The sequence below is a fragment of the Neoarius graeffei genome, chromosome 11, assembly GCF_027579695.1.
Source record: "Neoarius graeffei isolate fNeoGra1 chromosome 11, fNeoGra1.pri, whole genome shotgun sequence".
Taxonomy (NCBI): Eukaryota; Metazoa; Chordata; class Actinopteri; order Siluriformes; family Ariidae; genus Neoarius; species Neoarius graeffei.
The window spans coordinates 72430635-72502723 of NC_083579.1; the positions used below are offsets into that span (position 1 = coordinate 72430635).

The 72089-nt window shown below is 42.3% G+C and overlaps 1 protein-coding gene and 4 gene segments (V, D, J or C); all 5 read right to left on the minus strand.

Moving 5' to 3' along the window:
- Positions 1 to 12097: 12097 nt before the first annotated feature.
- On the minus strand, positions 12098 to 12645 carry LOC132893713 (immunoglobulin kappa variable 4-1-like). The segment is given in 2 exon segments: positions 12098 to 12405; positions 12532 to 12645. Coding segments are annotated over 2 exon segments (351 nt in total).
- An 856-nt stretch (positions 12646 to 13501) lies between these two features.
- LOC132893714 (T cell receptor alpha variable 38-2/delta variable 8-like) lies at positions 13502 to 14031 on the minus strand. The segment is given in 2 exon segments: positions 13502 to 13869; positions 13986 to 14031. Coding segments are annotated over 2 exon segments (414 nt in total).
- Positions 14032 to 21338: 7307 nt separating this feature from the next.
- Positions 21339 to 37162, minus strand: LOC132893715 (uncharacterized). Its single transcript, XM_060932832.1, has 3 exons — positions 37102 to 37162; positions 36671 to 37000; positions 21339 to 21619 (listed from the first exon to the last, which is right to left on the minus strand). Exons 1-3 carry the CDS (start codon positions 37148 to 37150, stop codon positions 21339 to 21341), a joined length of 660 nt encoding a protein of 219 aa, XP_060788815.1. The 5' UTR covers positions 37151 to 37162.
- Positions 37163 to 40502: 3340 nt separating this feature from the next.
- On the minus strand, positions 40503 to 41043 carry LOC132893716 (T cell receptor beta variable 24-1-like). The segment is given in 2 exon segments: positions 40503 to 40885; positions 40987 to 41043. Coding segments are annotated over 2 exon segments (429 nt in total).
- A 3027-nt stretch (positions 41044 to 44070) lies between these two features.
- Positions 44071 to 44618, minus strand: LOC132893717 (T cell receptor beta variable 24-1-like). The segment is given in 2 exon segments: positions 44071 to 44453; positions 44567 to 44618. Coding segments are annotated over 2 exon segments (429 nt in total).
- Positions 44619 to 72089: the final 27471 nt, after the last annotated feature.

Below are 72089 nucleotides of genomic sequence, written 5' to 3' on the forward strand. Positions count from 1 at the left end.
GCTTCGAAGCGCCGCTCTTGCTCCTTTCAGAGCGTGACGAGCGCCTGGTGCTGGCTTTGCTGAGCCGTGGCGAGGGCGTGGACCAGGTCCGCGAACGGGGAGGATTCCATGGGGCTGCGAGGTTGGTGCTCCACCTTGTCCCGGGTTTTGGCACCACTGTAGAGCTCTCTGAAGTGTGGGTGGAGCACAGAGGACGGCAGGACAACGCTTCAGACACAAATAGGCTTTTTATTGCCAGACTTTTCAGTATAACCGCCAGTTTTAATCTGATAGCGAAACACACACTGTGTTCTTGTCCCGGGATGAGCTCTTCTCTGCTCTGCCTCCTTAAATAGGGCGCGGTTACTGGGAAAACACACAAAACACAGGTTAATTACCGTCAGGTGTAGTGATTTCTGCCACTCGCCTTCCCTGGCTCCGCCCTCCTGTCACAGACCGGCGCTTGACCACGCCCCCGCTGCCACAATGTGTTTTTAAAAAAAATAATTTTTTTCTATCAATACCTAGCCATGACCTTGAAATCAGATCCATTGATAACAAAAGTCACAAATAGTGTTCAGTGTTCGTTGTTACAGCCAAACACAACACACCGATTAGGCATTTTGTATCACAGAATATTAATACATCATTTCATAGTGTTTTGAGTGTTCAAAACTATCCACAAACTGAATAAATCCACAAAATCCGCAATGGAAACAACTCTGGTAAACGCACGCTATAGAGAAAACATGGGGACAGGCCAGCATCACCCAAGGGAGGTTACTGGTATGACGTCACACACAAGTTGACCTAGTTAACGGCTGGCTGCCTAAATTTGGCTGTGCGCGTCAACTTTAAATGCTTGTAGCGGGCGCATCGTGACACTGAGATCGCAGGAAACCGAGGGGCTTGAATAACCCACCAAACCCGACATTTTGACACATGATATAGCCTGATTGCTGAAATTACCGCACGAGGCCTTTAAAATCAATATCGATAGCTACACACAACAAGCTACACTTGTCTGTAGGGTCCTGATTCTCAGTGCTAATAAATCTACTAATAAAAAAAAAAAAAAACACATTAGATGTGAACCTAAAAATGTATCCATATTCAAATGTGCTTGATTTTGTACCGAGAGGCTGCAGATTTGTTGTGTTATACTGCCCTCTTTAGGCGTCTCTCCTTCTTGTAGAGTAGTGAATATATGATCGTGTGAGGATGGGGTAATCACTGGACAATCAGATGCTTGTATGACATTACATTTCCCAATTTATATGGAAAGCAGTGAGGTTTAGGCCTGAGATTAAGAGTTGGACTTTTTCTGATAATTTTATCCACAGAAGCTGATATGGCTCATATGGTCAGGAAGAACAGTTTATAAGAGAATGACTGACTATGTGGGATTGTGAGGTGATGGAAATTTACTTTGAACTTTCAGCACTTGTGTGCAAAAGCCATTTTCATCCAACAAACACGTTGGGAACAAAACACAAATACAGTCAGTCACTTAAACGAAGCAATAACACATGCATTCATTCATCGTTAGTCAGCTCTTTGTCAGGGTCAGAGTTCTTGTAGATCCTGAGACTATAAGTGAAAATAAAAGGAGCATGAAGCTTTGTGAAGAGTCACCTGTCTCCTGAGTCCTCCTTCCCATGCATACACGTCACGGTTTCATACAATGGTTATCTCCATGTCAGTGTCCATGCAGATTTTAAGCACACTGTTAATATTTCTACAACACTGACTGTTCTGGGTTCGAGCCCGGTGGCTGACGAGGGCTGTTCTGTGTAGAGTTTGCATGTTCTCCCCGTGTCTGTGTGGGTTTCCTCCAGGTGCTCCAGTTTCCCACACAATCCACAGAAATGCAGGTTAGGTGAATTGGTGGCTTTAAATTGACCGTAGGTGTGAATGTGAGTGTGAATTCACACCTAGTTTGTCTCTATGTATCAGCCCAGCGATGATCTGGCGACTTGTCCAGGGTGTACCCCGCATCTCTCCCATAGTCAGTTAGGATAGGCTCCAGCTAGCCCGCGACCCTGCACAGGGTAAGCAGTTATAGATGGATTATTCTCTTCTAATTTTAATTTGGCCTCATTTTCTATCAAATTTGCTTCAGGAGTGAAAGAGTTACTGTGCTGAAAACATTAAAATCGAGTTATCCAATGAGACTTTTTTTGTTTATTGTCTCCAGGCTCAGAAGAGTTTAGAGCTGCTCACTCATTGGTTCGGACTTCATTGCCAGGACAGAAGGCCATGGCAGTGTATGTTTATGTAGGAAGTGACAGATGAATTAACCAATCAGATACTGAGTTCTAGTGGGAGGGACCAGAAATTTCTCACCCTCGGCCTTCTGGAAGGCCAACCCGAGCTAAACCATGTGTCGTTCATCAGTAGTGTTAGCAAATGCTCATAAAGCGGTCAAGCCAGTGCTATCGAGAGCAAGTAGCACAGGCTAACGACTGAGAAATTAAGATTTCTGTCTCCAGACTCTTCTTCCACACGGCACACTCACTACAGTATTTTTCACTCAGACTTAAGTATTCATTTCCTGATGTAATTTACTGAGTTACTTTTAAAATCAACATCGATAGCTACACACAACGGAGAGACCCGGCAGCCTGCTGCTAATCCCTTACAAAATCCTTTGACCTGTTGCTTTTTTGGTGTCTGGCTAAGTTTTGGCTGAGCTCAAGTCCCAACTCTTATTGTAACGCTTCACCACTGTTCATAATCAGTTAGCTGAAGGTATTCTGTATTTCTGTACTTGTCTGTAGCGTCCTGATTCTCAGTGCTAATAAATCTACTAATTAAAACAAAAAAACAAAAAACAACACTTTAAATGTGAACTGAAAAATAAATGTATCCATATTCAAATGTGCTTGATTTTGTACCGAGAGGCTGCAGATTTGTTGTGTTATACTGCCCTCTTTAGGCGTCTCTCCTTCTTGTAGAGTAGTGAATATATGATCGTGTGAGGATGGGATAATCAGTGTACGATCAAATGTTTGTATCACATTACATTTCCTAATTTATATGGAAAGCAGTGAGGTTTAGGCCTGATATTAAGAGTTGGACTTTTTCTGTTAATTTTATATGAAAGAAGTCGAATAAAATTCATCCACATACCCTCACCTGTGCAATTTTTTTAATGACATCACTGTGTGTAAACTATAAATAAAAATGTTCACCGAAATGATAAATATGGTTTACTGGTATGAAACCAAATCCAGCCCACAGCTGCAGGTGTTCTGGTTTGGGGGTAACGTGGATCAGATGAAGGTTTTTGTCATTAAGTGAGCTGATCTACAGCACTGTGTAATAAGCTGCACAGAAATACACAGCACTGTCGCTCACTGAAAGACTGTTTATGGTCAAAGAGCCGTTGTTTCTCCCATCACCACTCAGTTTGATCTTCGTTTCAAATTCTGCCTCCAGGTTTGGAGAAGTAAGAGAAAGGTACCCCATGAGTATAAATCCTGTGTCCTGGCTGTGTTTGTACCACAGAATGCGATTATAGTCCTGTACAGTGTGTGAACATTTGATCTCAGCAACCTCATTCTGTTTTTTTATGAGATCAGGAGGATTCTGGGCTACAGAACAAACACCAGAACCTGTGGAGAGAAAAAGAGAACCATCAAGGTGTACAAAATGAAGTAGTCTGTTCAATTTGGGAGCACATTTTATAAAATATTGTATTTACCTGGAAGGCACAATAGTATGGCAGAAAATATGATGAGAACAGAACACATCTCTCTCTCTCTGTGCTCATAATTAGAATAAAAGAGAGTGGAAAAGTCTCATCCACCCACTACTTCCTGTCTAAAGCATGATGGAACTCTAATCTATTGGTTACATTACCTTTTCGAATGAAATGGCTCCCTCTAAAGGATTACAGGAAAATGCTTCAGAAAATGTTGTTATTGTGTCATGCTCATGTTAAACAAGTTAATGCTCTAACAATGTGGACAAATTGCCATATTTAATATTGGCTGGAGGGAAAAAACCTCCATGAAGCCACAAATAATGTATTTGTGAGATCATTGAACTAATATCAGCTTAGAAACTTAAAATAATGATGATTAATATTAAAGACTCCAGGAGGCATGGGCGGCATGGTGGTGTAGTGGTGGGCGGCATGGTGGTGTAGTGGTGGGTGGCACGGTGGTGTAGTGGTTAGCGCTGTCGCCTCACAGCAAGAAGGTCTGGGTTCGAGCCCCGTGGCCGGCGAGGGCCTTTCTGTGCGGAGTTTGCATGTTGTCTGCGTGGGTTTCCTCCAGGTGCTCTGGTTTCCCCCACAGTCCAAAGACATGCAGGTTAGGTTAACTGGTGACTCTAAATTGACCATGAGTGTGAATGGTTGTCTGTGTCTGTGTGTCAGCCCTGTGATGACCTGGCGACTTGTCCAGGGTGTACCCCGCCTTTTGCCTGTAGTCAGCTGGGATAGGCTCCAGCTTGCCTGCGACCCTGTAGGACAGGATAAAGCAGCTCGAGATAATGAGATGAGATGAGACTCCAGGAGGCAGTATTTCTCAGTAAATGACACTAGATATAATGTCACATGATGACAACATACCGTACATTACCAGGGTACAGGCTTTGACATTTTATACAATATAATAATTTAAAGAAAATTACAAATAAATCTACTGTTGTGTTTTACTGAGTAACAATGTTGCCAGGCAAAACAAACCTCACCCGGCAGCACTGAATTTAGTGCTTTTGATACTGGCTCAATTTTACAAGTCTGGCCTAGTCAAATTACAAGGTGAATCCGTGACCTTAAGTTTGACATTTCAAAGTCATTCAAGGTCAAAGATCATGGCGGCAACTGAAAGCCCATATGGGACTTCTTATATGTTGATAATGGTAAACACCTGGCTATCATAAACCGTTTTAAATTTATAGACCTTTGAAAACCCATGACCTTGAGTTTGACCTTTCAGGGTCACTCAAGGTCAAAGATCATGGTGCGAAGTGAAAGGCCATATGGGAATTCCAATATACTTATAACAGTAAACATCTGTCTATCGGCAACCGTTTTTGAGTTATAATGGAAAATATGTAATTTTGACCAATGACCTTGACCCACCTGACCTTTATCCCCCAACTGCTACAGAGACTGTACAAGCTTAAGTCAGAATCAAACCCGGGTCCCTGGATTTATGGTATGGTGCCTTATCCACCTGAGCCACAAAGCCCCACTGGCACTGTTTTTAAATACCCTACCTAAATCCTTAAAATGAGTCATGTAACGCATGTCTTGTGTGATCTGCTCTCCAATGGTGAAATAAACTGGTTGTGATATGAGTACAGTCTGTTATTTTAGAAGATAAATTTAATATATAATTTAATATATACAGTGGTGCTTGAAAGTTTCTGAACCCTTTAGAATTTTCTATATTTCTGCATAAATATGACCTAAAAAATCATCAGATTTTCACACAAGTCCTAAAAGTAGATAAAGAGAACCCAGTTAAACAAATGAGACAAAAATATTAGACCTGGTCATTTATTTATTGAGGAAAAATGATCCAATATTACATATCTGTCAGTGGCAAAAGTATGTGAACCTCTAGGATTAGCAGTTAATTTGAAGGTGAAATTAGAGTCAGGTGTTTTTAATCAGTGTCATGACAATCAGGTGTGAGTGGGCACCCTGTTTTATTTAAAGAACAGGGATCTATCAAAGTCTGATCTTCACAACACATGTTTGTAGAAGTGTATCAAGGCACAAACAAAGGAGGTTTCTGAGGACCTCAGTAAAAGTGTTGTTGATGCTCATCAGGCTCGAAAAGTTTACAAAACCATCTCTAAAGAGTTTGGACTTCACCAATCCACAGTCAGACAGAGTGTGTACAAATGGAGGAAATTCAAGACCATTGTTACCCTCCCCAGGAGTGGTCGACCAACAAAGATCACTCCAAGAGCAAGGCATGTAATAGTCGGCGAGGTCACAAAGGACCCCAGGATAACTTCTAAGCAACTGAAGGCTTCTCTCACATTGGCTAATGTTCATGTTCATGAGTCCACCATCAGGAGAACACTGAACAACAATGGTGTGCATGGCAGGGTTGCAAGCAGAAAGCCACTGCTCTCCAAAAAGAACATTGCTGCTCGTCTGCAGTTTGCTTAAGATCACGTGGATGAGCCAGAAGGCTATTGGAAAAATGTTTTGTGGATGGATGAGACCAAAATAGAACTTTTTGGTTTAAATGAGAAGCATTATGTTTGGAGAAAGGAAAACACTGCATTCCAGCATAAGAACCTTATCCCATCTGTGAAACATGGTGGTGGTAGTATCATGGTTTGGGCCTGTTTTTCTGCATCTGGGCCAGGATGGCTTGCCATCATTGATGGAACAATGAATTCTGAATTATACCAGCGAATTCTAAAGGAAAATGTCAGGACATCTGTCCATGAACTGAATCTCAAGAGAAGGTGGGTCATGCAGCAAGACAACGACCCTAAGCACACAAGTCGTTCTCCCAAAGAATGGTTACAGAAGAATAAAGTTAATGTTTTGGAATGGCCAAGTCAAAGTCCTGACCTTAATCCAATCGAAATGTTGTGGAAGGACCTGAAGCGAGCAGTTCATGTGAGGAAACCCACCAACATCCCAGAGTTGAAGCTGTTTTGTACGGAGGAATGGGCTAAAATTCCTCCAAGCCGGTGTGCAGGACTGATCAACAGTTACCGCAAATGTTTAGTTGCAGTTATTGCTGCACAAGGGGGTCACACCAGATACTGAAAGCAAAGGTTCACATATTTTTGACACTCACAGATATGTAATATTGGATCATTTCCCTCAATAAATAAATGGCCAAGTATAATATTTTTGTCTCATTTGTTTAACTGGGTTCTCTTTATCTACTTTTAGGACTTGTGTGGAAATCTGATGATGTTTTAGGTCATATTTATGCAGAAATATAGAAAATTCTAAAGGGTTCACAAAGTTTCAAGCACCACTGTAGCCTAATAAAAAATAATATTTTATAACATAATATCACAACATATTACTGTCTGTAACTGTTCGTCACTAAAGCATTTTCTAAAATCATAATGTCTGATATTATTATTTTTTTTAACATGCACAATAGGCGTGTGTGCGTAAAGTTATAGTAAACCACCCCCCGCCTTTTTTTTTTTTTTGAGTTGCCGGACCCACCCACCTCCTGCGTTCCGGGACCTCCCACTTCACAAATTAAGCACTGCATGCAGCATATGGTTGGAAGCAGAATTGAAAGATGCGCATTTTGGTTTGAAGTCAAAATGATGAATTTGAAGAAACTTATCGCGAAAAAAATGATTTTGACCTTTCTGGTGATCTTGACCTTGACCATGACCTGATTACACCCAAAATTTAATGAGGTAATCTAGAGACCGTTGCCCACCTACGCTGGAAATTTGAAATCAATCAGTGCAACTGTCTAGATGCTAGATTGTTAACAAACAGACAGACAAACAAACAAACCGCACTGATTCCAATACCTCACCCCGCTGACTCCATCGTTGATGAGATAAAAATGATTGAATGCAAGTCCACAGAAGCTGATATGGCTCATATGGTCAGGAAGAACAGTTTATAAGAGAATGAATGACTATGTGGGATTGTGAGGTGATGGAAATTTACTTTGAACTTTCAGCACTTGTGTGCAAAAGCCATTTTCATCTAACAAACACGTTGGGAACAAAACACAAATACAGTCAGTCACTTAAACGAAGCAATAACACATGCATTCATTCATCGTTAGTCAGCTCTTTATCAGGGTCAGAGTTCTTGTAGATCCGAGACTATAAGTGAAAATAAAAGGAGCATGAAGCTTTGTGAAGAGTCACCTGTCTCCTGAGTCCTCCTTTCCACCCATACACGTCACGGTTTCATACAATGGTTATCTCCATGTCAGTGTCCATGCAGATTTTAAGCACACTGTTAATATTTCTACAACACTGACTGTTCTGGGTTCGAGCCCGGTGGCCGACGAGGGCTGTTATGTGTAGATTTTGCATGTTCTCCACATGTCTGTGTGGGTTTCCTCCGGGTGCTCCAGTTTCCCACACAGTCCACAGACATGCAGGTTAGGTGAATTGGTGGCTTTAAATTGACTGTAGGTGTGAATGTGAGTGTGAATTCACACCTAGTTTGTCTCTATGTATCAGCCCAGCGATGATCTGGCGACTTGTCCAGGGCATACCCTGCCTCTCACCCATAGTCAGTTGGGACAGGCTCCAGCTAGCCCGTGACCCTGCACAGGATAAGCGGTTATGGATGGATTATTCTCTTCTAATTTTAATTTGACCTCATTTTCTATCAAATTTGTTCCAGGAGTGAAAGAGGTACTGTCCTGAAAACATTAAAATCAAGTTATCCAATGAGATTGTTTTGTTCGTTGTCTCCAGGCTGAGAAAAGTTTAGAGCTGCTCACTCATTGGTTCGGACTTCATTGCCAGGACAAAAGGCCATGGCAGTGTATGTTTATGTAGGAAGTGACAGATGAATTAACCAATCAGATATTGAGTTCTAGTGGGAGGAACCAGAAATTTCTCACCTTCGGCCTTCTGGAAGGCCAACGCGAGCTTACTGTAACCATGAATCGTTCATTAGTAGTGTTTGCGAATGCTCATAAAGTGGTCAAGACAGTGCTATCGAGAGCAAGTAGCACAGCCTAACGACTGAGAAATTAAGATTTCTGTCTCCAGACTCTTCTTCCACACGGCACACTCACTACAGTATTTTTCACTCAGACTTAATTATTCATTTCCTGATGTAATTTACTGAGTTACTTTTAAAATCAACATCGATAGCTACACACAATGGAGAGACCCGGCAGCCTGCCGCAAATCCCTTACAAAATCCTTTGACCTGTTGCTTTTTTGGTGTCTGGCTAAGTTTTGGCTGAGCTCAAGTCCCAACTCTAATAATAACGCTTCACCACTGTTCATAATCAGTTAGCTGAAGGTATTCTGTATTTCTGTACTTGTCTGTAGGGTCCTGATTCTCACTGCTAATAAATCTACAAATTAAAACAAAAAACAACACGTTAAATGTGAACTGAAAAATAAATGTTTCTATATTCAAATGTGCTTGATTTTGTACCGAGAGGCTGCAGATTTGTTGTGTTTTTCTGCCCTCTTTAGGCGTCTCTCCTTCTTGTAGAGTAGTGAATATATGATCATGTGAGGATGGGGTAATCACTGTACGATCAGATGTTTGTATCACATTTCATTTCTCAATTTATATGGAAAGCAGTGAGGTTTAGGTCTGAGATTAGGAGTTGGACTTTTTCTGATAATTTTATATGAAAGAAGTCAAATAAAATTCATCCACATGCCCTCACCTGTGCAATTTTTTTAATGACATCACTGTGTGTAAACTATAAATAAAAATGTTCACCGAAATGATAAATATGGTTTATTGGTATGAAACCAAATCCAGCCCACAGCTGCAGGTGTTCTGGTTTGGGGGTAACATGGATCAGATGAAGGTTTTTGTCATTAAGTGAGCTGATCTACAGCACTGTGTAATAAGCTGCACAGAAATACACAGCACTGTCGCTCACTGAAAGACTGTTTATGGTCAAAGAGCCGTCTTTGGTCCCATCACCACTCAGTTTGATCTTCGTTTCAAATTCTGCCTCCAGGTTTGGAGAAGTATTGATAATGTACCCCATGAGTGTAAATCCTGTGTCCTGGCTGTGTTTGTACCACAGAATGCAATTATAGCTGTTTACAGTGTGTGCACATTTGATCTCAGCAACCTCGTCTGGTTTTTTTATGAGATCAGGAGGATTCTGGACGACAGAACAAACACCAGAACCTGTGGAGAGAAAAAGAGAGAAATCAAGACAAATAAAAAAAAAGGAAACAAAAACAAGTAACCTACCAAGAGACATAATTGTTTATGTAAAATATTATATGTCTGTTAAATTCACCTGTGAAATAAAATAGTATGGCGATAACGAGTGCAGTAACCATGTCGCCTCTCTGTACTGTGCTCTGTCCGTGTGTGTGTGTGTGTGTGTGTGTGTCTGTGTGTGTGTGTGTGTGTGCTCTGAATGAAACTAAGATAAAACTCAAGTCTGTCACAGCATTCTTCTTCCTGTGAAATGGCGGATAAATAATAAATCAGTCCATTCAATTTTGCATATGGATTTTATAAAATATTATATGTATATATATCCACTTTCTTTGGAGACACAATAGTGTGGCAGAAAAAAAAAGATGAGAACAGATCACATGTTTTATCTCTGTGTTGTGTGAATTAAAATAAGTGCGAGAGCGTAAGCATCACTCCTGTACTGGGCGGCACGGTGGTGTAGTGGTTAGCACTGTCGCCTCACAGCAAAAAGGTTCTGGGTTGGAGCCCAGCGACTGACGAAGGCCTTTCTGTGTGGAGTTTGCATGTTCTCCCCGTGTCTGTGTGGGTTTCCTCCGGGTGCTCCGGTTTCCCACACAGTCCAAAGACATGCAGGTTAGGTTAACTGGTGACTCTAAATTGACCGTAGGTGTGAATGAGAGTGTGAATGGTTGTTTGTCTCTATGTATCAGCCCTGAAATTATCTGGTGACTTGGTGAGGTGTACTCCGCCTCTCGCCCATAGTCAGTTGAGATAGGCTCCAGATTGTCCACGACTCTGCACAGGATAAGCGGTTAGAAGAAGAAGAAGAAGAAGAAGAAATCTTTATTTGTCACATGCACACTTCAAGCACAGTGAAATTCATCCTCTGTATTTAACCCATCTGAAGCAGTGAACACACGCGCACACACCCAGAGCAGTGGGCAGCCACACCAGAGCGCCCGGGGAGCAGTCAGGGGTCAGGTACCTTGCTCAAGGGCACTTCAGCCCAAGGCTGCCCCACGTTAACCTAACTGCATGTCTTTGGATGGATTATTCTCTTCTAATTTTAATTTGGCCTCATATTCTCACAAATTTGCTTCAGAAATTAAAGAGTTACTGTCCTGAAAACATTAAAATCGAGTTATCCAATGAGACTTTTTTGTTTGCTGTCTCCAGGCTGAGAAGAGTTTAGAGCTGCTCACTCATTGGTTCGGACTTCATTGCCGGGACAGAAGGCCATGGCAGTGTATGTTTATGTAGGAAGTGACAGATGAATTAACCAATCAAATTTTGATTTATTATGGGAGGGACCAAAAATGTATCACCCTCGGCCTTCTGGAAGGCCAACACTAGCTTAACCGTGAGTCATTCATCAGTAGTGTTCGTGAATGCTCATAAAGCAGTCAAGACAGTGCTATCCAGAGCAAGTAGCACAGGCTAACAACTGAGACACTAAGATTTCTGTCTCCAGACTTTTCTTCCACACGGCACACTCACTACAGTATTTTTCACTCAGACTTAATTATTCATTTCCTGATGTAATTTCCTGAGTCACTTTTAAAATCAACATCGATAGCTGCACACAACGGAGCGACCTGGCAGCCTGCCGCTAATCCCTTACAAAATCCTTTGACCTGTTGCTTTTTTGGTGTCTGGCTAAGTTTTGGCTGAGCTCAAGTCCCAACTCTAATAATAACGCTTCACCACTGTTCATATTCTGTTAGCTGAAGGTATTCTGTATTTCTGTATTTGTCTGTCGGGTCCTGATTCTCAGTGCTAATAAATCTACTAATTAAAAAAAAAACCACATTAAATGTGAACTGAAAAATAAATGTATCCATATTCAAATGTGCTTGATTTTGTACCGAGAGGCTGCAGATTTGTTGTGTTATACTGCCCTCTTTAGGCGTCTCTCCTTCTTGTAGAGTAGTGAATATATGATCGTGTGAGGATGGGGTAATCACTGTACGATCAGATGTTTGTATCACATTTCATTTCCCAATTTATATGGAAAGCAGTGAGGTTTAGGTCTGAGATTAGGAGTTGGACTTTTTCTGATAATTTTATATGAAAGAAGTCGAATAAAATTCATCCACATGCCCTCACCTGTGCAATTTTTTAAATGACATCACTGTGTGTAAACTATAAATAAAAATGTTCACCGAAATGATAAATATGGTTTATTGGTACGAAACCAAATCCAGCCCACAGCTGCAGGTGTTCTGGTTTGGGGGTAACATGGATCAGATGAAGGTTTTTGTCATTAAGTGAGCTGATCTACAGCACTGTGTAATAAGCTGCACAGAAATACACAGCACTGTCGCTCACTGAAAGACTGTTTATGGTCAAAGAGCCGTCTTTGGTCCCATCACCACTCAGTTTGATCTTCGTTTCAAATTCTGCCTCCAGGTTTGGAGAAGTATTGAAAATGAACCCCATGAGTGTAAATCCTGTGTCCTGGCTGTGTTTGTACCACAGAATGCGATTATAGAAGTTTACAGTGTGTGAACATTTGATCTCAGCAACCTCATCTGGTTTTTTTATGAGATCAGGAGGATTCTGGATGACAGAACAAACACCAGAACCTGTGGAGAGAAAAAGAGAGAGATCAAGACAAATTGGGGGAAAAAAAGGAAACAAAAACAAGTAACCTACCAAGAGACATAATTGTTTCTAAATTATGTAAAATTTTATACGTCGGACAAATTCACCTGTGAAATAAAGCAGGACGGTGATAATGAGTGCAGTAACCATGTCGACTCTCTGTACTGTGCTTTCTCTCTGTGTGTGTGTGTGTGTGTGCTCTGAATGAAACTAAGATAAAACTCAAGTCTGTCACAGCATTCTTCTTCCTGTGAAATGGCGGATAAATAATAAATCAGTCCATTCAATTTTGCATATGGACTTTATAAAATATTATATGTAAATATATAGATTTACTTTGGAGACACAATAGTGTGGCAGAAAAAAAAAAGATGAGAACGGATCACATGTTTTGTCGCTGTGTTGTGTGTATTAAAATAAGTACGAGAGTGTAAGCATCCCTCCTCTGCTGGGTGGCACGGTGGTGTAGTGGTTAGCACTGTCGCCTCACAGCAAGAAGGTTCTGGGTTCGAGCCCAGTGACTGATGAGGGCCTTTCTCTGTGGAGTTTGCATGTTCTCCCCATGTCTGTATGGGTTTTCTCCGGGTGCTCCGGTTTCCCACACAGTCCAAAGACGTGGTTAGGTTAACACGGATCAGCCTTGGTCTGAGGTTGGGCTGAAGTGCCCTTGAGCATGGCACCGAACCCTCAGCTGCTCTCCGGGTGCTGTAGCATAGCCGCTCACTGCTCTGGGTATGTGTGTGTGTGCTCATTGCTTACGTGTGTGTGCATGGGTGTGTTCACTGCTTCAGATGGGTTAAATGCAGAGAGGAATTTCACTGTGCTTAAGTGGACATGTGATAAATAAAGTTGTTCTTCTTCTATAACTCATACAAAGTGTTTCCTAATGACTGAACGGAATAGGTTCTGTTATTGTGTTTGTCTGTAATCAGAGGGTCGTGATTCTCAATGATTGTGAATCTAATTCTGAAAACACAAACATGACAAGACTGTAAGTGATTCATGAGTGGAGCCATTGTTAGTTTAATCGAGTTGAGTTCATGATTCGTTGTGTTATACTGCCCCCTGGAGGTGTCTCTATTTCTTCCTGCCTTTCACACTGTGTGTTTTTGTACAGCTATGCCCTGTGGTTATAACACTGTGTTCTCTCACAGCACAGAAATACACAGCGCTGTCATTATAATCCACATCCTTCACTGTGAAAAATCCTTCCTCAGGAACTGTTTTAATGACTGAAAATTTATTTTGGTTGAATTTTCCAAAGTCCGGATTGCTGAAGGTGTTCGTGAGCACTATAAGCTCCATGCTCTCTCCATGATACTGACGGAACCAGTACATCAGATAATAATCTGACCCCTTGGTGTGTGAGCAGTTCATTGTGGCTGATTCACCCATTTTAGCTGAGATTATGTTGGGCTGAGAGACATGATTCACTCCTGCAACTCCTGTGAATAAACAATAAATCAAGTGTTATTGTAACACACATGCGTCTGCTTATTTAATTCTTATTTTTGTATATTACAGTAATCATCCGTAAGCTGCTTTCAGAGTTTTTAGTTACCTTGAATCCAGTAGAGAGACTGAAACACTATGATAATTCTGATCATGTCGACTCTTGATGACGAGGCTACAAACTATGTAAGATTTTTCAGATTGATGTATAATTTGATATCATGCACAGCTCCACCCACAGAGAGAGTTTAGAAAATGGACCATTGATACTGCTTGCGTGTCAGTCCCGACAAAGTAACAGGACCTGAGAAGAAACAGTGAACAAACTCTTTCTGTAAGAGTTACCAGTAATTTATTTTCTGTTTAGTGGATTCACGTTGGGCGGCACCATGGTGTAGTGGTTAGCACTGTCACCTCACAGCAAAAAGGTTCTGGATTTGAGCCCAGTGGCTGACGGGGCCTTTCTGTGTGGGTTTCCTCTGGGTGCTCCGGTTTCCCCCATTGTCCAAAAACATTCAGGTTAGGTTAATTGGTGGCTCTAAATTGACCGTAGGTGTGAATGTGAGTATGAATTCACACCTAGTTTGTCTCTATGTGTCAGCCTGTGGGTGGTAGAAAAGGGGCAACTGGACTTGCTTGTAGATTCTTGAAAACGTTTCACCTCTCATCCAAAAGGCTTCCTCAGTTCTGTCTGACTAATAGGGAGTATCTGATATTTATCCTCTCATGGATCAGAATCAGAATCAGAATTCTGATGACTCGCCATTCACACCCAGCCTCCAGTGACCCACATCAACATGATGCCTCGACACCTTAGATGAGCTTGTCATCAGAATTCTGATTCTGATTCTGATCCATGAGAGGATAAATATCAGATACTCCCTATTAGTCAGACAGAACTGAGGAAGCCTTTTGGATGAGAGGTGAAACGTTTTCAAGAATCTTCAAGCAAGTCCAGTTGCCCCTTTTCTACCACCCACAGTTTACTATGACCTGGATGATTGAGAATCTTCACAGACATATGTGTCAGCCCTGTGATGATCTGGTGACTTGTCCAGGGTGTACCCCGCCTCTCACCCATAGTCAGCTGGGATAGGCTCCAGCTTGCCCACAACCCTGCACAGGATAAGCGGCTACAGATAATGGATGGGTGGATGGAAGGATTCACGTTGTGAATAGGACTCCTGGGACAAGATGAGGACAGGCTTTATGATTACATGAACAGTTCTTAGGGACAATTCAACATGATCCAGTTGAGATTGTCAAGTTTATTTATATAGCACTTTTAACAATAGACATTGTCGCAAAACAACTTTACAGAATATTAATGACTTTAAACATGATCTAATTTTATCCCTAATCTATCCTCAATGAGCAAGCCTGTGGTGATGGTGGCAAGGAAAAACTCCCTCAGATGACATGAGGAAGAAACCTCGAGAGGAACCAGACTCTAAAGGGAACCCATCCTCATTTGGCTGATTTTTAACAGTTTTAACATGGAGTCTGTTTAGTTGATGTTATAAACTGTTCACTGATGGAAACTTGAGTGCAAAACTGTTCATGACAACTGCAGTCCTAAAGTTAGCAAGTCAACTTTGATTGGGCCACTGTCAGGCCCTGCAGAACTTGATCAGGCAACTGAATGCTTAGAGTCAACGTTCCGCCATACTTTAGATAATGTAGCTCCTCTTAAATGGAAAATGGTCAAAGACAAAAAATTAGCACCCTGGTATAATGATGACACTCGCACTTTAAAACAGACCACTCAAAAGTTGGAACGTAAATGACGTCAAACAAAATTGGTAGTGTTCAAATTAGCATGGAAGGAGAGCTTCCTGAAGTATAGAAAAGCTCTTAGTGCTGCGAGATCAACATATCTCTCCTCCCTAATAGAAGATAACAAAAATAATCCTAGATTCCTATTTAATACTGTAGCAAAATTAACCAGGAATAAATCCACTATAGACACATGCACACCTGCAGTATGTAGTAGCAACGACTTCATAATTTTTTTTAATGACAAAATTGAGAATATCCGACAAAAAATTCTAACTACTAATTTAAGGTCAGACAATGTAAGTGACCTTGTAGTTAACAATATAACTGTATCAGATCAGCAATTAGAATGTTTTACTCCCCTTAGAGAAACTGAATTACTTTCATTAATCTCTGCATCAAAAGCCTCAACTTGCGTACTAGATCCCTTACCTACACGTCTATTCAAACAGATAACACTTGAAGTAATTGAACCGCTTCTAAAAATAATAAATTATTCTCTTACAATTGGCTATGTACCCAAATCCTTTAAACTAGCAGTTATCAAACCCCTGATTAAAAAACCTGACCTTGATCCCTGCCAGCTGTCCAATTATCGGCCAATATCAAACCTCCCCTTTATCTCCAAGATCCTTGAAAAAGCTGTGGCACAGCAGTTATGCTTATATTTACATAGGAATAACTTCCATGAAATGTATCAGTCAGGATTTAGACCTCATCATAGCACAGAGACAGCACTGGTTAAAGTAGTAAACGACCTATTGTTGGTGTCTGATCAGGGCTGTGTCTCGCTGCTTGTGTTGCTTGACCTTAGTGCAGCATTTGATACTATTGATCATTCCATTCTTCTGGATTGACTAGAAAATGTTGTGGGAGTTAAGGGAACAGCCCTCTCCTGACTCAGGTCTTATTTAACTGATCGCTATCAGTATGTTGATGTAAATGGAGATTTTTTCTAGACATACTGAGGTAAAGTTCGGTGTTCCACAAGGTTCTGTCTTGGGTCCACTGCTTTTTTCTTTATATATGTTACCTCTGGGTGATATTATTTGTAAACATTGTATTAGTTTCCACTGTTATGCTGATGACACACAGTTGTATGTTTCTGCAAAACCTGATGAGAGACACCAGCTTAATAGAATTGAGGAATGTGTAAAGGACATTAGACACTGGATGCTTATTAATTTCCTTCTGCTTAACTCTGACAAGACTGAAGTACTTGTACTAGGACCACATGCAGCTAGAAGTAAGTTTTCGGATTACACAGTAATTCTGGATGGCCTTTCTGTTTCTTCATGTGCAGCAGTAAAAGAACTCAGAGTAATTATTGACCCCAGTCTTTCATTCGAAACTCACATTGATAATATCACCAGGATAGCTTTCTTTCATCTCAGAAATATTGCTAAGATAAGAAATTTAACATCACTACATGACGCGGAAAAACTAGTTCATACTTTTGTTACCTCCAGGTTGGATTATTGTAATGCCTTACTGTCTGGATGTTCCAATAAGTGCATAAACAAGCTCCAGTTAGTTCAAAATGCAGCAGCAAAAAGTCCTTACTAGAACTAGAAAATATGACCACATCACCCCTGTCTTATCCACACTGCATTGGCTCCCAATCAAATTTCATATTGATTATAAAATACTACTATTGACCTTTAAAGCACTGAATGGTCTTGCACCACAGTACCTGAGTGAACTTCTGGTCCTCTATGACCCACCACGCCTACTTAGATCAAAAGGTGCAGGCTATCTGCTGGTACCTCATATAGTGAAGGCTACATCAGGGGGCAGAGCCTTTTCTTACAAAGCCCCACAGTTATGGAACAGCCTTCCAAGTAATGTTCGGGAATCAGACACAGTCTCAGTGTTTAAGTCGAGGCTGAAAACATATCTGTTTAGTCAAGCCTTTTGTTAATGGTGTTTATGAGGTAAAGGTGTAGATCTGGAGGGTCCTCAGACATAGAGTGTTTTGGTAAACTGGGATGTATGGATGCTGTCAGTCCCCCACTTGCTTGCTCACTCAAGTTTGTTGATGGTGTAGTGGCTGGCTGCTTTATGTCCCGGGGCTCCCTCATGCCTGTGTTACCTTCTGGCTCTCCCCTTTTAGTTATGCTGTTATAGTTAGTTTTGCCGGAGTCCCTGCTTGTACTCAGTGCAATATGTATATTGTTCCTACTTATTCAGGTGACATGGGGCATACCTAACAACCTGTGTTCTTTCTCTCTCTCTCTCTCTCTCTCTCTCCCCCCAATTTTTCCCTCTGAGTTACATGTTGGTCCTGGGATCGAGATGCTGACCTCTTCTGCTCCTCGGACCTGCCTGATCCATCCTAATGCCCTGTGTCTGGTTGGAGTCTCATCGCATTGCTCCTGTGGAGGACGGCCCCATGTGGACAGTTGAAAGTCACACCTGGAGGACACTCTGGACTCTTACAGTAATGCTTTTATGGCTGAGGACTACAGTTGATTTGCTAACTTTCGGACTGCAGTTGTCATGAACAGTGTTGCACTCAAGTTTCCATCAATGAAGAGTTTATAACATCAACGAAACTGACTTTATGTTAAAACTGTTAATGTTATAGTCATGTTGTCTGTTGTTGCCCAAATGAGGATGGGTTCCCTTTTGAGTCTGGTTCCTCTCAAGGTTCCTTCCTGATGTCGTCTGAGGGAGTTTTCCTTGCCACCGTCGCCACAGGCTTGCTTATTGGGGATAGATTAGGGATAGATTAGGGATAAAATTAGCTCATGTTTTAAGTTGTTCAAATTCTGTAAAGCTGCTTTGCGACTATGTTTATTGTTAAAAGCACTATACAAATAAACTTGACTTAACAACTGTAGTCCTCAGTCATAAAAGCATTTCTGTAAGTGTCCAGAGCATCTTCCAAGTGCAACTTTCAACTGTCCATATGGGGCTGTCCTTCACAGGAGCGACATGCTGAGACTCCAGCCAGACATAGGGCATCAGGATGGATCAGGCAGGTCTGAGGAGCAGAGGGACAGATGGGGGGGGAGACAGGTTGTAAGGTATGCCCAATGTCACTTGATGAGTAAGAACACTATACATTTTGCGCTGAGTGCAATCAGGGACTCCAACAAGACTAACTATGACAGCATAATTAAAAGGGGAGAGCCAGAATGTAACGCAGCCATGAGGGAGCCTGGGGACATAAAGCATCTACCCACTAGAACATCAACAAACTCGAGTGAGCAAGCGAGTGGGGGATTGACAGCATCCATACATCCCAGTTCACCAAAACACTCTATGCCTGAGGACCCACCAGATCTACTCCTTTACTTCATAAACTCTATTAACAAAAGGCTTGACTAAAGAGATACAACCCCGATTCCAAAAAAGTTGGGACAAAGTACAAATTGAAAATAAAAACGGAATGCAATAATTTACAAATTTCAAAAACTGATATTGTATTCACAATAGAACATAGACAACATATCAAATGTCGAAAGTGAGACATTTTGAAATTTCATGACAGCAACACATCTCAAAAAAGTTGGGACGGGGGCAATAAGAGGCTGGAAAAGTTAAAGGTACAAAAAAGGAACAGCTGGAGAACCAAATTGCAACTCATTAGGTCAATTGGCAATAGGTCATTAACATGACTGGGTATAAAAAGAGCATCTTGGAGTGGCAGCGGCTCTCAGAAGTAAAGATGGGAAGAGGATCACCAATCCCCCTAATTCTGCGCCGACAAATAGTGGAGCAATATCAGAAAGGAGTTCGACAGTGTAAAATTGAAAAGAGTTTGAACATATCATCATCTACAGTGCATAATATCATGAAAAGATTCATAGAATCTGGAAGAATCTCTGTGCGTAAGGGTCAAGGCCAGAAAACCATACTGGGTGCCCGTGATCTTCGGGCCCTTAGATGGCACTGCATCACATACAGGCATGCTTCTGTGTTAGAAATCACAAAATGGGCTCAGGAATATTTCCAGAGAACATTATCTGTGAACACAATTCACTGTGCCATCCGCTGTTGCCTGCTAAAACTCTATAGTTCACAGAAAAAGCCGTATCTAAACATGATCCAGAAGCGCAGACGTCTTCTCTGGGCCAAGACTCATTTCAAATGGACTGTGGCAAGGTGGAAAACTGTTCTGTGGTCAGACGAATCAAAATTTGAAGTTCTTTATGGAAATCAGGGACGCCATGTCATTCGGACTAGAGAGGAGAAGGACGACCCAAGTTGTTATCAGTGCTCAGTTCAGAAGCCTGCATCTCTGATGGTATGGGGTTGCATTAGTGCGTGTGGCATGGGCAGCTTACACATCTGGAAAGACACCATCAATGCTGAAAGGTATATCCAGGTTCTAGAGCAACATATGCTCCCATCCAGATGACGTCTCTTTCAGGGAAGACCTTGCATTTTCCAACATGGCAATGCCAAACCACATACTGCATCAATTACAGCATTATGGCTGCGTAGAAGAAGGGTCCAGGTACTGAACTGGCCAGCCTGCAGTCCAGATCTTTCACCCATAGAAAACTTTTGGCGCATCATAAAATGGAAAATACGACAAAAAAGACCTAAGACAGTTGAGCAACTAGAATCCTACATTAGACAAGAATGGGTTAACATTCCTATCCCTAAACTTGAGCAACTTGTCTCCTCAGTCCCCAGACGTTTACAGACTGTTGTAAAGAGAAAAGGGGATGTCTCACAGTGGTAAACATGGCCTTGTCACAACTTTTTTGAGATGTGTTGTTGTCATGAAATTTAAAATCACCTAATTTTTGTCTTTAAATGATACATTTTCTCAGTTTAAACATTTGATTTGTCATCTATGTTCTATTCTGAATAAAATATGGAATTTTGAAACTTCCACATCATTGCATTCCGTTTTTATTTACAATTTGTACTTTGTCCCAACTTTTTTGGAATCGGGGTTGTATAACTTCAGCCTAGACTTAAATGCTGAGACTGTGTCTGATTCCCGAACATTACTTGGAAGGCTGTTCCATAACTGCAGGGCTTTGTAGGAAAAGGCTCTGCCCCCTGATGTAGCCTTCACTATATGAGGTACCAGATAGCCTGCACCTTTTGATCTAAGTAGACATGGTGGGTCATAAAGGACCAGAAGTTCATTCAGGTACTGTGGTGCAAGACCATTCAGTGGTCAATAATAGTATTTTATAAATAATACGAAATTTTGTGGTGGCACGGTGGTGTAGTGGTTAGCGCTGTGGCCTCACAGCAAGAAGGTCCGGGTTCGAGCCCCGTGGCCGGCAAGGGCTTTTCTGTGCGGAGTTTGCATGTTCTCCCCGTGTCCGCGTGGGTTTCCTCCGGGTGCTCCGGTTTCCCCTACAGTCCAAAGACATGCAGGTTAGGTTAACTGGTGACTCTAAATTGACCGTAGGTGTGAGTGTGAATGGTTGTCTGTGTCTATGTGTCAGCCCTGTGATGACCTGGCGACTTGTCCAGGGTATACCCCACCTTTCGCCCGTAGTCAGCTGAAATAGGCTCCAGCTTGCCTGCGACCCTGTAGAACAGGATAAAGTGGCTACAGATGATGAGATGAAATTTTGTTTAGTTTGGCCATCAACTGTTTGTGGAAGTGTGGATGTTCCAAAAAACAGTAACAGAACTGATCATGAAAGCAATATCACTGTTTATAAGTGAAGATGTTAACACTGTGGCTGTAACTTCTAAAATGAATTCGTCATACAGCACTGTCGCTCACTGAAAGACTGTTTATGGTCAAAGAGCCGTTGTTTCTCCCATCACCACTCAGTTTCATCTTCACTCCAAATTCTGCCTCCAGGTTTGGAAAAATATTATTTAGATACCCCATGTATGTAAATCCAGTGTCCTGGCTGTGTTTGTACCACAGAATGCGGTCATAGTCCTGTCCATTGTGCTCACAGTTGATCTCAGCAAACTCATTTTGATCCTTTATGAGATCAAGAGGCTTCTGGACTACTACAGCACAAACAGCCGAGCCTGTGGAGAGAAAGATTATGTTAAATGGAAAATGAATCTTGACATGATTGGTTGTAGATTTTTTTTAAAAGAAAATGTTCGGCTTACCTGCAAGATATAATAGTGTGGCAGAAAATATAATGAGAACAGGACGCATGCTGGCTTGTTGTGCTGGGTGTGAGACTTTGCTCGCTCTACGTGAAGCTCAGAGACACAATTGTGTCACTCGTCCCTTTCTTTGGTGTTCTATGGCTGACTTGACATTTCTAATCAGTGAACGTCCTCTAGTGGAAACTTTCTGAAGCCAGTTATCTCATCTCATCTCATCTCATCTCATCTCATCTCATCTCATCTCATTATCTGTAGCCGCTTTATCCTGTTCTACAGGGTCGCAGGCGAGCTGGAGCCTATCCCAGCTGACTACGGGTGAAAGGCGGGGTACACCCTGGACAAGTCGCCAGGTCATCACAGGGCTGACACATAGACACAGACAACCATTCACACTCACATTCACACCTACGGTCAATTTAGAGTCACCAGTTAACCTAACCTGCATGTCTTTGGACTGTGGGGGAAACCGGAGCACCCGGAGGAAACCCACGCGGACACAGGGAGAACATGCAAACTCCACACAGAAAGGCCCTCGCCGGCCACGGGGCTCGAACCCGGACCTTCTTGCTGTGAGGCGACAGCGCTAACCATTACACCACCGTGCCACCCCCAGTTATCTCTTTAACTTAAAAATAAATCAATATATATATAAAAAAAAACAAAAAAAGGACACATTTTTTTAATTAAAACTGGTAGTAGTAGTATGATGAATAATTTATAGGTTGATTGTTTTTTTTTTAATTTTCAGTTATTGAGGTTGATTTAAACTGATTTGATTCACCAACCAGCCAAATAGATACACACCTACAAGAATTCAATAATGAATATAATGAGACCGTCAATGACAGCGTAGCTCACTCCAGCCCCATCTACTCCAGAAGGAATGATCTAAAGTGGGCCACCTTGTGCAATAAATGTTGCAAGCTATACACACTCTCCTCCGTGTGCAACCACGTGACCAAAACTGCTTGTGTCATTGACTGCCGCCATGTTGGAGGATATACAATATATACACACACACATACACAGTGGAAAGAGTACAGACTGGAAAGTAAAGAGGAGTTACATTTCAAATCTTGTAGTCATTTCTCAAATCTATTTTAAAAGCAATAATTTCGACTGCTTCAAAAGATCGGTATCTAACACACCATATAACATATTTAGTTCTAAAAGAGCGCTCACCGGGAGAGGAGGCTGCAGTATTTGAGGTAGTGGATTGACATGAATCTTGTTCGATTGGGTCTGTGATCATTTGAGAAGATTCTTCAATAATTTTGAGTTTCTTTCTGCGCTCTGTAAGCCTAGCATTTCAAGCTACCACTTTAGTACCATCTTTGACTTTATTGTGGCCTGTATTTTGTGTCGGAGCCCAGTCTAGATCTGTAAAATTGTTGAAATCAGCTGGTTTCCCGAATGGAAGGAAAAAGCAAAATAAAAGCAGCATCATTAAAAATTCTATACAGCTCTTTTTAAAACAAAATAATCGTAGAAGCCTTTGATTGTCGGATTACACACTCGATGATCACGGCTTTGTCATGTTTGACAGCGGCGAGTTTCTGTACGACCAGGCTATTAAACCATCCAATATTCCTGATCTATTACAATCTTTCATTAATAACTAGTTCATAGCACTTAGCATTGATTAATGTTCACTGCAGATTTGTGTGGTTTTTGCTTTCTCATCGCTTAGATCAGCCCGGTTTATGTTGGATAACCACTGACATCTACGCTCCGTGGACAACTCTCTTGTTTTTTCTCCTTGATTATTTATAAAAGAAAGAACTTTTTTTTGAAAGAACTTACAAGTCCCCTTGTCTCAAATAGATTTGTGCCCTCATCCAATTACAGCACAAACAGTCAGCATAGCAAAGAAACAAAAGGGATTCTTGAGCATAACAACATCTCAAGCATATCTTTGATAGTAAATGAGCACCATGTGAGTTTATGTATATCCTCCAACATGGCCCACTTCTGGTTCAAAGCCTCATGCATAATTTGCTATGATGTCACGTGCAAATGAAGAATGTACAAGCTATATATTGAAACTATATCCACCCTAGGAATACCGACCTGTTTGCCAGAAAGAATCCAAAACAGTAAGGAATTGACTGAGAAGAAGGGATTTTTGTTGAACTGCTCATTAAGGCTTAATTAGTCCACAATTAACTTAATTAATAATTGTAATGAAGCAAATCTGGGTAGAAGTTATATGCACTCTAGGTACCCCTACCTTCATGTCAGAAAGAATCAAAATTGGTGAAGAATTGAGGGAGAAGAAGCAATTTGTGTGGACACTGCTCGTTAGAGCTTAATTAATCCATATATTCATTATTAATTGCAATTATGCACATTTTGGTCGAAGGTCTATGCATCCTTGGCAGACCTACCTTCCTGCCAAAAAGAATAAAAATCGGTGAAGAATTGAGAGAGAAGAAGCGATTTTTGTGAAATGTGGATGATGCTAGATGAGCGATTATGATAATATAATTATGATAATTCTGTATTGTGATTTACATGACTGTAACACATTTTAACAAAAAATCATGGACCCACTGGATATCTGAGGGTCCCCACAGCTCATTTTGACAACCATTGCTCTAGGGCATGGAAAGATGTTTCATAAAATGCTCCATTAGAAATGCTAATGGTTAAATAAATTGATGCTATAATGATTCTTGAGAAGTGTTTTCTTATTAACATTGGTTGTGAAATACAAAGTTAATTAAAACAGAAAGAATGCATTTACAAGAATGTTAACATGGCTAAAAAAAAAGCACTAAAAATGAAGACAGCTGTTTTATCCAACCGGACTAATATTCTTCCCCTTCTTCTTCTTCTTTTGGCTGATCCCGATTAGGGGTCACCACAATGGATCTTTCGTCTCCATTGCTCCCCGTCTTCCGCATCCTTCTCTACCACACTTGCCACTTTCATGTCCTCTCTCACCTCATCCATGTATCTCCTCTTTGGCCTTCCTCATTTTCGTTTGCCTGGCAGCTCCATCCTCAACATTCTCCTTCCCACATCCTCTGCATATCTTCTCAGGATGTGCCCATACCATCTCAATCTCATCTCTCTTAGCTTCATTCCCAAGCTCTCCACATGTGCTGCCCCTCTGATGTGCTCATTCCTTATCCTGTCCAACCTTGTCACTCTCATCGCAAACCTTAACATCCTCAACTCCGCCACCTCCAACTTTGCCTCCTGTCTCTTCGTTAAGGGTACAGTCTCCAATCCATACATCACAGCTGGTCTCACTACTGTCTTATACATCTTACCTTTCACTTTTGCTGGGACTTCCTATCACAAATGACTCCTGAAATCCTTCTCCACCTGCTCCACCCTGCCTGCACTCTCTTTTTCACCTCACTATCGCAGCCCCCATTTTCCTGCACAGTTGACCCCAGGTACTTGAATTCACCAACTTTCTTTTCGTCTACTTCTTGCATCTTCACTACACTCTCATCCCCATTCTCAATGATGCACATGTATTCTGTTTTGCTACTGCTCACCTTCATTCCTCTTTGTTCCAATGCATCCCTCCATCTCTCCAAACCCAACTCAACCTCCTTTCTACTTTCACCACATATCACAATATCATCCGCAAACATCATGTTCCATGGTGACTCTTGCCTCACTTCGTCCGTCAAGCTATCCATCACTATGGCAAACAAAAAAGGACTCAAAGCAGATCCTTGATGGAGTTCCACCTTCACCTTGAACCATTCAGTTGTTCCGACTGCACACCTCACTGCTGCTTCACTGTTCTCATACATGTCTTGCACCACTCTAATATACTTCTCATTCACTCAACACTTTCTCATACAATACCATAACTCATCTCTCGGCACTCTATCGTGTGCCTTCTCCAGGTCTACAAACACACAATGTAGTTTTCTCTGGCCTTCTCTGTACTTCTCCATTCACATTCTTAAAGCAAAAATTGCATCCGACGTGCTCTTCCTTGGCATAAACCCGTACTGCTGTTCACAGATTGCTACCTGTCTTCTCAATCTCGCCTCCAATACCCTTTTCCATAGCTTCATGGTGTGGCTCATAAATTTTATTCCTCTCTAATTACTGCAGCTCTGTACATCTCCCTTATTCTTGTATATTGGGACTAGCACACTCTTTCTCCATTCATTTGGCATTTTCTCATTCTCTAGGATCTTATTAAACAATCTCGTTAGGAACTCCACAGCCGTCTCACCCAAACATCTCCAAGCCTCAATCGGGATACCATCTGGTCCGACTGCTTTCCCAGTCTTCATTCTTTTCATGGCTGCCCTCACCTCATCCTTACTAACCAACTCTGCTTCCTGATTTGCTGTCTCCAATGAATCTGAGCTTTTCTCTCTTGGATTCTCCTCATTTAATAAATCCTCAAAGTACTCTTTCCACCTTCTTAATACACTCTCTTTGTTTGTCAGCACATTTCCATTTACACCTTTCATCACTCTTACCTGCTGTACATCCCTCGCTTCCCTGTTTCTCTGCCTAGCTAGTCTGTAAAGGTCTTTCTCTCCTTATCCAACCGAACCAAGATAAGACATTTAAAGCAAAATACATTTGCAAGAACATCAACAGATTAGCGTAATACATTACGCTACTCCACTACTCGTACACTAATGATGTAAAATTGCCTCAGAAATTACAGTCATGTTTTGCATTTTAGTACGAATGAATGAATGCAGGTGTGCAGAAGCTGATAAGCTTAATGTGGTCAAAATCATCAGTTTGTAAGGCAGAGTTTTTGCAAAGGGATGAGGAGATATGAGACGCTGTGTAAATGCTGCACAGAAATATTCTGCGCTGTCATTAGGTGTAAGGGATTTAATGGTCAATACGCCTTTACTGTCTCCGTTCCCTGTCAAGGACATCTGAATGTTAAATTCAGGTTCCAGTTGAGATTGTGAAAGAAAATTGTATCCCATTGTAGGAATGAGAGCGGGTGGGTGGAGCACAGAAGTACGACAGGCCAGAACTGAGTTCCAAAAACTCTTTATTTCTGCACTTTTCAGTGTCTAATTTTCACTCTCCCAGCCACACACACATACACACACACAAGTCATCTGGTTGGGGAGAGAACTCCCTTCCTCTGCTCTCTCTTTCCTTTTATAGGGCATGGTCACTGGGGAAGACACACAAACACAGGTTAACTAACATCAGGTGTAGTGATTCTGCCACTTACCTTCCCTGACTCCGCCCTCTGTTCACAGACCAACGCTTGACCACGCCCCCGCTGCCACATACCCCCACCGCCCGACACAGGCCGGGGAGCCGTCCAGCCTGCAGCTGACTCCCTCCCCCCCTTGACGGGAGAGGAAATCCGCCATGACCATCTGCGCCCCCGGCCTGTGGATCACCTTGAATTTAAACGTCTGGAGTGCCAGATACCAACGGGTGATCTGTGCATTGGCATCCTTCATGCGGTGGAGCCCCAGGAACTGTCTCACCCCCTTTTTGGTCTTGGGCCTTGGGCAGGCCGCAATCACTGCCGTCTTATTAATTTGGGGATGCACCTGCCCATTGCCCAAGTGGAAGCCCAGATACCGTACTTCCACCCGCCCAATCGCACACTTCTTCAGGTTGGCTGTGAGACCCGCTCGCCTCAGCAACCTAAGGACGGCCCTCAGGTGTTGTAGATGCCGTGGCAAGTCATTACTATAGATTATAATATCGTCCAAGTATGCGGCCGCATAGGTGGCATGGGGGCGGAGGACCCTATCCATAAGCCGCTGGAATGTAACGGGCGCCCCAAACAGCCCAAAAGGAAGTGTGACAAACTGGTGTAAGCCAAACGGTGTGGAAAAGGCTGTTTTCTCTCGGGATAATGGAGTCAAGGGGATCTGCCAATATCCCTTTGTCAAATCCAGTGTCGAATAAAAACGAGCTGTGCCTAGTCGATCAAGCAACTCATCAATACGAGGCATTGGGTATGCATCGAATTTAGACACTGCGTTGACTTTTCTATAGTCCACACAGAACCGGACCGACCCGTCGGCCTTGGGAACCAAGACCACCGGGCTGCTCCAGTCACTGTGGGACTCCTCGATGATGCCCATGTAGAGCATGGCCTCGAGTTCTTTCCGAACCACCTTTTTCTTGTTTTCGGGCAGCCTGCAAGGGCAGCTGTGCACTACCACCCCCAGGGACGTCTCAATGTGGTGTTCTATGAGGTGGGTGCGGCCGGGCAGGGGTGAGAACACGTCTGAAAATTTGGCTTGCAACTGGGCAACCTCCGTGAGTTGGGTCGAGGAGAGGTGGTCTCCACAGGAGACTGGAGTGGTAAGCGATGCCAATGTTCCCCTTTGAACCTCCGGCCCCAGCTACGCCTTCTCTGGAACCAACAACACCAACGCCATAGGGACCTCCTTGTTCCAAAGTTTTAACAGATTGAGATGGTAAATCTGTAACGCCCCGCCCCTGTCCATTCGCCTCACCTCATAGTCGATGTCCCAGACTCGCCGTGTGACCTCAAAGGGTCTTTGCCACTTGGCGATCAATTTGGAGCGCGACGTGGGCAACAGCATGAGCATTTTATCTCCCAGTGCAAACTCCCTAAGGCACGTGCCCCATTGTACAGGCAGATTTGCCATTCTTGGGCCTGCCGCAAATTCTCCTGGGTTAGGTGTGTGAGCGTGTGGAGTTTTGCACGCAGGTCGATAACATATTGAATTGCATTCTTGCTTGTTGAAGGTCCCTCCTCCCAATTTTCCCGCAGCACATCTAGGTTGCCACTTGGCTTACGCCCATATAATAATTCGAACGGGGAGAACCCCGTGGAGGCTTGTGGGACCTCTCGCACTGCGAAAAGCAGGGGCTCGAGCCATTTATCCCAGTTACGTGCGTCCTCGCTTACAAATTTTTTAATTATGTTTTTGAGGGTGCGATTAAACCGTTCGACTAAGCCATCCATTTGTGGGTGATAAATGCTGGTGCGGATCAGCTTAATTCCCAATAACCCATACAGTTCGCGCAGTGTGCGTGACATAAAAGTAGTGCCTTGATCAGTCAGAATCTCTTTGGGGATTCCAACTCAGGAGATGACGTGGAAGAGTGCTTCCGCAATACTACGTGCTAAGATATTGCGAAGAGGCACTGCTTCCGGGTATCACGTTGCATAGTCCACCAGAACTAAAATAAAGTGATACCCTTGTGTTGACCGATCTAATGGCCCGACGAGATCCATCCCAATTCTTTCGAACAGGATCTTGATTAATGGCAGAGGGCACAAAGGCCCTTTTGGAATGGCCGCTGGATTTACTAACTGGCACTCGCAGCACGCTGTACACCACCTACTGACATCGCCGCGAATCCCTGGCCAATAGAACCGGGCCATTATTCGGGCTAGTGTCTTATCCTGCCCCAAGTGTCCAGCCATGGGATTAAAGTGAGCTGCCTGGAATACCAATTCCCGGCGGCTCTTTGGGATCAAAAGTTGTGTTATTGGCTCCTTAGTCTGAGTGTCCTGCATCACTCGGTATAATCTATCTTTCATAATGGAAAAGTAGGGGAAGGACGGGGTGGCATTTGGCTGGAGCGTTTGACCATCGATTACTCTACTTGGTCAAACGCATGCCGCAGAGTCTCGTCTCGCGACTGCTCTAACGGGAAATCCGCGAGGGAATCCCCAAGAGAGGGAGGAGGAGCCTGCTGCTCCTCACTCTGATGTGGTGATGATGTAGATGGCTCTGTGACAGCTGCTCCTGCCAATGCCACACCGGGACCTCCCCCTGCTGAACTACGGCAGGACCCACTCTGAACTAAATGAGTCATTAATTCCTGAAATCCTGGCCAATCAGTCCCCAAAATTATTGAGTGGGTAAAGTGAGGATTAACTGCTGCCTTTACACTAAATTTCTCCCCTCGAAATAAAATGTGGACCGACACTAAAGGGTAGTTGTGAACATCCCCGTGCACACACAACACCTTCACCAATTGTGCTCTCCCCCATGCCTTGTCTTGCACCAGGCTTTGGTGGATTGAGGTCTGATTACAGCCGGAGTCCACCAAAGCCTGATACGTATCCCCTTGGATACTCACCAGTATGCGATATGCTCCGGCCCGATCGAGGGCGGTCCCTGGCGCATCAGGGATCTGGACCACCGTACCCACCTCCATCACCGAGTACTGATGCTGGAGGTGCCCCGGCTCCCTGCAGCACCAGCAAACCGGCCCGGGCTCTCTCTCTGCACCGGCATTCTGGAGCTCACTCACCTGAGGGGGGGAGAGACAAACACGGAAGTAGGAAATGGGAGGGCACCGCGGGTGCGGTGGGCCGGCTGGGGTGGAGCCGGCCCCCGCCTCCGCGGTGGGGGAATGGGGCGAGGAACAGAAGGGGAGGGGGAGAGAGAGAGTGAGGAGGGGGAGAAGAGGAGACAGGCTGTCCTGCCGTGGGAACAGCCACCAAATGGTCCTTCGCCAGCTCGATGGCCCGATCCAGCGACGCTGGGCGGTGGCACTGAACCCACTCCGTGGTTCCTTCAGGGAGTCGGGTAATGAACTGCTCCAGTACCACCAGATCGATGAGTCCCTCAGCGTAGCGGTTGTCAGCCCTCAGCCACCGCCAGCAGGTGTCCCGGAGTTGCTGGCCAAAAGTAAACGGCCGGCCGACCTCCTCTAGGCGCAGAGCGCGGAAGTGCTGTCTTTGTTGTTCCGGAGTGCGCCTCACACGCTGGAGGATGGCCCGGCACAGGTCTGCGTAGACCAGCCGGCTGTCGGCGGGGAGCTGTAGCGCAGCCAGCTGCGCCTTGCCCTTTAGCAGGGGAAGGAGGCGTGCCGCGGGCTGTTCCACCGGCCACTCCCAGGCCTCTGCTGCCTGCTCAAAGAGCGCGAGGAAGGCCTCAGGGTCATCGTGCGGGCCCATCTTCTTTAAGGTGAGGTGGGGAGGGCCCGCGGCGGTGGAGGACCTCGCCAACGTGAGGAGGTGCCGGAACGCCTGACGATCTTCCTGCTGCGCCAGCACCAGGGCCTCGAACCTTTGCTCCTGCTCCTTTCGGAGGGCAACCAGCGCCTGGTGCTGGCTCTGTTGGGCCTTGGCGAGGGCATGGATCAGGTCCTTGAAGGGGGAGGATTCCATGGGGCTGTTCTCCTCTGTGCTCCGGTCCCGGTTTTCGGCACAACTGTAGGAATGAGAGCGGGTGGGTGGAGCACAGAAGTACGACAGGCCAGAACTGAGTTCCAAAAACTCTTTATTTCTGCACTTTTCAGTGTCTAATTTTCACTCTCCCAGCCACACACACATATATACACACACACACACACACACACACACACACACACACACACACACACACACACAAGTCATCTGGTTGGGGAGAGAGCTCCTTTCCTCTGCTCTTGCTCTCCTTTATAGGGCGTGGTCACTGGGGAAGACACACAAACACAGGTTAACTAACATCAGGTGTCGTGATTCTGCCACTTACCTTCCCTGATTCCGCCCTCCGTTCACAGACCGATGCTTGACCATGCCCCTGCTGCCACACCCATGAACTAGTATTCTCTGCTTCTGGGTTGTTTGTACCACAAAATGCGATTGTAGCTTGTAATATTGTGAAAGCACTGAATCTCTGAAGATTGTCCATGCTTCCTGAGCAGATCATGAGGAGTTTGGAAAACATCTGGGAAAAAAAAAGTGTGAGAAAGGACAGACAAATACCTTCAAATACAAACTCAAGGTGTTGCATTATATAAAATGTTTGTTTTTTTTTTAATCTAAAAGACGTTGTGAAAAGTTCCTCATGGGACTAATTACGAAGAAAAAAAATACCTGCTGCCCAGATTAAAGAAAGGATGGTGGTGATGAGAGTGAATATACACAAGAGTTTATTCATGCCTAGAGGAGTTCGACAGATGCAGTAACAAAGCCAATATGAGTAATGTTTAAATCATTACACTGTCTCGAGGAAACAATGAAGTATGATGTCACTCACTCCAAATGTGACTTGGTTCAAGACACAACACTGCCACCTTTTGGTGAGTTACCAAACTGTACAAGAGAAAACAAATCATATCATGAGGTACATACTTTTTTTAAGAATTCTCATGGGATTATTTCTACTACACCAGCCATGTTGTATATAGCAGGGGCAGAGGTGGACAAAGTACCCAAGTTTATTACTTAAGTCAAAGTACAGATCCCACTGGTTAAATGTTACTCCGATACAAGTGAAAGTTGTCAAGTCAAATTTTTACTTAAGTTAATACTGAAGTATTTGCTTTTAAAAATACTTAAGTATTAAAAGTACATTTTCTGTCAACGCACTGTTGTATTATTGCCACAACGCTTACAAAACCTAATGCCTCTGAAGCCACCAACTGGATTTACTGACTAGCTTGTAGAACCTGTAGAGCTGAAACTCCACCTGACATGCTAGCAAACTCTTTTCAAACTCGAAATCATATTGGGTAGCTAATGTTACTAGAAAAGAAAGATTTCTATCTTCTGTTTATTTGGCAAGATTATGTGAAAGTTAACGTTATTCATCTTAGCGTAACTCTGTTTTTACATGCTATCTAACAGTGTCCAAGTTAACTAGCTATGTGTTAGCGTTAGCCATGAACAAGGTGATAGCAACTTGGCGGGCAAATCCATAGAAAGTCATTCGACTAACCAGACTGCATAACTACGTTTGCAACGTTATTGCTAGCTCTAAAAACACAGACAGCTTCACTACAAGCTTTCTCTTGGAATAAACCATTTATATACTTCAATATGCTTCCGCAGGTTGGACGGCAAGTTTTTGAACGCTGTGATGTGGTTCGTTTTCAGCAAATAAACAAACATTTAAAATGAAACGAATCTTTAATCCTTTCAGAAAACTGAAACAAGGGTTCTAGGTATGGTCATGAGTGTGCGCGTTCTCCAGAAGAACCGCCTCCTTCTGTTCTGCCATCAACTGATCGTGTTAAAATAATGCTGCTCAGAAACTGAACTTGATTTTATAGTTTATGGACGTAACGTAACCTGAGTGATTACTGATTGGCTGTCTCAGTGTCACCTGCGAAAAAATCAATCACATTTTAGAAAAGAAAAAATATCCACTTTCAAAGCTGCTTTGAAAGACCTTGACAGAAATGTAGTGGAGTGAAAAGTATAATATTTGTCTTTTCAAATGTAGTGAAGTTAAAGTCAGAAGTTTCCAAAAAAAAAAAAAGTACAGATACTCAAAAAGTGTACTTAAGTACAGAACTCAAGTAATTGTACTTCGTTACTATTCACTTTTGAGCAGAGGTTTTCAACCTTTTCTGCTTTAATGGCCACCTATTCATACTTGTATCTAGTCGGGGCCCATTAAAAAAGGTGCCCAATTATTTTTGCTCATCCATTCTATTAGAATCTAATAATGTATTGGAAAGTGTATTAATGGGATGCAGCATCACTCCCTGTTACAGATGGGAGCCCAGAAATTAAATAAATACAATAAAAACAAACCACTTTTAATTGTCGGTATTGTATTTAAAATTGTATTGATGTACCAGAAGCCAAACCATGTACACAGGTCATTCTCAGTCAAAAGGGATTAATGATCCAAAAGTGGAGTCTGGTTGATTAACACAAGAACTTATTGCTATGTTTGTGTTCAGCAAACAAACAAGTTATTAAAACCAAAGAGTACACTCAAAAAAAGTGGAGATAGAAACCACTCAATGGGATTAGATCCTTACATGCAAACAAAGAAGGATTTCTTCCTACGAGTTGGAAAATTATCCATCCGTTGAGTTCCCCGACATTTCAAACTACCTGGTGCTGCAGACATCATTCTACACGGACACACAGATGAAAGCCTGGAAGAGCATGGAGGAGTGTAACTTTTTATATGTGGCTGGGTTAAAGACCTGGGGATCAGGACACTACAAGGTAGATGGCGGTAGACAGATCCAAGTGCAGGAAGAGTGTTTATTAGCAGGCGTCAAGTTTATTTGTATAGCGCTTTGAACAACAGACACTGTCACAAAGCAGCTTTACAGAGAATTAAAGACTTTAAAGATGAGCTAATTTTATCCCTAGTTTATCCCCAATGAGTAAGCATGTGGCGACGGTGGTGACGAAAAACTCCCTCAGACAACATGAGGAAGAAACCTCAAAAGTGAACCCATCCTCATTTGGGTGATGACAGATAACATGATTATAAATAATTTGCTTCTATAACTGTGTTCTATAGAGTCACAAAGTATAACTGTGAAACCATTATTGTTTGAACATGAAGTCTGTTTTCTTGAAGTTATAAACTGTTCACTGATGGAAACTTGAGTGCAAAACAGTTCATGACAACCGCAGTCCTAAAGTAGCAAGTCGACTGTAGTCCTCAGACATAAATGCATTACTGTAAGTGTCCAGAGCGTCTTCCAAGTGTTTTTTTTTTAACAAAAGCAGAATCATAAAGCAGAGTATTTAAACAGTGTTATAAACATGGCTAGAAACAAACATGACAGTGATAATGATAACACTTCGCAAAGTCTCTGTGAAAACAGCGTCCATATCTGTGCATGCTGATTGCGCTCAAATCAGTATCAGGTGTTTCCTATAATGACCGAGTCCCAAGAGTGTGCACAAAGTGCTCCATGAGCGTGCACGGCTGCTCGAGCTGCACCAGACTCAAGTGCGCATAGGTGCAACAGTCAAGTGTTCACCTACTGTTTGACCACAACTTTTAGCTTATACTGTATGTATAGCGCCATCAAAATGCCTCATTTTCATCAATAACCCATCACAAGCTGTAATGTGACCGTAGGCGGATGTGACGTCAGATGCAACCCAGCAAGTGTACCCTACTATGAGTAAAAATTTGCTTCAACTTGAAAAAAAAATTGCAGCTCACTACCATAGATGGTGCTTCTAACCACTAATAGACTGTGGCCCAGTGGTTGAGAAACACTGGTACAGTATATAGTATGTATATATACATGATTTGCAACCACGTGATCAAAACATGCTACGTCATGAGCGTCCACCATGATGGTGGATATACAAAGCAACTAGGATGGCAGCCGCTGAAAGCATGGCTGAAAACAATGCTGAATTTTCTCAGTATTATCACGATTTGAACGGTCGAGCGAAGGTTTGATGCAAAGAGAAGATAGATATATGTGGTTTTGACCCATATTATTTAAAAAAGTCAGATTTTTTTGGGCATAAGATGCTTCTACCAACCATCGAGTACACAGATATCGCATTCTATCTGGTTTAGCAGACTTCGTTGTTTGACAAATCTTAAATGAAGGCTTATACGTCTATGAAAGCCTATAACTTCTTTGTCTATGGATGGGTAAATAAATACCTTATTAATTAAACCAGTCAGTGATGGCGATGCAGTTGTACTTGCAAGGGTAAGTTAGGGCTTCTTTTGCATTTAGTTTACTTCTATGTGTGAACAACAGACGAAGTGTGAAATTTTGACAAGTCTCTAGCTTTATGGCTCACAAATCACATTTCAATTTATTTCAGGTCAACCACTCTAAAATTATAACAACAACCGAGTGAACCACGACAAGAGAACACTCATTTTATAGCAAGATTCTAGCAAAACAAAATAAAATTCTTCCATGATATTATCGAGGAAGCTTTTGAATCTCACCTCAGATAAAATGATCACTGCAAACATGAGCTGTTTTGGTTTGAGCCTCTGTTAGATCAGCCCTGATGATGTTATTCAGCCGTGTTCGTCTCCTCTCCATACTAAGCCTCAGAGTTTCCTCGCCCTCTTTCCGAATCATGGATGGAATTCTAAAAAATCGGAACGTACCACGGTCTCGAGTAGTGTTATGACCATGACCATATACAGCACAAAGATATGGCATAGTTAAAAGAATGCTTAAAGCAGTGGAAAAACAAAGAGAGTTGCACACGCATGACTATGTTTTGTATGGAATGTTGCTTGACTCCGCATTTGTATTTCCACCAACATGGCTGGCATCAGGGGCGGCACGGTGGCGTAGTGGTTAGCGCTGTCACCTCACAGCAAGAAGGTCCGGGTTCGAGCCCCGTGGCCGGCGAGGGCCTTTCTGTGCGGAGTTTGCATGTTCTCCCCGTGTCCGCGTGGGTTTCCTCCGGGTGCTCCGGTTTCCCCCACAGTCCAAAGACATGCAGGTTAGGTTAACTGGTGACTCTAAATTGACCATAGGTGTGAATGTGAGTGTGAATGGTTGTCTGTGTCTATGTGTCAGCCCTGTGATGACCTGGCGACTTGTCCAGGGTGTACCCCGCCTTTCGCCCGTAGTCAGCTGGGATAGGCTCCAGCTTGCCTGCGACCCTGTAGAAGGATAAAGCGGCTAGAGATAATGTGATGTGATGTGATGTGATGGCTGGCATCAGGGGCGGCACGGTGGCGTAGTGGTTAGCGCTGTCACCTCACAGCAAGAAGGTCCGGGTTCGAGCCCCGTGGCCGGCGAGGGCCTTTCTGTGCGGAGTTTGCATGTTGTCCATGTGGGTTTCCTCTGGGTGCTCCGGTTTCCCCCACAGTCCAAAGACATGCAGGTTAGGTTAACTGGTGACTCTAAATTGACCGTAGGTGTGAATGTGAGTGTGAATGGTTGTCTGTGTCTATGTGTCAGCCCTGTGATGACCTGGCGACTTGTCCAGGGTGTACCCCGCCTTTCACCCGGAGTCAGCTGGGATAGGCTCCAGCTTGCCTGCGACCCTGTAGAACAGGATAAAGTGGCTAGAGGTAATGATGGCCGACATCCGGGTTTCTATTTTGCTTTGACGTCACTTGCAAGTCAAGGATTGAAGAGTGACCTTACTGTTCCACTGGAAGATAGATGTACTCAAAAGGATTTATAACTACAGGGCCTCGTAATAGTAACAAAGCAAATAACAAATACAATTTTGTGAAAATATGGTCATCAATTATGACTTTGTGGAAATATAACACAGTTCATGTTGAGATGCTGAACATTTATTGTGTCATACTGCCCCCTTTGGTTCATTTACTTTTGCTCCTGAATGAGTTTTTGTACAGCTCTGCCCTGTGGTTATAACACTGTGTTCACTCACAGCACAGAGATACACAGCGATGTCATTATAATCCACATCCTTCACTGTGAAGAAGCCTCTCTCAGCAACTGTTTTATTGACTGAAAATTTACTCTGGTTGAACTTTCCAAAATCTGGAGTGCTATAGGTGGGACTGTACACTATGAGCTCCATGCTCTCTCCTTGATACTGACGGAACCAGTACATCCGATTGTAACTTGAACCCTTTGTGTGTGAGCAGTTCATTGTGGCTGATTGGCCCAGTTTAGCCCAGAGCATACTGGGCTGAGAGACATCATTTCCCCCTGCAACTCCTATAGACAAATAAGAAATTATTTATTGTCTTATTTTGGTTTATAGGAACGTACAGCAGTAATATTATTCCACTAATCATCACGCAAACTCTTTCAGTTACCTTGAATCCAGTAAAGTGACTGAAAAATGACTAGAACGCTGATCATCATAGCTCTTGATAATGAGACGACAGACTGAACTAAGACTTGATAAGATTATTTAGATTCTAGTCAGTGATGCATAACGTAACATCACGTCCCCACCCACAGAGACAGTGTAAAAATTTGCCATTTATACTCCTTGCATATCACTCAATATTTAACCACCCGTTACTGTAAGAGGTAGAGTTTATTTATCTTCGTAGTGTCTGGTTTTGGTTTATGGCAGATATGTTTTTGAAATTGTGGTCATGCAGATGTTTCTGAGATCTTCATTGTACTTGCAGTTGTACAACTTCATTAACAATATTTAAGAAAGGACTATTTTACATCTGATAATAACCAATATAAATAGAAGTAGAAATAAATATGGCTACATCTCTGAGGATTGTTACTCTGGCACAAACAGTGAAACATTCAGAACGTGGATTGTGGTAGCTTGTGTTGATGACCGTGAGATGTTGTGTTTTGGCAGTGAAAATATCATTAAAATATCTAACGTTTTCATCTTTGTAATAAAAGGGGGGGGGGGGGGGTATTTCTGGTTTTCATGTATTTTGAACATGCACTGCATTAAAAAGGTGGGATTTTCGTCACTGAATGGACTGTAGGCCGATTCTGCACCTGCTTGAGGTTAACATGAATTAATGATTCCTGATCTCCCATTGCTGAAATTATAGTCATAGCTGGATAACACACCAATTTGTGTGTAAGTTAGCTTATGGCATTGAACTGTTACAATTTTACCTTAGCTTGATTTCTGTTACAGCAACCCTAAATCTCGCAACGACTTCAGCTGACTGATTGGCGCTGCACAGAGCTTTCTCTTGCTAGCATTGGCCGCAGTAGGCTACGGTCAAGTCAAGTCAAGTTTATTTTTATAGCGTTTTTAACAATAGACACTGTCACAAAGCAGCTTTACAGAATTTTAGTGACTTTAAACATGAGCTAATTTTATCCCTAATCTATCCCCAATGAGCAAGCCTATGGCAATGGTGGCAAGGAAAAACTCCCTCAGGCGACATAAGGAAGAAACCTCGAGAAAAACCAGAGTCAAAAGGGAACCCATCCTCATTTAGGTGATAACAGATAGCAGGATTATAACATTTTTAACAGTTTTAACATCAAGTCCGTTTTAACATGAAGTCTGTTTTATGGTTTGTTAGGTCAACCGCTACATCTCAATACAGTGTGACAAGCCCTGTCATGTCATATACACCATCGCAAAACGTAGCTTACACATTTAAAGGCTAAATAACAGATGACAAACAAGGTCACTCAGAAAAGACTACAGGAAAAGACCTCCAGTTCGCCCGTCCAGGAGCGAATGAAGTGATCTGTCAAAGCTGAATGAATGATTTTAGCTTTAGTAAAGATTCTAGCGGTCTGCTAAAAAGTTGCTCCTCAGCTCCACCAATCAAAATACTGGAAAGGCTCTCACCAGAGGTGTTCCAGGGGCGGATCCAAAGGCCTCTGGAAGCTCTGCAGTTTTTAAATGCCCAGAGATGCCTTTTGAGCTGTCAGAGACATGTTGTAAATGAAATCTCTTAAAGAAAATTACTGTATCAAAAATATTTTTCAAAAGTAGGAACTTTCAAAAGCATCTTATTATTCACCGAAAATGATATTTTCAGAGTTGCAGGTATATGTGTCGAATATAATTACAACTGATATATGGTAACCTTTATGAAAGGTTATAATTATATTGTCGTATAATTCATTACCACATGACACACTACAGTGTAGTACACTGACCACAAAACATCTGATATCACTAAATTATTACTATTTTCACAACTGCAATCTGAGCGTAAACTGAGGTAATGTAAGTGGCCACTTAAGACGGAACTTAATATCGAGATAACTATAAACAAAGACTGCAAGAGTTGCATGTCTGTAATACAAAGTCAGTAACTGCAATCTGAGCATCTGAGTCTAATAAACTGAGATAATGATAAAATGATTGTGTGAGTTACATATGAATAAGTCCTATAATAAGTCTTAGTTCCCAAGACTCAGGGGATTTCAAGCATATTTTCTTCAGATCCGTTGCAAAAATTAACATCTCTATCCAGCCGCTGTCATAAAAACCAAAGTGAGGATCCACCCCAAAATGGCACATGCCCCATGTACATACACAGGGTATAGTGAGTACAGGGATACCCTATTAATTAATACGAGCAGTAGCTGGACAGCCGACACGTGTGTGTGTGTGTGTGTGTGTGTACGCAGTGAGCCTGTTGCAGCATCTTATCATTTTGGCTTGTGAACATGCGTGTTAATGATACCATGAACATAAAAGGATGGTAGCCACCCTTTACATGCAGTCTACAGTGCAGTCCAGGAATACATTATGTTATTATGCCGATGCACGAAGTTCTTGCATCCTGTTAAAATCCAGCAGGACTCGCCCAGCTTGCTTTTCACTGCATTCGTGTCACGAGTGAACAAACCTAAGCTAGGATCTACTATTAAATACAACTGTGTACTGTAAACTCTTCAGCTCAATCCCATTTAACTATTCTCATCTCATCTCATTAACTCTAGCCGCTTTATCCTGTTCTACAGGGTCGCAGGCAAGCTGGAGCCTATCCCAGCTGACTACGGGCGAGAGGCGGGGTACACCCTGGACAAGTCACCAGGTCATCACAGGGCTGACACATAGACACAGACAACCATTCACACTCACATTCACACCTACGGTCAATTTAGAGTCACCAGTTAACCTAACCTGCATGTCTTTGGACTGTGGAGAAAACCGGAGCACCCGGAGGAAACCCACACGGACAACATGCAAACTCCCCACAGAAAGGCCCTCGCCAGCCACGGGGCTCGAATCCAGGACCTTCTTGCTGTGAGGCGACAGCGCTAACCACTACACCACCGTGCCGCCCATAAAACTATTTATTTTGTATATTTTTTAAACCTTATAAAATAAATAAAAAAAACACCAGCATATCTCGATATCTGTAATACTAAAACTTTTTTTTTTATGGGAGAGGCCTGCTGGGTAACCCCCCATCCATGCCAGTGTTCTAAAACATCTGTGCTATCTGCCTGAGCCCGTCTTAAAGTGATCCACAAAACAATACACGAGGTGTCTGCTGAAATCTGGTAGATGTCTGATTTATTTTGTTGTTGTTTTTTTCCAGTCTTTTTTTTTTTCGGGTTTGTCGGTCATGGTTAAAAACTGGGACATTTCTGGGGACAGCTCCAGCCGGGGACATGCCACCAAAAACGGGGACTGTCCCTGGAAAACAGGGACATCTTATCACCCTATGATATTAAGAATTTTGAAAGAATAGGATTCCTTCTCGTACACTGGCCATATAAAAGATGCATAAGAGGCTGGAGATTTGTTGTGTCATACTGCCCCCTTTGGTTCATTTACTTTTGCTCCTGACTGAGTTTTTGTACAGCTCTGCCCTGTGGTTATAACACTGTGTTCACTCACAGCACAGAAATACACAGCGATGTCATTATAATCCACATCCTTCACTGTGAAGAAGCCTCTCTCAGCAACTGTTTTATTGACTGAAAATTTACTCTGGTTGAACTTTCCAAAATCTGGAGTGCTATAGGTGGGACTGTACACTATGAGCTCCATGCTCTCTCCTTGATACTGACGGAACCAGTACATCCGATCGTAACCTGAACCCTTTGTGTGTGAGCAGTTCATTGTGGCTGATTGGCCCAGTTTAGCCCAGAGCATACTGGGCTGAGAGACATCATTTCCCCCTGCAACTCCTATAGACAAATAAGAAATTATTTATTGTCTTATTTTTGTTTATAGGAACGTACAGCAGTAATATTATTCCACTGATCATCACGCAAACTCTTTCAGTTACCTTGAATCCAGTAAAGTAACTGAAAAATGACTAGAACGCTGATCATTGTGACTCTTAATAATGAGACGACAGACTGAACTAAGACTTGATAAGATTATTTAGATTCTAGTCAGTGATGCATGACGTAACATCACGTCCCCACCCACAGAGACAGTGTAAAAATTTACCATTTATACTCCTTGCATATCACTCAATATTTAACTACCCGTTACTGTAAGAGGTAGAGTTTATTTATCTTCGTAGTGTCTGGTTTTGGTTTATGGCAGATATGTTTTTGAAATTGTGGTCATGCAGATGTTTCTGAGCTCTTCATTGTAATTGCAGTTGTACAGCTTCACTAACAATATTTAAGAAACGACTATTTTACATCTGATAATAACCAAAATAAATAGAAGTAGAAATAAATATGGCTGAGGACTGTATCTCTGGCACAAACAGTGAAACATTCAGAACATGGATTGTGGTAGCTTGTGTTGATGACCGTGAGATGCTGTGTTTTGGAACTCACTAGACAAAAAATGTACCGTATGCTGTAGGAGTCAAAAGTTTGAACACACCAAATAATTCAATGTTTTTTCTTTATTTTTATTTATTAAAAGACACTCCATGTCTTAATGTAATTATGGATGTCATTTCTCTTTACTTAGTTTATCAGTTCTTGACATAATATGGATTACTACAGTTGTTGAATAGGGTTATTTACTGTATTTTTATTATTTACTGTTTTTTATTACTTACTGTTTGTTCCCAAGCAAATTAAGAAGGCAAGAAATTGCACTAATTCACTTTTGACGAGGCCACACCTGTTAAGTGAAAAGCATTCCAGGTGACTACCTCATGAAGCTGGTTAAGATAACGCCAATAGTGTGTAAAGTGTCATCAAGGTAAATGCTGCTACTTTGAAGAATCTAAAATATGAAACATATTTTGTTTTTCACACTTTTTTCACTTTGGAGCTGCTGATTTATGATTTGCACCACTGTTATGCATTTTAACATCCAATCACAAGGCAGGTTTCCATTAACCAGTACATCCAACTGTAAGCTGAAAATCTGGGCTGGTTTTCAAAAGGCACCAAGGCAGAACTTGCTCCGTACCAACACCAATACCATCTTAGTAGAAAAGAGTTATCTGATTTCACAATTTAGATTAGGTTCAGACACAACATCAGGACTCAGACACAGTATCAGTGTTTAAGTCTAAGCTGAAACCATATCTGTTTAGTCAATCAATCAATCCATCCATCCATCCATCCATCCATCCATCCATCCATCATTTGTAGCCACTTATCCTGTTCTACAGGGTCGCAGGCAAGCTGGAGCCTATCCCAGCTGACCATGGGCGAGAGGCAGGGTACACCAGGGTACACAAGTCGCCATGTTATCGCAGGGCTGAGACCTGTTTTGTCAAGCCTTTTGTTAATAGTTTTTATTAGGTAAAGGAGTAGATCTAGAAGGTCCTCAGGCACAGAGTGTTTTGGTAAACTGGGATGTATGGATGTTGTCATCCCCCACTCACTTGCTCACTCAGGTTTGTTGACGGTGTACTGTCTGGCTGCTTTATGTCCCGGGGCTTCCTCATATCTGTGTTACCTTCTGGCTCTTCCCTTTTACTTATGCTGTCATAGTTAGTCTTGCCCAAGTCCCTGCTTGCATTCAGTGCAAAATGTATCCTGTTCCTACTCATCAGGTAACATTGGGCATACCTAACAACCTGTGCTTTCTCTCCCTCTTCTCCCCCTTCTCTCTATCTGTCCCTCTGAGTTACATGTTGATCCTGAGACACCAGTAAGATGCTGACCTCTTCTGCTCCTCTGACCTGCCTGATCCATCCTGTTTCCACGATGTCTGGCTACAGTCTCATCACATTGCTCCTGTAGAGGATGGACCCATATAGACAGTTGAAAGTCACACTTGGAAGATGGCTCTGGACACTTCATCAGCTGTCCATCACTAGTGATGATGACTACTTCATTAGGATGCACAGAAACAGACATGGGCTGCAAGGCCTGCACCAGAGCTCCTCTCCTAATGAAGCACCTTGCACAGTAAGGTAAGACAAATGATGTCGTGCCCCCATTGTGTTGTCTCTCTGGACCTCCAGACCTGATGCCAAGTGGTACACAAAAGTGCCACAGACCTGATGGGTATAGAAGTTGCCCTGCAGTTACAACTGACTTGCCGGGTGATGCCATCCATTGGCCATTTGAGTGGCTCTTCCACATGCCATCTGATGCCATTGACCCTGTTGGATTCATCTGCCATATTGCATGAAAAGCACCCTGCTGCCAGAGCCTTATTGGTGATGTATTTAACCCATGGCTGGAACCCAGGCAAATGCTACCACTCTGGGTCAGAGCGGACTTGGGAGCGATGGTGATTAAGGAGTAACTCCAGTTTCCCCAATATTCAAGTCCTCCTGGACCTGAGACTCACCACCAGTTGCAGTTTAAAGTCATACCCAGGATGAAGAATGATCATCTAGTCTGGACTATAGTTGACTTGCTAACTTTAGGACTACAGTTGTCATGACCAGTTTTGCACTCAAGTCTCCACCAATGAACAATAGATCACTTCAACAAAACAGACTTCATGTTGAAAGAATAATGATTTTCCTGGTTACACAGTTATACTTTGTGACTCTATAGGACACAGTTATAGAAGCAAATTATTTATAATCACGCTATCTGAAATCAACCAGATGAGGATGAGTTCCCTTTTGAGTCTGGTTCTTCTCGAGGTTTCTTCCTCATGTCGTCTGAGGGAGTTTTTCCTTGCCACCGTCACCACAGGCTTGCTCATTGGGGATAGATTAGGGATAAAATTAGCTCATGTTTAAAGCCTTTAATTTTCTGTAAAGCTGCTTTGCAACAATGTTTGTTGTTAAAAGCACTATAGAAATAAACTTGACTTGACAACATCGCCAACTTCTGGGGAGTTTCCAAACTGCAGAAGAGAAAAGAAATCATATCGTAATAAAGTACATATTCATGATTACCTGTATATTAGCAATTTTGAAAGAATGGGGTTTCTTCTCGTACACTGGCCAAATAGAAGATGTGTAAGAGGCTGGAGATTTGTTGTGTCATACTGCCCCCTTTGGTTCATTTACTTTTGCTCCTGACTGAGTTTTTGTACAGCTCTGCCTTGTGGTTATAACACTGTGTTCACTCACAGCACAGAAATACACAGCGATGTCATTATAATCCACATCCTTCACTGTGAAGAAGCCTCTCTCAGGAACTGTTTTATTGACTGAAAATTTACTCTGGTTGAACTTTCCAAAATCTGGAGTGCTATAGGTGGGACTGTACACTATGAGCTCCATGCTCTCTCCTTGATACTGACGGAACCAGTACATCCGATTGTAATTTGAACCCTTTGTGTGTGAGCAGTTCATTGTGGCTGATTGGCCCAGTTTAGCCCAGAGCATACTGGGCTGAGAGACATCATTTCCCCCTGCAACTCCTATAGACAAATAAGAAATTATGTATTGTCTTATTTTGGTTTATAGGAATATACAGCAGCTATATTATTCCACTGATCATCGTATGGCTGCTTTGCAGAGTTAATTTAGTTACCTTGAATCCAGTAGAGTGACAGGAAAAAGATGAGAACGCTGATCATCGTAGCTTTTGATAATGAGACGACAGACTGAACTAAGACTTGGTAAGATTGTTTAGATTCTCATCAATGATGCATGATGTAATATCACATCCCCACCCACAGAGACGGTGCAAAAATACACCATTCATACTGGTTACAAATCAATCCCTCAAGTCACACACGTGAAAATTATCATCTAAGGCAGATACATATGACCGACTGCATAGTGCGTTCCCATAAGTGAAAATAAGATGAATAGTGAAAATCCATATTGCTTTAAATTTTCAAGGACTGTTAAGAAAATGTTTGAAGTGATGATTGTGGTAGGTGTGTGATCAAAAGTTTGTCTGTGCTGAGAAATGAATGACAAACGTGTTCACTCATAATGGAGGTCTAATAAATGCATGACTGTATCATGTGAATTCAAATCAGCTCTAATAACGACATGGGATATTTTATGTATTGGATAATGGATGACCATAAATTGTTTCTTCTGAATGAGCAGTCCAATTCTTTTTCAAAGATGAATAAATCAAAAGTGCCCAAAGGTCACAAAAGTTTTTGAATTGCACAGTTTAGTTGATCCATCAATTCATCAATTTCCTCATGACTGACATACATATATATATATATATATATATATATATATATATATATATATATATATATATATATATATATAAAATGTTATTTACCAGCTGGGAGGTCCGTGCCGTGAAATACCGTGGCCGAGGTCTTGAAAGGCTGAGGTCACAGTATTTCACCATACGGACCGACCTTAAGCTGGTAAATAATATATTTATTTTTTCTTTACCAAATTCTAACAGAAAACGAGAGCGCCCGAAAGGGAAAACTGAGCCAAAGCAAGCCACCATTTTGAATCCTCATTCACGGCTGTCATGCAAATGGATTCCCCCTTGGTATACAAGTGCACTTCCATGGCAGGAAAAAAACTACATTTTACCGCCTATGTAGTCCCCTATTTATACAAAATTGAGTCATTCAGGATTCAGACATGTTTTTGCTCGGCGTTAGCAACAGTTACAGGTTTTTAGCTTTCTCCTGAAATGTTTTCTTTTATTTCTTCTTCCTCAGGGTAGTAAAACTCGCTTTCGCTGTGAAGACTGTCGTTATCGCTATCCATGCTGTAAAATTAATGCTATTCTCCTGAGAAATGTGAAAATAAATGTTGACAAAAATTGCTACTTTGTTTGTTGTTGTTGTTGTGAATAAGCGAGTCGCCAGAGGTCCGTATCCGGGGTCCATAACCGGGGTCCGTATCGTAGGATACGGATCTGCTCACCAGCCAATCAGAGCACAGGATTTGATGGAAACTGGACCGTGAAAAAAATAGAGCTTTATGTCACAGTTTTGAATCTCCATGTCCTGGATGTAGTTCATATGAAAAATATGAGTGGTGTATTTCCCAGTAAAACACTTGTGTCCATGTAATCCATCCATTATCTGTAGCTGCTTATCTTGTTCTACAGGGTCACAGGCAAGCTGGAGCCTATCCCAGCTGACTACGGGTGAGAGGCGGGGTACACCCTGGACAAGTCGCCAGGTCATCACAGGGCTGACACACAGAGACAAACAACCATTCACACTCACATTCACACCTACGGTCAATTTAGAGTCACCAGTTAACCTAACCTGCATGTTTTTGGACTGTGGGGGAAACCGGAGCACCCGGAGGAAACCCACGCAGACACGGGGAGAACATGCAAACTCCACACAGAAAGGCTTTCGCCGGCCGCTGGGCTCCAACCCAGAACCTTCTTGTTGTGAGGCGACAGTGCTAACCACTACACCTCCGTGCTGCCGCTGTCCATGTAATATATAGTATTATTTATTAAACTTAAATTCTGGGGAAAAACATTTAAGGATTTTTATTATCCCCCAACCAAACTAAGTTTGGTGGGGCATATAGAAAAAGGTTCCGTCCGGCTGTCCATCTGGTCACATTTTCGTTTCCGGGCCGTAGCTTTAAAACTACTGAAGATATCTTCATGGAACTTTGTATACATATCAAGCAACATGTGAACTGGTGCCTTTTGCTATTCTGGATTTCTGGAAAAAAAAGTATTTTTCAAATGTTTACATAAAAAAAAAATATTTCTAAAAGCAATGTTGTTTCCGGAGCATATATCCAAAACTATTCATGATACAGTTTTGAAACTTGATATACATGTTAACAAGGTGATTCAGATGTACCTTTACATACTAAGAAATGTGAGAAATTTTAATTTTTCATGTTTCCATCGAAACAATTTTAGATTTAGTCTCCCAGGTTAGTCTTAGGGGTAGGTTTTGTTTCCGGAGCAGAACTTGAAAACTATGAGTGGTATGGTCTTGAAAGTTGGTATATGTGTTGATCAAGTAATGTATATGTCCCTTTTGATACTAAGAAATGTGCAAAATTTTAATTGTTCATGTTTCCATGGAAACAATTTCAGATGTAGTCTCTCAGGTTAGTCTTAGGGGTAGGTTTGGTTTCCAGAGCAGAACTTGAAAACTTTGAGTGGTAAAGGTCTTGAAAGTTGGTATATGTGTTGATTAAGTAATGTATATGTGCCTTTTGATACTAAGAAAGGTGAGACATTTTAATTTTTAGCTCACCTGGACCAAAGGTCCGGTGGGTTTATGCCATGGGCTGCTGAGGTCAGTGTAAAGAGGTCAGGTTGGTTTCCTGCAGCAGAACTTGAAAAATGTGATAAATAATATCTTGAAACTTGGTATAGAGTTGGTATATAGGGCGGGGGATATATAGATGACTCTGTCTTCTTGGTTTTTTTTTTTTCAAAATGGCCAGATGGGGAGAGTTGGGATAGTTCTTGTTACAGGTTTTTTCTTGTGGTTTATAAATATGAAATTATTTAAAACTTGTTCGTTAAAATGTAGGCATGTACCTGCATGATTATTAAACTTATTTCATTCCTGCTTGAGAATGGAGCTGTTTTGTCTCCTCAGGTTTTGGGTAAACTGACATTTTTCTATCACTGTAACAGCATTGTTTGTTCATACAGTTCAAATGTCACAAGTTTTGCTAATCAATAAAAAATTAAACATTAATTTTTAATTAATGAATAAGCTAGGTATTTTATTTTTGTTCCATGTCTCCTCACTATGTCCCAAGTCTCCCAACATGTCTCATATCTCCCCTCAGTGTCTCATGTCTCCCTACAAAAAATAATGTCAGAAAAAGAAAATGTGAATCCTGAAGACCAGTATCTGTGACAAGCTGAGAAACTAATGCTGTGATAAGAAGGGTAGTAAATCCTCTCTAATGTAATATGAATGTGACACAACCTGCAGAGAATTTCACACCATCTACAAAAGCTGAAAACTTGTCCCAAGATTCCCTGCTCTCCCCTACAGTATATCCACCCAAAGCCTGGTTGTCCCTACCAGGTGGTTCAGACTTGGACATAGAGACAGAATTTTCAACAAGATGATGATCCAAAAATTTGCCAATTTTTTTTTTTTTTGCAATGACCTTCTCAGTCTCTGGATTTGGACCCTAATTTACAACTGTGGTCTGAATCAAAGAGAATGTAAAGGAGCATAACAAGCTCTACATACGGGACTGGACGAAGAGCCTCTACAAGTTCAAGTTCAAGTCAACTTTATTGTCAATAATGCCATATGTGCAGGTCATACAGAGAATTGAAATTGTGTTTCCCTCTTATCTGCAGTGCAAACAGTAATAAACATGAAATACAACCCCGATTCCAAAAAAGTTGGGACAAAGTACAAATTGTAAATAAAAATGGAATGCAATCATTTACAAATCTCAAAAACTGATATTGTATTCACAATAGAACATAGACAACATATCAAATGTCGAAAGTGAGACATTTTGAAATTTCATGCCAAATATTGGCTCATTTGAAATTTCATGACAGCAACACATCTCAAAAAAGTTGGGACAGGGGCAATAAGAGGCTGGAAAAGTTAAAGGCACAGAAAAGGAACAGCTGGAGGACCAAATTGCAACTCATTAGGTCAATTGGCAATAGGTCATTAACATGGCTGGGTATAAAAAGAGCATCTTGGAGTGGCAGCGGCTCTCAGAAGTAAAGATGGGAAGAGGATCACCAATCCCCCTAATTCTGCGCCCACAAATAGTGGAGCAATATCAGAAAGGAGTTTGACAGTGTAAAATTGCAAAGAGTTTGAACATATCATCATCTACAGTGCATAATATCATCAAAAGATTCAGAGAATCTGGAAGAATCTCTGTGCGTAAGGGTCAAGGCCGGAAAACCATACTGGGTGCCCGTGATCTTCGGGCCCTTAGACGGCACTGCATCACATACAGGCATGCTTCTGTATTGGAAATCACAAAATGGGCTCAGGAATATTTCCAGAAAACATTATCTGTGAACACAATTCACCGTGCCATCCGCCATTGCCAGCTAAAACTCTATAGTTCAAAGAAGAAGCCGTATCTAAACATGATCCAGAAGCGCAGACGTCTTCTCTGGGCCGAGGCTCATTTAAAATGGACTGTGGCAAAGTGGAAAACTGTTCTGTGGTCAGACGAATCAAAATTTGAAGTTCTTTATGGAAATCAGGGACGCCGTGTCATTCGGACTAAAGAGGAGAAGGATGACCCAAGTTGTTATCAGCGCTCAGTTCAGAAGCCTGCATCTCTGATGGTATGGGGTTGCATTAGTGTGTGTGGCATGGGCAGCTTACACATCTGGAAAGACACCATCAATGCTGAAAGGTATATCCAGGTTCTAGAGCAACATATGCTCCCATCCAGACGACGTCTCTTTCAGGGAAGACCTTGCATTTTCCAACATGACAATGCCAAACCACATACTGCATCAATTACAGCATCATGGCTGCGTAGAAGAAGGGTCCGGGTACTGAACTGGCCAGCCTTCAGTCCAGATCTTTCACCCATAGAAAACATTTGGTGCATCATAAAACGGAAGATACGACAAAAAAAGACCTAAGACAGTTGAGCAACTAGAATCCTACATTAGACAAGAATGGGTTAACATTCCTATCCCTAAACTTGAGCAACTTGTCTCCTCAGTCCCCAGACGTTTACAGACTGTTGTAAAGAGAAAAGGGGATGTCTCACAGTGGTAAACATGGCCTTGTCCCAACTTTTTTGAGATGTGTTGTTGTCATGAAATTTAAAATCACCTAATTTTTCTCTGTAAATGATACATTTTCTCAGTTTAAACATTTGATATGTCATCTATGTTCTATTCTGAATAAAATATGGAATTTTGAAACTTCCACATCATTGCATTCTGTTTTTATTTACAATTTGTACTTTGTCCCAACTTTTTTGGAATTGGGGTTGTGTAAAATATAGGTACAATATATAAGCTATAAAAAGGAAAAAAGGGGGGGAGGGGAAAAAACGGGGGGGGGGGGGGGGGGGGGGTGTTACACACACAAGCTAAAGCTATCTAAGAAAAGACAGTGGCAATCCAGAAAGTGCAAATGTGGCAGTGTGAACAGAATTAATGGTATAAATTTAAATGTGACGAATGACAATATAAACAAGAATGAACAATGTAAACAGGAACAGCAGTCTGACAGTATAGTAATTATCAGTATAACTATAAATAAATAAATAAATAAATGGCAGTATGAGCAGAATTTTCAGTGTAAGTATAAATATGGCAGATATGACAGAATAAACAGTGTAGCAGTGAAGTCTATCAAAGATTAAAGATGTATAAAGTGTAAACAGTGTTGTAAACAGTTTTTATATAGTGCAATTAACTATTAAAAAAAGGAAGTATGAGCAGAATTTTCAGTGTAAGTATAAATATGGCAGATATGTGAAAAGTGTAAACAGTGTTCTAAACAGTTTCTATATAGTGCAATTAACAAAAAAAAGTGTAGACAGTATTGTAAACAGTTTTAACATAGTGCAATTGAATTCTGTTACAGTTCGTTAAAGTGGCTGGTGACATTTGGTTTGTGTATTAAGGGAAGGGGGTACTGGCCTGGGAGGGAGTTCAGCATCCTGACGGCTTGGTGGATGAAGCTGTCTCTCAGTCTGCTGGTTCTCGCCCGAAGGCTTCTCATTCTCCTCCCAGAAGGCAGGAGGCTGAAGAAGTGGTGGTTGGGATGGGTGGAGTCGCTCACAATGCTGAGTGCTCTGCGGGCCAGGCGTGTGTTGTAAATATCATGAAGGGAGGGTAGGGGGACACCGATGATCTTCTCAGCTGCCCTCACTATGCGCTGCAGGGTTTTCCGGCAGGATGCAGTACAGCCGCCATACCACACAGTGATGCAGCTGGTCAGGATGCTCTCGATGGTTCCACGGTAGAAGGTCTGCATGATAGGGGCTGGTGCTCTAGCTCTTTTCAGTCTGCGGAGGAAGTAGAGGCGCTGCTGAGCTTTCCTAGCCAGCGATGCGGTGTTGCTGCTCCAGGAGAGATCCTCGGTGAGGTACACACCCAGGAACTTGGTGCTGCTCACTCTTTCCACAGCGGCACCATTGATGGTCAGTGGAGGATGCTAGGTGGAGGCTCTCCGGAAGTCAACAACCATTTCCTTCGTCTTCTCCACATTAAGAGAGAGATTGTTGTCTCTGCACCACGCGGCCAGTTGGCTCACCTCGTCCCTGTAGTATGACTCATCATTGTTGTTAATGAGTCCCACCACAGTCGTGTCATCCGCAAACTTGATGAAGAGGTTGCTGTTGTGTGTTGGTGTGCAGTTGTGGGTCAGCAGGGTGAAGAGAAGGGGGGTGAGCACACATCCTTGGGGGGCCCCTGTGTTCAGAATGATGGTGCTGGATGTGTTGCTGCCAACACGGACTGCCTGTGGTCTTCCAGTCAGGAAGTCCAGCAACCAGTTGCAGAGGGAGGTGTTTAGTCCTAGACAGTCCAGTTTCTGTATCAGCTGCTGGGGGATGATTGTGTTAAATGCTGAACTAAAGTCTAAGAACAGCATCCGCATGTAAGAGTCCTTAGTGTCCAGGTGAGTGAGAGCTGAGTGGCGAGCGGTGGAGATTGCATCATCAGTGGACCGATTGGCCCGATATGCAAATTGGTACGGGTCTATGGAGGGCGGGAGGATGGATTTGATGTGCTGCATGACTAACCACTCGAAGCACTTCATAATGATGGGGGTCAGTGCCACAGGGCGGTAGTCGTTGAAGCAGGATGGAGAGGCCTTCTTTGGAACAGGGATGATGGTGGTGCTCTTGAAGCAGGTGGGAACAACAGCTTGGCTCAGGGAGGTGTTGAAGATGTCTGTGAGCACTTCTGTGAGCTCCTTTGCACAGTCCTTTAGCACACAACCTGGAATGTTGTCAGGTCCTACAGCTTTGCGGGTGTTGATCCTGGAGAGGGATCTCCTCACACTGGCTGGAGACAGGGACAGTACCTGGTCATCCAGAAGGGGTGGTGTTTTCTGTGCAGGCATGCTGTTGTTGGCTTCAAACCGTCCAAAGAAGTTATTTAGACTGTTCAGCAGAGTGATATCCTTGTCACAGGTCTGTGGTTGAGGTTTATAGTCTGTGATGGTCTGTATCCCCTGCCACAGGCTCCTTGTGTCTCCCAGTGTCTCCAACCTTGTTAGATACTACAAGATGATGCATAATCCTGGCACTCACTCCAAGGTAGATGTCGGAAAATATTATTTGTACGAGTGCAGAACATTCTGGAAATAGTATAGAGCGGCGGTTACAATTACCAACACCTTAACGATCTTTTGGGCATTGCAAAAATAGAAAAGATTTTCAATACATAAATTGCACATGAATAATAACTCAAAATTCCACTGGAAAAAAAAAGAGTTGATTTCCGATTACTTAGTGTATCAGATCAGTGACACTGTTCCACAATTATTGATACCTTTGTCCACAGTTATCGACGCCGTTCCACAATTATCGATATCCAGATGATTATTTATATTAAAAAAAATCAGTATGTGGTATTAAGTTAACAAAACATAGTTTTTATTTAAAATTTGTTTTACATACTTATATTTAGTAGAAAATATCTTTTATATAAATATATGGATGTCGGTGTTTATGTAAATGAGGAAGTAATTCTAATGTTTGCAAACAAATGAACTGATAATGTTTAACCTGCGTCAGAAAATCTTTTTGTTCCACTTTCTACCCGCTTTCTAAGTATTTTCGTAGATCACATTTTGTTAATTATTCGTTGTTTTTTGTACTAATTTCTAGTTTTGTAGTTTAACAATAAATATCAACAGGGAATCGACACTGTAACCACATGGAAATCCAAGTCAAAGGTCACATGTCATTCCTCGAACCAAAATATAAAATGTCTCCTGATATTGTAATATGTGGTAGATATTTACAGCAAACTGAATAGAAAAATCTGAATATTTCAAGATAAATAAAAATATTTCAATATTTTTAGACCAGAATTTAATTCTGGTCTAATTCTATTTATTGCAATCGGATTCCAAATACTCTATAAACATTCCATTCTGTTATCAATTAGAATATATATATATATATATATATATATATATATATATATATATATATATATATATAAAAATCACAGCACTTTTGTTTTTTTTTAAAGTACTTCATCTTCTTCAACAATGTTACACAAAGATCGATCCATAACAGTTGTAAATGTCACTTAATTCCACAGGGTGTCGATAATGGTGGACACCAGTGAAAGTGATCACTATTATCGACACCTCACGTGACTCTCAAACGCGCGTTTAGATACAAAATGGCGGCTGTCAAATGAAAGAGTAAGAAACAAAGTAGGCTTTGACAAGGAGATCATGAAATATCGGTGAATTTGATCAGTAAAAACATGTCCACGTCTGGGTTTTCCTCAAATTGTTGATCGTGCTAAAAAATTCCATCTCAGGTAACGCGTTGCGTCATCAGACAACAAACTCAAAGGTTGTCAATCAAGATTGTTTTTATTGGTAAATCTGAAAAGCTGTTGATAATTATGGATTGTCGATAATTGTAGCCACCGCTCTATTATAGAAACAAACTGCACTACTTGAAAATGCTTTAAGCAAAATTATCTAAGTTCTTGTGTATTTGAGCTCAAAATATCACTTCTTGCATGTGAGAAACAGCAGTGTGGCAGGAAATATGACGATTACTCGAACCGTGTTGACTCTCTGTGCTGTACATTTGGATCTGGTTTAATTAAAAATAACAAAGTGTGTCACTTCTTTTTTCCTTCCTGTCTGAAGCATAGCAGTACTCTGTTATTTATTTGTTACCTTACCATTTTTAATGAAATCTCTCTCTCTCTCTCTCTCTCTCTCATTGACAGCTGGACAAGTGGCCATTACGGACACTGACCATGAAACCATGAATAATGTATTTGTGAGCACAGTGCGATAATAGCAGTATTAATTCTGAGTGAAAATGATTCATATTTTAGAAGCCAGCATGTAAAGTGCAATTAACTCTTCTGAGTAAATGACACAAGAGATAGCAAAACATTCACCATATATTTGACAGTTTAGGCGAATGTACAAAACACTAATACGTTGAAAAGGCATGGAAACTCAGGCATGTTTTGTCTCACAGGAGGCGTAACTGAATGCAGGTGTGCAGAAGCTGATAAGACTCGTGGTTAAAAATATCAGTTTATTCAGTACGAGAGAGGTTTTCACCAGGGAATGAGATGATATACAGTAAAGCAATGTGTAAGTGCTGTGCAGAAATATTCTGCACTGTCATTGGGTGTTACGAATTTTATGGTTACATTACATTACAGGCATCGAGCAGATGCTCTTATCCAGAGCAACATATAACAAGTGCACACAGACCCAGCGGCTGGGGAGCAGTTGTGGGTTAGGCGCCTTGCTCAAGGGCACTTCAGCCATGGATTTTCCTGCCAGTCCTGGGAATTGAACCACCAACCTTTTGGGCCCAAGTCTGTTGCATCCTTAGAATATCCATTTCCTGTCAAGGTGACTATATTTCTGAATTCAGGCTCCAGCTGAGGGTGGCACGGTGGTGTAGTGGTTAGCGCTGTCGCCTCACAGCAAGAAGGTCCGGGTTCGAGCCCCGTGGCCGGCGAGGGCCTTTCTGTGCGGAGTTTGCATGTTCTCCCCGTGTCCGCGTGGGTTTCCTCCGGGTGCTCCGGTTTCCCCCACAGTCCAAAGACATGCAGGTTAGGTTAACTGGTGACTCTAATGCCGCTTTTCCACTACCAATGTGGCTGAGTCGGGCTGAGCCGTGCCGTGCTGAGTTGGGCTGAGTCGAGCTGAGTGGGGCTGTTGGAGTTGCATTTCGACTACAACCGCGCTGAACCGTGCTGGCTGGAAGTGGTTGGACACATTGGGTGGAGTTAGCGAAAGTGGGTGGACGTTACATGATATCGTTAGGCGGCGAAAACAGTGACATCAGTGACCTTTTAAGCGGTAGTCTCACGACCCGGATAGTAAACAATAAACGTGGAGGACATGGAGTCGTTAGTGTTGCTGGTCTTGGTGCTGTGGCTTGTTGTCACCGACAATGCCAACAGATACTGGCAAGAGTGTATAGATGAGGCGAGGCACATAAGGCTTCAGAAATTCTCGTAATTCGTAATTATTCTTCTTCCGGGTTTACGGTGTTTACAGATCCCAGCGTGCTCGCGGGGCATGTGTGGGCGTGTGAGGACACTCCTCCTCACCAATCAGTGCACAGGGGAGTGTCTCCTCACGCCCCTAGCCCCACTTGGCTCGGTTTGGCTCGCTTCAGCCCCACTGCAAAACCGTGCAAGTTTTGGGTGTTGAGTAGGACTGAAGCGAGCTGAGTCGTGCTGCTTTGAGGTAGTCGAAACGCGAGCCATGTTGGGCTGAAGTGAGCTGAAGCGAGCTGAAAAAGGGTAGTGGAAAAGGGCCATAAATTGACCGTAGGTGTGAATGTGAGTGTGAATGGTTGTCTGTGTCTATGTGTCAGCCCTGTGATGACCTGGCGACTTGTCCAGGGTGTACCCCGCCTTTCGCCCGTAGTCAGCTGGGATAGGCTCCAGCTTGCCTGCGACCCTGTAGAAGGATAAAGCAGCTAGAGATGAGGCTCCAGCTGAGATTGTGAGCCAGTAAGATGTCTTATAAACTGGAACCCTGTTTTTCAGGTTTGTTTGTACCACACAATAGTACTGTAGCCGGAAATTCTGTGAGAGCACTGAAGCTCTGAAGAGTCTCCATGCTTCCTGAGCAGATCAAGAGGACTCTGAAAAAAACTGCTTTGCTGTCAGTAAAAGCCTGTGTGAGAAAATACATACAGAATAAATAATTACATTAAAAATTACATTACTAGCATTTAGCAGATGTTCTTATCTAGAGCGACATATACAGTGTCTTGCAAAACTATTCATCCTCCTTGGTGTTTGTCCTGTTTTGTTGCATTACAAGCGAGAATTAAAATTGATTTTTAGGGGGTGAGCACCATTTGATTTACACAACATGCTTACCACTTTAAAGGTGCAAATTGTTAATCGTGACACAAACAATAATTAAGATGAAAAACAGAAATCTGCAGTGTGCATAGGTATTCACCCCCCCCCCCAAAAAAAAAGTCAATACTTTGTAGAGCCACCTTTTGCTGCAATTACAGGTGCAAATCTCTTGGGGTATGTCTCTATTAGCTTAGCACATGTAACCACTGGGATTTTTGTCCATTCCTCAAGGCAAAACTGCTCCAACTCCTTCAAGTTAGATGGGTTATGTTGGTGTACAGCAATCTTCAAGTTATGCCACAGATTCTCAATTGGATTGAGGTCTGGGCTTTGATTAGGCCATTCCAAGATATTTAAATGTTTCCCTTTAAACCACTCCAGTGTAGCTTTAGCAGTAGGTTTAGGGTCATTGTCCTGCTGGAACATGAACCTTCGTCCCAGTCTCAAACCTCTGGCTGACTCAAACAGGTTTCCCTCTAGAATTGCCCTGTATTTAGTGCCATCCATCTTTCCTTCAATCCTGACCAGCTTTCCTGTTCTTGCAGATGAAGAAACATCCCCACAGCATGATGCTGCCACCACCATGCTTCACTGTAGGAATGGTGTTCTCAGGGTGTTGGGTTTGCACCACACATGGCGTTTCCCATGATGGTCAAAAAGTTCAATTTTAGTCTCATTTGACCAGAGAATCTTCTTCCGTGTGTTTGGGGAGTCTGCCACATGCTGTTGGGCAAACTCCAAATGTGTTTACTTAAGCAAGGGCTTTTTTTTCTGGCCACTCTTCCATAAAGCCCCACTCTGTGGAGTGTATGGCTTAAAGTGGTCCTATGGACAGATACTCCCATCTCCACTGTGGATCTTTGCAGCTCATTCAGTGTTATCTTTGGTGTCTTTGTTGCATCTCTGATTAATGCCCTCCTTGCCCGGTCTGTGAGTTTTGGTGGACAGGGCCTTCTCTTGTCAGGTTTGTCGTGGTGCCATATTCTTTCCATTTTGCTATAATGGATTTAATGGTGCTCTGTGGGATATTCAAAGTTTGGGATTTTTTTTATAACCCAACCCTGATCTATACTTCTCCACAACTTTGTCTCTGACCTGTTTGGAGGCTCCTTGGTTTTCATGTTGCTTGCTTAGTAGTGTTGCAGAGTCAGGGTCCGTCCAGAACAGGTTGATTTATACAGACGTCATGTGGCAGATCATGTGACACTTTGATCGCACACAGGTGGATCTTAATCAACTAATTATGTGACTATTGAAGCGAATTGGTTGGACCTGCTCTGATTTAGGGGTTTCATACAAAAGGGGGTGAATACCTATGTACACTCCAGATTTCTGGGTTTTTTTCATCTTAATTATTGTTTGTGTCACAATAAAACACCAATTTGCACCTTTAATTTAAGTGGTAGGCATGTTGTGTAAATCAAATGGTGCTAACCCCCTAAAAATCCATTTTAATTCCAGCTTGTAATGTGACAAAAAAAGACAAACACCAAGGGGGATGAATACTTTTGCAAGACACTGTAACATACCCAGGGCAGCCTGAAGAGCAGTTGGGGGTTAGGTGCTTTGCTTAAAGGCACTTCAACCATTCCTGCTGGTCTGGGGAATCAAACCAGCAATCTTTTGGCCCCAAAGCTGCTTCTCTAACCAAGGTTCAACATTTGAATTATGCATGTTTTCAGATAACAGAGGGTCTGAAAAAGTTTCTCACAGGATTAATGGAGAAAGACCAGGTGAAGAAAACTTCATTACTCACAGCAAAAACTGAGTGAGAGAAAAGAAAATTTACTAAAACAAAAAAACTAGTGCTGTCAAGCGATTAAAATATTTAATCGCGATTAATGTCGCGACTGTCATAGTTAACTCACGATTAATCGCAATTTAATCGCACATTTTTGTCACATGAAAAACCATTGTAATTCTCTTATCAGCATAAAAAAGTGAATGGGCTTGCTTTGTACCAATGTGTTTTTTTTTTTATTGCAGAGCATAACACTACGGAGCCGTAGAGGGGACATGGTGAATAAAAAAATAACAAAGCGTGGGAACAACTTATAAGGCGTGTGCACGAGATATTAATGCGCGCACACGAGTTATAACCCGTGCGCACGCTTTGCGTTAAGGCGTGCGCTCGGGTAATTAAAAGTGAGGGGACGAGTTACTACGGCTCCGTATAACACGTCTTGTCACAGCCACTGCAAAGTCGGGCTGAAGCCGCCGATGGGAAAACGAAACCTAAGCCGAGCACTGTAGCTCTTCGTCCCAAGGCGCGGCAGCACGAGCTGCCCGCGCTGGTTCTTTGGGAGGAGGGCAGAGGACTCTGGCTGTGTGGGGCGTGGCATTACAGTCTAGCTGCTATCGTTTTTCTAAGCAAAGTCTCTGTTCTGTTTCAAGTTCCTGGCAGTTTCAAAAGCTTATGAAAAACCTACATCATATCACAGAGCGTTAATCTCGCGATAAAAAAATTATCGCCGTTAAAATTGAGTCAAGTTAACACGATAATAACGCGACATTTTTGACAGCACTAAAAAAAACAGGATTTCACAATGCATCCTGAACATTATGGTGTGATAAATAAATTTACTTCTATATTTGATTGAAATAAAAAAAAAACACCTTTACTTGTTATCCAGACTAAAGAATGGATGCTAGTGTTTGAGAAGAAATGTACTCCACAGTTTATTCATCCTGAAATCAGTCTGATACAAGCAATATTACTGACTATTCAAGGGAAATTCAGCAACTAATTCATAAAAGAAACAATAAATTATGATGTCACAGTTTTGGGGCAGGGCAGATACAGCACCTCAAACTGCACAAGAGAACGTCCTTGGTAAAATGGGACGTAACTTACACAATCGGTTCATAATTAGCACAGCCAGTGAGTGTTACACAATAATATAGATCAAAACAGTGATTATGAGTCAATTAGAATCTGTTCAGTGCTGAATTCTGATTGGTCGGGCAGTTGTTGATTAAGTTTTTATGAAAATATTCATAAAATAATTATGATTATTTTTTTTTTTTACAAAAGCACACCCTGTTGTGTTTTTAGTCTGGACTTATCACTTTACAAACGATCGATCGGGATTGATGATGATGATGGCAGATTCTTTGTGTCCAAGGATCAATACTGGGAAGGGTGTCCAACTGTCTGGGAAAGGCAAGCCTTCTGGTGGCTGAACAGTCCAATCCTTGATCTCCATGGTCTGGAACAATTTGGGCAAGGGAAGACCTGGTCGCAGCAGGAAGATAATCGATCAGGACTAATGTGTATTTATAGATTATTTATTTTAAAAAATAATCAATTCTGGAAAAAAAAATACAGTACTTAGTATCTATATTTTAAAGATTAACATTTGTAAAGATTCACTTCTTTTTAAGGTCTGAGAATTGAGTAAGGGTGGTATGGTGGTGTAGTGGTTAGCGCTGTCGCCTCACAGCAAGAAGGTCCGGGTTCGAGCCCCGTGGCCGGCGAGGGCCTTTCTGTGCGGAGTTTGCATGTTCTCCCCGTGTCCGCGTGGGTTTCCTCCGGGTGCTCCGGTTTCCCCCACAGTCCAAAGACATGCAGGTTAGGTTAACTGGTGACTCTAAATTGAGCGTAGGTGTGAATGTGAGTGTGAATGGTTGTCTGTGTCTATGTGTCAGCCCTGTGATGACCTGGCGACTTGTCCAGGGTGTACCCCGCCTTTCGCCCGTAGTCAGCTGGGATAGGCTCCAGCTTGCCTGCGACCCTGTAGAACAGGATAAAGTGGCTAGAGATAATGAGATGAGATGAGAATTGAGTAAGTCAGGCTTATATTAATGTGCAGATAAAGCAGAGTAAACTTTTCTCTGTTCCTGAAAAAAACAACAACTATTGTACACTAAGATGATATTGATACATCTTTCTAATGTCATAAAATTATTGAAGCTATTTACCGTGCAATGGCACGGTGGTGTAGTGGTTAGCACTGTCACTTCACAGCAAGAAGGTTCTGGGTTCAAGCCCAGTGGCAGACAGGGTCCTTTCTGTGTGGAGTTTGTATGTTCTCCCTGTGTCTGCATGGGTTTCCTCCAGGTGTTCTGGTTTCCCCTACAGTCCAAAGACATGCAGGTTAGGCTAACTGGTGGCTGTAAATTGACCGTAGGTGTGAATGTGAGTATGAATTCACACCTAGTTTGTCTTTGTGCATCAGCCCTGTGATGATTTGACGACTTGTCCAGGGTGTACCCCACCTCTCGCCCATACTCAGCTGGGATCGGCTCCAGCTGCCTGTGACCCTACACCGGATAAGCGGTTATGGATAATGGATGGATGGATGATGTGCTCTTGCGGTTGCGGCAGTTACAAACCTCAAAGCAGAATGATAACATCCAGTTTCTTGAAATAAGATAAAGATACATGCATGTATATTACATCACCATAATCTAATACTGATAGGAAGGTACTCTGAACTAATCTTTTTCTAGCTGTAAAAAGAAAACATTTCTTTAAACGACAATAAAAACCTAGCTTTGGTCGGAGTTAAAATGGTACCTACTACCATCTGGCAAGGCATGTTGCAATACAGATGCGAGAGGGGAAGTCAAACTCTAGCAGTTACCAGAGGACCCGCCCCCCACTGTAACCCTAGCTGTATAAGCGAGAAGCCGAAAGCTATCAAAACGGAAATCGGCACTGCACCGATACTCCTCAAAGAGCTGGTTAGTACTGGGACAGGAGACTGCCTGGGAAGACCAGATTCTGGTGTAAGAGGGACTTTGACTTTTTTTTTTACCCTCTCTAAATGAGTGCCATCTAGTGTCAAAACTATCATCAAAGGTAAAGTGTGAATGTAGAAATACCATGAATTTGGTCTTTTTGGTGTTTAATACCACTTTTAACTTGACTAGAGAAATCTGTTACAGATTAAAAGCAGACTGTAAAGAATCCATTGCCGCTTGTAGTGATGATGCAGTTGTATAAAGAATTGTATCATGTGTGTAAAGTTGTACTTTTGCTGGATCTAAACCCATACCAAGATTATTTATATAAATAGAAAATAAAACCAGAGAACCCTGAGGACCCCACATGGATGTACGCAGACCATGCAAAAATGTACATAGATATTAACTTGAGCTCAGGATCAAATCAGGGACCCTTGAGCTGGGAGGCAGTAACAATGACCACTGCACCACCATAATATCATATCAGCCTTCTTCAGTCTATCCAGACTATGGAATGCACTTAGGTCAGTTTGGGGTTAAGGGTTGCAACAACGACTGTGGCCATATAGCCCAATACGGGATGAGCAGGTTCTCCCACATTTGGTGCAGACAAAGCTAGGTATTAGGTTGCTTCTCTGTGTCTGGAGTTTTCTACACCCCCTCTTTGCACTGGCTGATCTTGTTTTCTGCTGCTTCAGCACCATGGTGGAGGGCTGATCTCCAGACTTTCCTATCATTAGCCTTAAGATCCCATGAATGAGGATCGATATTGTAGGCTTTTAGGTCTTGTTTGACTACGTCCTTAAAGCGTAGAAGTGCACGGCCAGTTTTATGACTTCCAGTGGTGAGTTCCCCATAGAGAATGTCCTTCGGAATTCTCCCATCTGCCATCCTATGTACATGTCCAAGCCAGTATAATCTGCAATGTTTTAGGATGCTAAACATGCTGGGAAGTTTGACCTTCTCTCGGATGTCATGATTAGTAATTTTGTCCTTCCACGTTAGGCCCAGAATTTGATGTAGGCAGCACATGTGGAAGGTGTTGAGCTTCTTCTCTTGGCAGGAGTACAGTAGGTGGTCCAAGACTTGCTGCCATACAGAAGTGTGCAGAGGATGCAGGTATGATATATTTGGATTTTGGTGGAAAGGAGCAGTTTGCTGTTGTCTGAAGCACGACCATAATACCCACAACTTTATTCACTCAAACCCAAATTAGTGATGCTCTGCACCATGGTACCATCTCAACCAACAGTCACAAAGATTTCACAACTATATAATGTACCAAAATTAGCTCTTGTCTTTGTGTGTGTATGTGTGCTTTTATCAAATTAGAGCCCTGTGTGTGTGTTTCTTTTTCCTGGATATGTAATTGACATATAATCCACTTGAAGGCAGTGTTGGTCTATACTTATGCTCTTTACTTGTTTTTATTTATTGCAACATAAACGCAGTGTGTAACTACAGTGGTGTGAAGCTTAACACTGTTTGGAACAAGGTTGGTTGGTTGGTTGGTTGGTTTGATCAAATTCACAATTTAGGCGATTTGTTGTCATCACTCAGGAAAACACTCAGTGTTTTGTGTTTCATTGTTAAATCTCTGTATATGGAATTGCAACACATACACATATCCATAGCAACATATTTGTCAACAGTTTTAGATTTTTTATTATTTTTGTTTAAGTGGAATAAAATGAAAGAATTTATAAAGCATTACCTGCTGCTCGGCTCAAATCGAGAATAAACAGTAAAGAATATATAATACTGTCAAAAGCCTTCAGCCTTAAACATTGATTTTATCTTCGAGGTTTATTTTATCACTTCCATGTTATTGCCTAAGTAAAAAATAAATAAATGCATTTTAGATTTCCAAACATTTTTCCAAATGTTTATAAGCCAGTAAAGAAGGTAACATATTATATAATACACCTTTTTTTTTTTACAATATATATTTAATAGTTATTCCATGAAATCGAGTCATACATGAGCTGATAGCTGACGAGGCACAGAGCGCCGAGTTGTCTGTAATCCATGTACGATGAGATTGAGTGGAATAACTGTTATATTCTATCCACATTCACTGGATTTTGAGAAACAGAAGATTTTTATTGTTATTTTTTGCAAATTTGATAAATAAAAACTTTATATAAAGTGTCTGACGAAATCATTTCTGCTTAGAATGTAAACAAACTGGCAAAATGACAGGAGCAATTTGTGAAAAATGCTAGAATAATAATTCTTGAAAAATAAAAAAAAAAGATACATTCTTATAATCGAATACTTTTATTCCATAATTTGTTGCACTTTTTTGTATTTTTGGGGGGATTGTTTTCAAGTAGAGTTTTTATTTCGTCCTTGGTTGGTTCAGCAACACGCTCGACCATTTTCTTGTTCTTCTTTAGGGTTTTTTTGGCAGTTGGCAAACCAACTTAAAGGTGCATTACCGCCACTGACTGGGCTGGAGTGTGGAACAGGAGATATTGGGGGTGGGGTGGGGCGGGGGACTAGATTCTTTTCTCATCTCATCTTATTATCTCTAGCCGCTTTATCCTGTTCTACAGGGTCGCAGGCAAGCTGGAGCCTATCCCAGCTGACTACGGGCGAAAGGAAATACTTGATAACAAGGTGATATATCTGACTTGATGCGCTCTGCCATTTTGTTTTTCTCTACTCACGGTATATGAGTGGATATCCTAGTAGTAGAGTAGCCAATCAGAGCATGCAATTGCTCATATCCAGTGAATGTGGAGAGAATATATACACATACAGTTGCAGTCAGATGTTTACATGTTACACAGACATGAATGTCATGGCCTGAGGCGATTCTAGAGTCTGTTGTGGCCCTAAGCAAAAATTTCCAGGGGGCCCTTCTGACCAGTGTTCATCACCAATATGGTATAAATAATCTGACACCGATGAAAAATGTATGAAACCAAAGTTTTTTAAATTCCAAACGTGAAAATACAATGGTAAAGAACAATAAAAACAATAAAAAACAAAATAAATAAGCCCTCGGGCCCCGACTCTCAGGGGGCCCCTGGGCCAGGGGGCCCCAAGCAGTTGCCTGCCTTGCCTGTTCACAAGCTGCGCGTCTGGTCATGGCAATATGGGGCTTTCAGTGATTTCTTTGAGCCATTCTTTTACTGTGACAGACTGATTACACAGCATACATCTTTAACAGAATACAAGAATTTGGTCTTCAAGTTTTAATTTATTTTGGGTTTTCTGAAATCAACAGATGGTCAAAAAGATACATACAGCACACTTAATATTTGGTTAAATGTCCCTTTGCAAGTTACATCTTGACCCGATGCCTTTGGTTGCCATCTACAAGCTTCTGGCAGAAATCTAGTTGGATATTTGATCACTCTTCTTGGCAGAACTGGTCGAGTTCAATTAAATTTGCGTGTTTCCTGGCATGGACCTGACTTTTAAGCACAGTCCACATATTTTCAATCGGGTTGAGGTCAGGACTTGTTTTATACTTAATATTAGCCTGCTTTATCCATTCCACAACCAGCTCTGATGTGTATTTGGGGTCATTGCCTTGTTGGAACACCCAACTGTGTCCAAGTTTTTGATGGCTTCAGGTCAGATTGAAAGATTCTGAGGTCGTCCTCCTTGTTCATTATTCCATCCAGTTCCTCTGGCAGTAAAACAGCCCCAGAGCATGATGCTACCACCACCATGCTTAACAGTTGGTTCAGTTTTCCTCTGTAACTCTGGTCATTGTAGCCAAACAACTAAATCTTTCTATATTCCTCCAGAAGACTTTTTTTTTTTTTGCACAAACTTTAGTCAAGCTTGAAGGTGTTGATTTTGGAACAGGGGCTTCTTTCTTGAATGTCAGCCTCTCAGTCCATGGCAGTGTAAGACTCATTTGACTGTAGGCTCTTCCAGCGGCTTCTAGTTCATGGCAGGATTGTGCCTTGGTGGTTGCTGGGTTGTTCCTGACCATCTGAACAAATTTCCTCTCAGCTGAGCATGACAGTTTCTTCAGTTCCTTCTAGCAAAGTGGCTTGGCAAAGTGGCTGCCCCTCCCAATAAATTGTACAACTGTTTGAACTGATGATCTTGGAATCTGCAGTTGTTTAGAAATGGCTCCAAGAGAAATTACTGAGTTGTGTAAATCTATGATCCTCTTTCTGAGATCTGCATCAAGCTCCTTGGACTTTCCCATTGTACTGGGTGTTGGTCGGTCCAGTGAGTGCTATCAAACAAGGTCGTGGGCAAACTGGAGCCTATCCCAACTGACTATGGGCGAGAGGCAGGGTACACCCTGGACAAGTCACAAGATCATCGCAGGGCTGAGACATAGAGACAAACAACCATTCACACTCACATTCACACCTACGGTCAATTTAGAGCCACCAGTTAGCCTAACCGCATGTCTTTGGACTGTGGGGGAAACCGGAGCACCCGGAGGAAACCCATGCAGACACGGGGAGAACATGCAAACTCCACACAGAAAGGCCCCCATCAGCCACTGGGCTCAAACCCAGAGCCTTCTTGCTGTGAAGCAACAGTGCTAGCCACTACACCACCATGCTGCCCATCTCATCTCATTATCTCTAGCCGCTTTATCCTGTTCTACAGGGTCGCAGGCAAGCTGGAGCCTATCCCAGCTGACTACGGGCGAAAGGCGGGGTACACCCTGGACAAGTCGCCAGGTCATCACAGGGCCGACACATAGACACAGACAACCATTCACACTCACACCTACGGTCAATTTAGAGTCACCAGTTAACCTAACCTGCATGTCTTTGGACTGTGGGGGAAACCGGAGCACCCGGAGGAAACCCACGTGGACACGGGGAGAACATGCAAACTCCACACAGAAAGGCCCTTGCCGGACACGGGGCTCGAACCCAGAACCTTCTTGCTGTGAGGCAACAGTGCTAGCCACTACACCACCGTGCCGCCCATCTATAATAAAATTAAATAAAAAAAAAAATTTCTGGTGTAACTGCTGACACCTCACACTGCAGATGCCTTCAGTATGTTCAAAGATACTGTTTTTAAACAGTGAACTCCTGCCATTGCTGACCTTTGTGGTCGATGATAAAGAAGACTTCATCATCTGCAAGGAAGCTCTGGGCAAATGAATACACTACTGCTAGAAGGTACAGACTCCTAACTTCAAAAAAAAAAAATCAAGCCTTCTTTGGGGATAGTACTAAATTTTAAATTTAAAAAAATCCAGCCAACAATGAATTTTACATGAAATTCTTTCATAGTTGGCCAATCTGGGTTTGGTGTCAGGGGTTTGGTGTCAGAAGAAAGCTAACTTAAATGCACAATAAAATGGGGGTTACTGAGGAGATACACTCACCGGTCACTTTATTAGGAACACCCAGACATACACCTGCTGTTTTATGCCGTTCTCTAATCAGCCGATCCCTTGACAGTAGAACAATGCATCAAATCATGCAGATACAAATCAAGAGCTTCAGTGAATGTTCACTTCAAACGTCAAGTCAAGTCAAAGTCCCTCTCGTACCAGGATCTGGTCTTCCCAGACAGTCTCCTGTCCCAGTACTGCCCAACTCCTTGAGGCACAACGAGATGCCCTGTGAACCTTTCTGCCAAGCTTTTTTTTTTTTTTTAAATAACAATGTGTAATAATAAATAATGTGCCGTTTATTCATATCTGTATTGTATCTGTTTAGAATACATTATCTATTAATTATGAATATTGATGATAATATGAATAATGGTTTAATATCAGAGTTTCCACGAATATGGCTCTTCTTCACCTGAGATCGAGGCTAAATATACATACTCTACTGATGTTAAAAATCCTAAATACTAATTGTTAAACTTATAATACTAAATATAAAGTCTCATCTCATCTCATTATCTCTAGCCGCTTTATCCTGTTCTACAGGGTCGCAGGCAAGCTGGAGCCTATCCCAGCTGACTACGGGCGAAAGGCGGGGTACACCCTGGACAAGTCATCAGGTCATCACAGGGCTAACACATAGACACAGACAACCATTCACACTCACATTCACACCTACGCTCAATTTAGAGTCACCAGTTAACCTAACCTGCATGTCTTTGGACTGTGGGGGAAACCGGAGCACCCAGAGGAAACCCACGCGGACACAGGGAGAACATGCAAACTCCGCACAGAAAGGCCCTCGCCGGCCACGGGGCTCGAACCCAGAACCTTCTTGCTGTGAGGCAACAGTGCTAGCCACTACACCACCATGCTGCCCATCTATAATAAAATTAAATTAAAAAAAACATTTCTGGTGTAACTGCTGACACCTCACACTGCAGATGCCTTCAGTATGTTCAAAGATACTGTTTTTAAACAGTGAACTCCTGCCATTGCTGACCTTTGTGGTCGATGATAAAGAAGACTTCATCATCTGCAAGGAAGCTCTGGGCAACTGAATACACTACTGCTAGAAGGTACAGACTCCTAACTTCAAAAAAAAAAAAAATCAAGCCTTCTTTGGGGATAGTACTAAATTTTAAATTTAAAAAAATCCAGCCAACAATGAATTTTACATGAAATTCTTTCATAGTTGGCCAATCTGGGTTTGGTGTCAGGGGTTTGGTGTCAGAAGAAAGCTAACTTAAATGCACAATAAAATGGGGGTTACTGAGGAGATACGCTCACCAGTCACTTTATTAGGAACACCCAGACATACACCTGCTGTTTTATGCCGTTCTCTAATCAGCCGATCCCTTGACAGTAGAACAATGCATCAAATCATGCAGATACAAATCAAGAGCTTCAGTGAATGTTCACTTCAAACGTCAAGTCAAGTCAAAGTCCCTCTCGTACCAGGATCTGGTCTCCCCAGACAGTCTCCTGTCCCAGTACTGCCCAACTCCTTGAGGCACAACGAGATGCCCTGTGAACCTTTCTGCCAAGCTTTTTTTTTTAAAGTAACAATGTGTAATAATAAATAATGTGCCGTTTATTCATATCTGTATTGTATCTGTTTAGAATACATTATCTATTAATTATGAATATTGATGATAATATGAATAATGGTTTAATATCAGAGTTTCCACGAATATGGCTCTTCTTCACCTGAGATCGAGGCTAAATATACATACTCTACTGATGTTAAAAATCCTAAATACTAATTGTTAAACTTATAATACTAAATATAAAGTCTCATCTCATCTCATTATCTCTAGTCGCTTTATCCTTCTACAGGGTCACAGGCAAGCTGGAGCCTATCCCAGCTGACTATAGGCGAGAGGAGGGGTACACCCTGGACAAGTCGCCAGGTCATCACAGGGCTGACACATAGACACAGACAACCATTCACACTCACACCTACAGTCAATTTAGAGTCACCAGTTAACCTAACCTGCATGTCTTTGGACTGTGGGGGAAACCGGAGCACCCGGAGGAAACCCACACGGACACGGGGAGAACATGCAAACTCCGCACAGAAAGGCCCTCGCTGGCCCTGGGGCTCGAACCCAGGACCTTCTTGCTGTGAGGCAACAGCGCTAACCACTACACCACCGTGCTGCCCTAAATATAAAATATATAAGAAAATTTACTAACCTGAGATACAAAAAAAAAACCTTTTACTTATAATACTAAATATTTGAGATATATGAGAAATAAGTCAAATACTATGATACTAATAGAGGAAGAATTATCTGGGACAAAGTGAAGGAAATAAACACCTAACTGATAAACGAAAAATGTAACTGTATTGTAATAATAATTGATTACAGGGAGTATTGTGAATTTAGATCATGATAAATAATAATAATAAAAAAAAAAAAGACCAGACACTCACTGGACACTTTATTAGGATCACCCATACCCGTACATACACCTGCTGTTTGATGCGATTCTCTAATCAGCCGATCCCCTGACGGCAGGACAATGCATCAAATCATGCAGATACAAATCAAGAGCTTCAGTTAGTTAATGCTCACAATGTTCAAACATCAGAATGGGGAAAAACTGTGATCTCAAAAAGTGTGACTTTCTTTCACTGTGGCATGGGTGTTGGTTTGATCCAGATGAGTAGTTTTGTTTTTTCAGAAACTGCTGATCTCCTGGGGTTCTCACACACAAACAACAGTCTCTCGAGTTGACACAGAATGGTGTGAAGAACAAAAAACACTGAGTGAGTGAGTGAGCGACAGTTCTGCAAGTGGAAACAAACGCCTCGTTGATAAGAGAGGTCAAAGGAAAATGGCCAGATTGGTTCGAGCTCTTTTGCCAGGAAGGATATAGCAACTCTTAGCAACTCTTTATAACCGTGGTGAGCAGAAAAGCATCTCAGCATGCAACAGCAGAACAGAAGACCACACTGGGTTCCAGTCCTGCAGCCAAGGACAGGAATCATATGGCCCTTTTCCACTACCCTTTTTCAGCTCACTTCAGCTCGCTTCAGCTCACTTCAGCCCGACACGGCTCGCGTTTCGACTACCAAAAACCGGCACGACTCAGCTCGTTTCAGCCCTGCTTAGCCCCTAAAACTCGCACCGTTTTGGAGTGGGGCTGAAGCGAGCCAAACCGTGCTGACTGAGGTTGGGGGCGTGAGCAGACACTCCCCTGTGCACTGATTGGTGAGGAGGCGTGTCCTCACATGCCCACACACGCCCCGCGAGCACGCTGGGATCTGTAAACACCGCAAACCCGGAAGGAGAATAATTACGAATTACGAGAATTTCTGAAGCCTTATGCGCCTCGCCTCATCTATACACTCTTGCCAGTATCTGTTGGCGTTGTCGGTGACAACAAGCCACAGCACCAAGACCAGCAACACTAACGACTCCATGTCCTCCATGTTTATTGTTTACTATCCGGGTCGTGAGACTACCGCTTAAAAGATCACTGAATCAGTGACATACAGAGCATCGTGGACGAGTTCGCGGAGCGCAAGGCTCGTCGTATGCCCTTCAAATAATGCGCGCAGTAGGCTATTGATGTTTTATTATAAGCCATGTACAGTATGTCACCTAATGTTTTTTTGTTTGAGTTACATGTTCGTTTGAAGGACTTAATGTACAAAATAACATAGTTGCACCCCGTAGTGTTGAAATTGGTAAACACAGTGCATTCAGTGAGGTTTGCACCGCCCTCCTTTTATTTCTGACTCTTCCTGTCACCGTTGCAACCTCTGAGCGCTCATTCGTATGCCCTTCAAATAATGTGCGCAGTATAGGCTATTGATGTTTTATTATGAGCCATGTACAGTATCCTAATGTTTTTTGTTTCTGAGTTACATGTTCGTTTGAAGGACTTGATGTACTAAATAACATAGTTGCACCCGGTAGTGTTGAAATTGGTAAACACCGCAGTTGCGGACATTTTGTAGCCTAAAATGATGTTATGATAAGCTTTAATAAAGGGCCCGGTCATTTGCCCCGCCCCCGGCCCTGCTCTGACTTGTTCCGCCACTGTCACTGATGTCACTGTTTGCGCTGCTTAACGACATCACGTGACGTCCACCCACTTTCGCTAACTCCACCCAATGTGTCCACCCACTTCCAGCCAGCACGGTTCAGCGCGGTTGTAGTCGAAATGCAACTCCAACAGCCCCGCTCAGCTCGACTCAGCTCGACTCGGCACGGCACGGCTCAGCCGCGTTTGTAGTGGAAAAGCGGCATTAGAATCAAGAACAAGTTCCTATTAAAGTGGCCCGTGAGTGTGTTTCAGTAGATGATATTTTATTGTTCTGAGCTGTAGTTTACGGCATTTGGAATGGTTTAAGTGTCCTTTTGCAAAATCTCGACATTTAATTCTCATAAGTAAGGAGTTATACTGGACCTGCACTTCATTGGTTAAAGCCTGAAAAGCTGAAAATGAGTTTTCTTTCCCCCCAAAATGCTGTGCCAAAATATTTCCTGGGGTCACAGTGCATGTAAAGTCGACCAATTTTGGATCTGAACGTTCAGGTGATTATTTACACCTTCAAGGCAGCTTGCTTGAACTGCACATCAGTCAATTAACAAATCAGAAATGTGCCTATGATTCCAATTTGGTGTGGAGTCCTTGGCTGCCTTCAGTTCTCTCCCCCTTCTAGATTTTTGCCCTGACAGTGACAAATTACTCCTCCGCTCGCTGAGATTGGAAATTAAAAGCATTTAGAGTTGCTCATGCATTTATGCTAATGAGAAATTCAGATATGATTTGCATGCAAAAGAGGCCAGGCTGAAAGCTCATCATTTTCTCTCCTTGCTGCTACATGTTTTCACCTCCTTTTATTTTTTTTTTAACCAGTGCCGGGAGAGAAAGCACCGTGTGTGTGTGTGTTTCAAATTTGACCAAAGTTTCATTAGATGTGTGAAATCCAACTATAGGCTGATGGTTTATGCAATGTTTAGAAAACCCTGTTAACAGAATATTAACGCATTTTCACATTTAGTGCTACATTTTATACCTTTTAAAGGAGACAAAGCCAAATGAAAATGTCTTGATGTGATTTCATCTCTGTAAACATTTCAATTTAGTTGAGATTTGAAGTCAGGAATGAACAATATGTATTGAACATACGATTCCTTGGCTGATAGTAGAACACAGTTGATTACAGAAAAATCGCATATTTTTCACTTGTGAGTAACGTGTGATCATGAAAAAAAGGGAAGGAAAAGAAAACACAGGAAGGTGCATTTCAGCATGTTCTGCCCTGAAATTGCTTGTGAACTCTAGTACACACCATGATGCCATTAGAATAGTCTGTGATCATTTTAAAAATTAGCATGTGAAAATAAATGAATCATGGAAAAATGATACGAAGGAAAATACACAAAGATTCTGAAAAGAAACCCATGAAAATGAATTACTCAAAGCAGAAAGCAGTCAAAGTGAAAATTAACACCTCACTTGAAAAAAAAACATGAAAATATATGAATACTTGAAAACGTGAAAATGAATGATTCACGTGTCGTTAAAATTTAGAAAAATCACACATGACAATAGTTAAGTCACTGGAAAAGTCTCATCTCACCTCATTATCTTTAGCCGCTTTATCCTGTTCTACAGGGTCGCAAGCAAGCTGGAGCCTATCCCAGCTGACTACGGGCGAAAGGCGGGGTACACCCTGGACAAGTCGCCAGGTCATCACAGGTCTGACACATAGACACAGACAACCATTCACACTCACATTCACACCTACGCTCAATTTAGAGTCACCAGTTAACCTAACCTGCATGTCTTTGGACTGTGGGGGAAACCGGAGCACCCGGAGGAAACCCACACGGACACGGGGAGAACATGCAAACTCCACATAGAAAGGCCCTCGCCGGCCACGGGGCTCGAACCCGGACCTTCTTGCTGTGAGGCGACAGCGCTAACCACTACACCACCGTGCCGCCCCCCCACTGGAAAAGTAACAAGTGAAAATAAATGAGTTGGTGGAAAAAATAAATGACATTTAGAAAACACGTGAAAATAAATGAATCAGGGAAGATTCACAGAAGA

Excerpts from the sequence above, each read along its gene's own strand:
- LOC132893715 (XM_060932832.1), bottom strand. The coding sequence starts at position 37,150 with ATGATGATCAGCGTTCTAGTCATTTTTCAGTCACTTTACTGGATTCAA. Across the intron at positions 37,001-37,101 it reads GTCACTTTACTGGATTCAAG|GAGTTGCAGGGGGAAATGAT; the intron begins GTAACTGAAAGA and ends ATTTGTCTATAG. Across the intron at positions 21,620-36,670 it reads TATAACCACAGGGCAGAGCT|GCTCGGCTGTTTGTGCTGTA; the intron begins GTACAAAAACTC and ends TTCTCTCCACAG.